The sequence below is a fragment of the Lithobates pipiens genome, unplaced genomic scaffold (genome assembly GCF_037356315.1).
Source record: "Lithobates pipiens isolate NorthernLeopardFrog02 unplaced genomic scaffold, aLitPip1_a1.2 Scaffold_19, whole genome shotgun sequence".
Taxonomy (NCBI): domain Eukaryota; kingdom Metazoa; phylum Chordata; class Amphibia; order Anura; family Ranidae; genus Lithobates; species Lithobates pipiens.
In genome coordinates, this window is record NW_027507764.1 from 264,601,295 (window position 1) to 264,673,383 (window position 72,089).

A 72,089-nucleotide genomic window follows, 5' to 3' on the forward strand; every position below is an offset into this window, starting at 1 on the left:
AATCCTCAAGGTTCTAGGGTATACCCGTCAGCGCTCTTGGCTCCTCCTCTTCATCGAGTGCCCCCACAGAGAGCCGCTTTTCATGGGGGCACTTGTGTGGGTGCCCCCCCCCCCCGAGTCCTGCTGCTGCGTCCTTTGACACAGACAGCAGGACTTGGCTCCACACCCCAGCTTCTGTGTCACTGGATTTGATTTGGATTTGATTGACAGCGCGGGAGCCAATGGCTCCTGCTGCTATAAATCTGTCCAATGAGGACCCGAGACAGTGGCTGGAGTTGCTGGGCTTGTTCTCATCGCTGAAACAATCAGGTTCAGGTAAGAAAAGGAGGGACCCTGGAGGGCTTCTGGAGCACAGAAGGTTTTCACCTTAATGCATAGAAGCACTAAGTTGAAAAACCATGAGACTTTACAACTCCTTTAATCTCACCTACACTGTGTCATTTTTTTTAACCACATGCCAACCAGGCCATACCCAAAAGACGGCTACAACGCGGTCGGCTTATTCTGGGATGGTGTCCATGGACGTCCTCCCAGAATCTTGCTCCCGTGGGGTGTGCACCCGGGAACATCTGATTGTGGCCGTTTACCACGCAATTGCTCCATCAAATGACGGAGCGATCACTTGTAAACAAAACGGCTTCACATCATGACTCTGGTTCCTCCCTCCCCTCTCCGCACAGATCGGTACAGTGAGAGGGGGGAGAGGAGGAGAGATGGCAACAGCGCTGTGGGCTGGATGTGAAGTGCCCACAGCACTGCTCGGTGACAATGCTCTGCCTATACTCTGCCCATACTCTGCAACACTGTGCAATACTCTGCAACACTGTGCAATACTCTGCTAATACTCTGCAACACTGCAATAATCTGCCAATACTCTGCCAATACTCACCAATACTCACCAATACTCTGCCAATACTCTGCCAATACTCTGCCAATACTCTACCAATACTCACCAATACTCTGCAATACTCTGCAATACATTTTAAAAGAAACAAAGAATTTATATTTATTTTTGACCAAATTTTCTGTATTTTTTGATTAATAGCGCAAAAAATAAAAAAAACAGCAGTGATTAAATACCACCAAAAGAAAGCTCTATTTGTGTGAAAAAAAGAACAAAAAGTTCATTTGGGTACAGTGTTGCATGACTGAGTAATTGTCATTCAAAATGTGAGAGCACCAAACGCTGAAAATTGGTCTGGTTAGGAAGGGGGTTTAAGTGCCCAGTGGTCAAGTGGTTAACCGATGCCTGTAAATACCTTATCTCTGATATATTCTGGCCAGTCATGTGACCTCTGGCTGTTCTATTCCTCCAATCTACGGGCTACAGCCGGAGGGGTCTAGATCCTGACATCACGGTCACGTGAACGCTGTGCTGGCTGTTCAACCTCTCCCGCTATAGCCCTTAGATGGGGGAGGAGAGTGACTGGAGGTTACGTGACCAACCAGGAGAGAGCAAAGATAAAGTATTTACAGGCATCATTTAAAAAACAAATACACAGTGTAGGAGAGACTAATAGAACATAAGAGCTGGCTATAATTGTTCAGTGTCAGGAGGGGGGGGGGGGGCAGAGAGGGGGAGAGATACACACAGGAGCTGGCAGGCAGGGAGCAAAGTGGAGAGGGATAGAAGAAAGCAGTGGGATGATGGAGGCACATAAACTGACCACTTTATCATGGATAAGCAGCCATTATTACCATGGTCAACACACAGAGGGGGGCACAGGAACAGGTAGGATCAGCCAGGTTTTTTACAGCTTAGAAAGGGGCAGATTAGACATCACAAGTACTGCACTGTTTAATCTTTTTTTTTTTTCTTTTAGGGTTCCAATCACTTTAATGTTAATCCATTCTGATTTTTGTTTCAAAGTGTGAACACAGGTCTACTGTTATTTTTTTTATACTAAGGGGAAAAAGTAATATATTACACGTAAAAAGTGACAAGCATCCGTATATAATGTTAAGCCCGGTACACACAGGATGTTTTTTTTTTTTTCATTAAACCCATCAGATTGAGCGATAAAAAGAAAAAAATGAGGAGGTCGCTGTACTAACTATGCAATGTTAGTGCAGCAATCTCACTCAATATTTTATTGTGTTTTGACTGGGATACTGCCCCCCTCCCCCTTCAGAACACACCAGTCAGCATTCACAGCCATTACAAGCACAATCACTAATCGGATGATGACATTTGGCTGCTGATTTTCCAGTATGCTCATCGGACTTCTGTCAGACAAGCAGTTGTACACACGGACAAAAAGTCGGTTTGTGACTGCCAAACTGACTGTGTTTGTCAGATTTTTGGCCCCTTGTGTACCTAACTTTAGTCTATGTGCATTGAATGTTTTTGTTGTAAAGTTCTAGTTATTCACATACATAGTTACTAGGGATGAGCTTCGAGTTCGAGTCGAACTCAAGTTCGACTCGAACATTGCCTGTTCACCTGTTCAGTTAACAGTGAGCAATTTGGGCTGTTCGCGGCAAATTCGAGAAGCCGGAACACCCTGTACAAGTATATGGGAGAAATCTAAAGTGCTAATTTTAAAGGCTAATATGCAAGTCACTGTCCTAAAAAGTGTTTGGGGATCTGGGTCCTGCCCCAGGGGACATGGATCAATGCAAAAAAAAGTTTTAAAAACGGCTGTTTTTTCAGGAGCAGTGATTTTAATAATGATTAAAGTGAAACAATAAAAGGAAATAATATTCCTTTAAATTTCGTACCTGGGGGGTGTCTATAGTATGCCTGTGAAGGGGTGCATGTTTCCCGTGCTTAGAACTGTCCCTGCACAAAGTGTAATTTTTGCAGGAAAAAAAGTATTTTAAAATCACTCGCAGCTATAATGAATTGTCGGCTCTGTAATACAGAGAACACTCAATGAATAATCTCTGAATTACGGGAGCCGACAATTCATTCATTGATAAAAAAAAAGCGTGGGGTTCCCCTAAATTCAATTACCAGGCCCTTCAGGTCTGGATATTAAGGGGAACCCCGCGTCAAATAAAAAAAAATTGATGTGGGGTTCCCCCTAAATATCCATACCAGATCCTTCAGGTCTAGTATGGATATTAAGGGGAACCCTGTGTAAAAAAAAATTGACATGGGGTTCCCCCTAAAAATCCATACCAGACACTTTATCCGAGCATGCAACCTGGCAGGCCACATGCCCTCAACATTGGGAGGATGCTTTGGGGGTCTGTGACCCCTCAAAGCACCATGTCCCCATGTTGATGGGGACAAGGGCGTCATCCCCACAACCCTGGTCGGTGGTTGTGGGGGTCTGCGGGCAGGGGGCTTATCAGAATCTGGAAGCCCCCTTTAACAAGGGGACCCCCAGATCCCGACCCCCCTATTTGAAATGGTAAGGGGTTACAAATGTACCCCTACTATTTCACAAAGAAAGTGTAAAAAATGGTTAAATAAGACAAACACACTTTTGAAAATTCCTTTATTAAAAAAAATAAAAATAAAAAAAGATTCCAGCGGTGGTAATCCACTCTTGCTATCCAGCGACAGATGATCATCTCTCGGGGGTCCAGCGATGGCTGATCTGATCCAGCGACGGGTGATTTTCAGTCAAGCGCAGTCCATCCATGCATCCATCTTCTGTCTCCACTGAGGAGACACTGCGGGGATCCCAGCCCCTGGCGTTGCTTATATTAGGAGGGCGGGGCCACCCATCCCCTGACCCCACCCCCTCTGATGCTAGTGAGGGAAGCCAGGGGTTCCCCAATGATGTATGGGTGACCCTGCCCCCTCTGATGTAATGCAGGTTTCCGTGGCTCCGCCCTCCTAATATAACAAACGTCAGGTGCTGGAATCCCTGCAGTCTCTCCTCAGTGGAGACAGAAGATGGATGCATGGATGGACTGCGCTGGACTGAAAATCACCCGTCGCTGGATCAGATCAGCGATCGCTGGACCCTGGAGAGATGATCATCCGTCGCTGGATAGCAAGAGTGGATTACCACCTCTGGAATCTTTTTTTTATTTTTTATTTTTAATAAAGCAATTTTTCAAAAGTGTGTTTGTCTTATTTAACCATTTTTTACACTTTCTTTGTGAAATGGTAGGGGTACATTTGTACCCCCTTACCATTTCAAACAGGGGGGGCCGGGATCTGGGGGTCCTCTTGTTAAAGGGGTCTTCCGGATTCTGATAAGCTCTCCGCCCACAGACCCCCACAACCACCGGCCAGGGTTGTGGGGATGAGGCTTTTGTCCCCATCAACATGGGGAAATGGTTCTTTGAGGGGTCACAGACCCCCAAAGCATCCTCCCAATGTTGAGGGCATGTGGCCTTGTATGGTTCAGGAGGGGGGTGCTCTCTCGTCCCCCCTTTTTTCCTGTGGCCTGCCAGGTTGCGTGCTCGGATAAAGGGTCTGGTATGGATTTTTAGGGGGACCCCCACGTCAATTTTTTTTATTTGATGCGGGGTTCCCCTTAATATCCATACCAGACCTGAAGGGCCTCGTAATTGAATTTAGGGGAACCCTACGCTTTTTTTTTTTTTTTATCAATGAATGGTCGGCTCCCGTAATACAGAGCACACTCATTGAGTGTTCTCTGTATTACGGAGCTGACAATTCATTATAGCCATGAGTGATTTTAAAATACGTTTTTTCCTGCAAAAATAACACTTTGTGCAGGGACAGTTCTAAGCACAGTAAACATGCGCCCCTTCACATGCATACTGTGAAGTATGCTTGTAAAGTGACACATTTTTCACATGTTTAGTACAGTCCCTGCACAAAATGACATTTCTAAAAAAAAAAGTAATTTAAAACTACTCGTGGCTATAATGAATTGTCGGGTCTCGGCAACACAGATAAAATTCATTGAAAAAACAGAATGGGGAACCCCCAAAAATCCATACCAGGCCCGTTGGGTCTGGTATGAATATTAAAGTGAACCCCAAACCAAAATTTTAAAAAAAATTGCACAGGGGTCCCCCCAAGTTCCATATGGATATTAAGGGGAACCCTGCGCCAATCTTTTTTTTTAAATGGCGTAGGGGTCCCCCTCAAAATCCATACCAGACCCTTCAGGTCTAGTATGGATTTTAAGGGAACCACCCACCAAAATGTAAAAAAAAAGGGCCTGGGGTCCCACCAAAAATCCATACCAGACCCTTATCTGAGCACGCAACCTGACAGGCTGCAGGAAAAGAGGTGGAATGAGAGAGCGTCCCCCCTCCTGAACTGTACCAGGCCAGATGCCCTCAACATGGGGAGGGTGCTTTGGGGTAGCCCCCCAAAGCACCTTGGCTCCATGTTGATGGGGACAAGGTCCTCATTCCTACAACCCTTGCCGGTGGTTGTAGGGGTCTGCAAGCGGGGGGCTTATTGGAATCTGGAAGCCTCCTTTAACAGGTACATTGTACCTCTACCATTTCACAAAGTGTCAAAATGTTAAAAAAACACAAGACACATCTTGGGACAAGTCCTTTATTAAAAATAAGTCCATTCATCCATTTCTCTTGCTTTGCAGAGATTCCAATAAGCCCCCCGCCTGCAGACACCCACAAACACTGGGCAAGAGTTGTCGGGATGAGGCCCTTGTCCCCATCAACATGGGGACAAGGTGCTTTGGGGGGCTACCCCAAAGCACCCTCCCCATGTTGAGGTCATGTGGCCGCTCTCTCATCCCCCCTCCTTTCCTGTGGCCTGCCAGGTTGCATGCTTGGATAAGGGTCTAGTCTGGATTTTTGGGGGGGACCATGACATTTTTTTTTCAAATTTTGGCACGGGGTTCCCCTTAAAATCCATATCAGACCTGAAGGGTCTGGTATGGATTTTGAAGGGGACCCCTAACCCATTTTTAAAAAAAAATGGTGCAGGGTTCCACTTAATATCCATACCGGACCTAAAGGGCCCAGTATGGAATTTGGGGGTACCCCCACGCAATTTTTTATTTATTTTTTTGCTTTGAGGTTCCCCTTAATATTCATATCAGACCCAATGGGACTGATATGGATTGTTGAGGGGACCCCACGCTGTTTTTTTATGACTTTTATGACCCGACAATTCATTATAGCCGCAAGTATTTTAAATTACCTTTTTTCCTTTAGAAATGTCATTTTGTGCAGAGACTGTTCTATAAACGGGGAAAATGCTCCACTTTACAGGCTTACTATAGACACCCCCCAGGCACGAAACTTAAAGGAATATTTCACTTTTATTGTTTCACTTTAAGCATTATTAAAATCAATGGTCCCGAAAAAATGGCCGTTTTTAAAACTTTTTTTTTGCATTGATACATGTCCAATGGGGCAGGAACCAGGTCCCCAAACACTTTTTAAGACAATACTAAGCATATAAGCCATTCAAATTAGCACAAATATTATAATTGTTAGTAATAAAAGATTAGGAAACAATTTATTTGTTTTTTGCATTGATAGAAATTGCTGCTTTGATAGAACTTAAAGAGATAGGCCGCGTACACACGCGCGGACTGTTCGCCCAACTTTGTCCGTCCAACAGTTTCGGCAAACAGTCCGCTCAAACTTAGCATGGACGGACATGGCCACACACGACGGACGAACAGTTTGCTGAAACTGTGCGCGATGACGTGAACGGCACGTACGACGGGACGAAAAATACGACGTCCTATACACTGCATTATAGCTTTCGGCGTGAAAATCCTTTCTGAGCATGCGCGCAACTTTGTTTGACGAACAAGCCTACACACGAGCGGACTGTTCGCTGAAACAAGGTTTCAGCGGACAGTTTTTCGGAATTTCCGAAAAACCTTGTCCGTCAAACTGTCCTCTGAAACTGTCCGCTGAAAGCCCACACACGAGCGGACTGTCCGCCCAAACACTGTTCAGCGGACAAAGTTGGGCGAACAGTCCGCCCGTGTGTACGCGGCCATAGAGTTATTCTATAGACTTTTGATGACACTTTGACAAGAAGTAAAAGAAGTAATATACCTTAGTCAAAATGACAGGTTAATTTAAACTTAAAAGGGGTAGCAATAGTAAAAAGCTGTCACATGCTGTATTATAGGCATCGTGGGTCACCAAATCAAAATGTTAATGTTACACTTTTACTACAGTTCTGTGGGAAATATGACTTGCATACCGCCCCAAACGGGTACATAAAAGTGTATGGGTTTTGCTAGTAGAGTATTGCATCAGATGAGTAGATGCTTTAGCCAGGGAAAATAACTCTTGGATTTGTTTTTTGGATTCTGACAGTGGGGAGATTTTCCCACCATCAGAATACACAAATTAGTGCTGCAGTCTATAGACTGCAATGCTGATTAACCACTTCCCGACCAGCGCACGACGATGTACGTCGACAGAATGGCACGGGCAGGCATATTGGCGTACATGTACGTCCAATATTCGTTGCCGCCGTGCCATCGGGAGCGCGCCGCCGGCGGCGCGCTCCCGCGCTGGTCGGGACCCCCGTGAGTCCGGTCGCGGGACCCGCGGACTCGATCGCCGCGGGCATCCCCGCGATCGTCTCACGGAGCGGCCGAATGGAGGAAATGCTGTATAAACAACATTTTCCCATTCTGCCTAGCAACTAGTGACGCTGATCTCTGCTCCATGTGATTGGAGCAGAGATTAGTGTACACTAAATGAAAGCCCAACCCCCCCACAGTTAGTAACACACCCCTAGGAACACTTAACCCCTACACTGCCACCCACAGGTTAACCCTTTCACTGCCAGTGTCATTTACACAGGAATCACTGCATTTATATAGCAGTGATTACTGTATAAATGACAATGGTCCCAAAAATGTGTCAAAAATGTCCGATGGGTCCCCGACAATGTCGCAGTCACAATAAAAATCGCAGATCGCCGCCATTACTAGTAAAAAAAAAATAATAAAAAATTATTAATAAAAATGCTATAAAACTATCCCTATTTTGTAAACGCTATAACTTTTGCGCAAACCAATCAATAATCGCTTATTGCGATTTTTTTTACCAAAAATATGTAGAAGAATACGTATCGGCCTAAATTGAGGGAAAAAAATGTTTTTTTATATATTTTTGGGGGATATTTATTATTATTATTATTAACAAAAAGTAAAAAATAATGCATTTTTTTCAAAATTGTCGCTCTATTTTTGTTTATAGCGCAAAAAATAAAAACCGCAGGGGTGATCAAATACCACCAAAAGAAAGCTCTATTTGTGGGAAAAAAAGGACGTCAATTTTGTTTGGGAGCCATGTCGAACGCAATTGTCAGTTAAAGCGACGCAGTGCCGAATCGCAAAAAGTGGTCTGGTCTTTGACCAGCAAATTGGTCCGGTCTGAAAGTGGTTAAGTGGACATTTTCCAACAGGGAAGTTGAAGAGAAGTTTATCGGTAGATCGACTTTTCTTTTATTACATTGACCATACATTGGTTGAAATTTAGCCTGTTCAGCAGGGATTGTATTTTGATCCATGGTTTGGCCAGTTTAACCGAGCTCTCATTTTGGGATATATATTGCAATGGATAAAGGGAGAGCATGTAGGGCCGGTGGTAGCTCAATCCTCTCTTAAGGTCTTAGGAAAACCAGAAGTCTAGCATTGCTTATTGGCAGCCTAAAACTGCAAGAGTTTCTTCAATAAATCCAGAAAGTAATACAGGAGGGACCTTCACGATACAGTGTGGTTTCCACATACTGAATTAGTAACTCTATGCAACAAGTGTTGAAACCATGTAGTGCTCGAACATTTTGTATAGGATTGCTAGAGTGGCGTAGCCATAGAAGTAAAGAGGAGAGGAAAAAGGACAAATTAATCCATAATAAATGTAGAGTGGCACAGGAAAGGAACAACTTAGCATGCTGTGCTGCTGTCAAGCAGAAGGAAGGATAACCTGGACACGAGGGGCAGCAGGGCAGCATTTACTTTACTGTCCTCTGTCTCAAAAATGAGACATCAGGGGTGTTACAAGGTTGTTAAAAAAAAAGAAAGAATAAAATGCTAAAAAATAATAAAAATACAATTGTAAAAAATAACAATATAAATAAAATAACAAATAAAAAAAAACACTATGTACACTGCCCTACTGTCACCAACTGCTGCCCTACTTACACCATCCCCTGCCCTGCTGACAAAGTCCACTGCCCTACTGACACTATCCACTGTTCTATGACACCATCCACCGCCCTACTAACACCATCCACTACTCTGCTGACATCTACATGTGCCCTAGTGACTCTGCCCTATTGACACAGTCCACATACCATCCACTGCCCTGCTAACACTGTCCACTGGCCTACTGACACTCTTCATACACCAGCGACTGCCTTACTGATATTATCTACTGCTCTACTGACTGATACTGTTTCCATTCATGGTAGGTTAATTTTATATTTTTACAGAGACATTTGTTTATTTTTCTAAGTTTTCCTTACTAATTAGTTAGACCTTTCTAGTTAATTATAAAAAAAGGGGTGTTGCACCAAATCTTTAATCTCATTCATGTTTTTATGATAGATCTCTACCTCTAGCCCACCCCTGCTTGAGAGGATCTAATAAATTTATAATAGTCCTCCACATTTGGTGGACTTCTCAGAAAAAAACGATTTTAGATTAAAATTTTACAAACTAATATATTCTCATGGAAATTATGAAAAATTTATATTGAATAGGCCTTTTCAAAAGTGAACCAGATAATGACCAATGAAAATATCTCATCTAATTGAAATGATAAAATTAAACGCTTCCAGAAGATCTTGAACTGAAACATTTATGATTTTTTTGGTGGCCAAATAAAAAATATATCTCCACTAAAACATCATATATTTAAAATGTCATCACACGAAAAACACCCCACGGTTTCTTGCACCCCTACCTTACCCAGTTTAAATGTTTCTCTCATACCTTTTGAGACTGTTTCAGCAATGTTTTTCGCATAACCTTTGAGACCGTTTGTTTCTTTTATACTTTGCTCCTTCAGAATCATAATTGTTCTTTCTTTATTCTACCTAATATTCCCAGGCTTGTTGATTATTTTTTTTGTACATTATTGTATAAATCTAATATTTTGTTTAAATACCCACAGTGAACTGATTATATGATCTGATTGTGTAAATTATTTTCTCTTTTGTAAGATTCACATTTACTATGTGTGATTTTATTAATTTTTATTAAACAATAATAGAACAGAGAAAGCAACATGCTATCTTTTTTTTAAAGACATTTTATGGTAATGAGATGGCATATAATAATTTCAATTTCTGCAGTATATAGAAGGATGAGTCAAATGTAAATGGCAGCACCTTCAAACATCAATGCAAAATATCTGCAAATCTACCCACCAGTATGTTTAAATGGATAGGAGGGAAAAGATAAGTGAGAATACGTGGGGTTAGAAAGAGCATAGATCATAGAAACAGATCAATGTCAAGTTGAGCTGGGGCCAAGGTATAGAGAATCACAAGATCAACTGCAGAGAGAATATAAAGACCTAAATGAGGATGATATGTAAACTAAGGAAATAAATCACTGGGTGTTGGGAAACCACTGGGTGAAATTATTCAGCAGGGTCAAGAAATGCATAAGTGCAATATAAGCAACCAGTAAGCATTCACTCTGCAAAAGTCAGGACAGTGGAGGATGGATTCTGATTAGTTAGTATAAGTCACTTCTAGTATAAATTAGCACTTAAAAATAAGAACTATTTGTTGAATAAGACCATAAAATGCTGACTACAAGTTTACCTCAAACTAATATACAGTAAAATAACATTTATTTTGATATTGGAAAATTGGTTATGTTTTCCTAATAGATAAATGTAACTGTAGCAAAAAATATTTGAATGATAAGAAAATATGGATTTCTTCACACAAAGAGTTTAGCATCAATGCAACATTCTTTATATTTCAAAAATTAGATTAAAAAAATCTAGATATACATTAAATACAAATTTGAGACACAGAACCAGCTAGATATTTAGTGTCTAATGACCCGAGTCAATTTAATTAATGTATTCTGGTACATTACATTTTAAAAAGTAACCATTGTGTAATACATATTGAAATATGCACAAGCTAATGGGATAAGATACAAAAATTATTATGCTGACAGTAAATCATATTACATTCCTAATAAGCATTAACTAGATAACTAGGTCAAAGCTGTATTATCTTAATTGATTTTTCAAAAGAAACCTGACAGAAAAATGTCAATGCTCAAATATTTCTTCATGCATCATTAAAACAAGATTGGCTTTTAACAAAAGAAGAATCCTTCACAGAATTGATTCTTGCTTCAGGCTGCCTACAAGTAAGTGTATTACATAAAAATCTATACAGGATATTAAAACAACACCACTCGGCAAGACACTTGCAATTAAAAGCTGACACCCCACCCCTTATGCATTAACTGCAGCGTATTGTCTACAACTACAGCTAAAGACCATTTACCTGATAAAAATAGCATAAACAAACAGTTCTAATCACATTGACTTCTTTATTTTATTAAGTTACCATAACTGTGATGCGTATGTGCCCTAAATATCCAGACTTTCAATTTTTTTTTATCCTGCTGCTAACAGTATTATACTAATATATGATGTTTTCAGTTTAGATGCTCTCATCAGATTAGAGTTTAATATGTATGGCTTCATAACAAAGAAATATTTCTACTGAAGTGAAGACTGATTGATCTATAAAGATTTTGGTTTATCCGTCATGTGAGATGCAGGTGAATAAAGGATTGGCCAACTTAAATATATCCATGGGTTTTCAGATCCTCAAATATCTTTTATGAATGTCCACAATTATTTTGTTGGTCCTATATTTATCTTAGGATGACAAGTTAAAAATGAATCTCATAGAACAAAACTGCTTCACTGATATTGTGCAGAATAACGTACCCATTTCAGCCAATGCAGTATGACGTACAGAATAAAAAAAAAAAATGTACATTGTTCTAAAATTAACTACTCGTATATCAGTCTTTCAATACAAATAATTTTCTTGCTTATTATGATTAATAATGCTGTTTGATGTGAACAACTTACCGTACATTAATATATCCTAGTCGTCTAACCATTATGGCAGCTGGAAAGTGCTTTAAGCATATCTTTCTTCCAAATATAACAGTGCATTAGTGTAAAACCTGTCCCTAAGGGCTGGTTTACACTAGTGGTTTGGAGCAGTAAAACTATGTGGTTAAGCAGTGTTTTTACCATCCCTTAACCGCTCCCTCTTTAGCTGGAAAGGCCGCGATCAGGGGTGTTCACACATGAGGGAGAGAGAGGAACACCCACAATAGGTTACAGAAAAAAACAAGGAGTGGTGGAGGAGCTCTTTTAGATGTGATGTCAGTGGGAAGCAGTATAATAGTTTTAAGGGGTATTTTAGACAAGATAGGAAGAAGGTAGAAGGAATGTACTAGTAGGAAATTGACAGAGAGATGGACAAGGAATTAGGAACAATGGTAGGAGACCATGGGTGCAACAGTGTGCCAGGAGAGAAGGTGAATTCAGTAGTGCCCATTTTGGAGGCGGGGACAACAGAATGAATATAGGGATAAAAATAGGATGCCCGGTAGATTTGCGCCACTGGAAAATGGAAGAGATATGCCCTGTGGTAATAAATTTTTAGGATTCAGATGACCCCTCAGTGTGGGAAGCAAGAGCAGGGATAACCTGAAAACAGATCTGGAGGAAGAAGAGGTAGAGTGGAAGAAGAGCAGGAAGAAGAATTGAAAAAAAGATGATACCAATAGTGGGCGGTATTTACAATTTATTGGGGTGGATTTGGGGAGTGAGGAGTTGAGAGTACTTGATAAGGGACTCAAATATGCTCCAGTCAGGAATCTGGATAAGTTTAGTACATATGTCAATGTTCAGAAGTTCGTCATGACCCTTAATGTTAAAAAGTATTTTTTTATCTAAGCCATTTAAAAATCCACAAGTCTATAACATTGGACACACTACACATCTGAGGAATAAGTCACTTTTTAATCCGTAAAACCTGAAATAAATAATAATATTTACTATTACTAAATAAATATACAGAGTTGTTCTGGAATATGGTGTTAAATGATCTAGAAGGTCTGCAAGACCCCGACTACACAGTATTAGAAGAGGTATTGAAGCATTCGAAAAATAGGAACATAGTGGTCCACCCCCTGGATAAGGGAGACGGGATAGTAGTTATGAGTAAGACCTATTATAAAGAGGAGAGGGAGCTAATGTTAAGGAATAGAGCTAGGTATCATTTCTTGACCAATAACTCAGTTGTTAGCTTTGAGGAAAAGTTGGCAAAAAATCTGTGAAGAAAGGGGTTAAAAACAGATATTAAGTAAGAAGAAGGCAGAATATCTTAATCCGTCAACATGTAGAACATCTGCTATATATTTCCTAACGAAAATTCATAAAGATTTGGAGAGGCCTCCAGATATTCAATAAGTCACCTCACGCATAGGGGATTATATAGATTGATATTTGCAGCCCCTAGTAATTTCCACAGATGCATATGTTAGAGATACAAAAAATCTCATACAGACATACAACTTCCAAGTTGTGCTTTCCAGTGACTGCGGACGTGAGTTCGCTGTACATGAAAACAAAAACAAAAACATCTGTGCAGCGTCCGAGTTATGTAGAAGACATAAAAAGTTTTTTTCAGATTGTTTGGATTTCGGGTAAAATGTAATTACTTCTTGTATGATAATAGATATTATTTACAAGCAGCTGGTGTAGCAATGGGTGCATGTTTTGCTCCCAGTGTGGCCAATATTTGAATGGCTCACTGGGAGGCAGAAACTTTTTTCAGGGAGAAGCCAAGGAAGCGCAAATTCTCTAGAAGGTTTATAGATGGTTAGTATTTTATATGGGAAGGTGATGAGAGCTCTTTGAGCTCCTTTATGCAGAAGTTAGATAATACTGAACTAGTGCTGTGAACAAGGCTTATCACCGAAACTAGTCTGCTGGTGACTGTACTTACTGTGAAGGCTTGAAAATAAATATGCTTGATGTAATGGAGTTGCTGGCTGCTTCTTTTACAATAATGACCGCCAAGTTGTTCTCTCTTGGCATATAGTGACTAAAATTCCTGGACTTAGAAATATCTGTGGGGAAAGGTAGGTTCATTAACAAGAACTACTTTAAACCCACATACAGAAAAGGATATATAGTAATAGATAGCTGCCACCATACGCCCAATTACAGTGCGTTGGACAGGACACTGAACATGGCAGGGTGAGGGAGACAGAAAAAAGTGTGACCTGCCGCAGCCGCTGCCTTCAAGAAGGTGAGTGACTGTGACTCCCTCATGTTACTGCTCTGGCTCCAGGGGGGTGCTTCAGAGAATACTGTAGGCAGGACAGTATCCCCTTCCCACTGAGCATACGCAGATGTGCGTACTCAGCTTTCGGGGGTTATAACTGGATGATGCCCACAGCTGCAGGCATCATCCCAGTAACATTGTTTAGAGTGGCCAATTGGCTTTCAAGGGATAACAACCCATGCGCCTAAAAGCCGCTCGGCTGTTATCCCGGAGGAGTGGAAGGGGACATCCCCCCTCCCGCCGCCTCCTGCTGCTCTGATTGAGCCTCCCGCAGTGGCGTATCTAAGGTATGGCAGCCATGGCAAGTGCCATGGGTGCCATGGGGGGAAGGGGCGGCAAAAAGCCGCCCTCCACATGAAAAAAAATCCCCGCCTATCCTCCCCGGCGCTGGCCAGCCTGCTGAATTCCGACTACGAAGTTTTATCAAATAGCTGACTGTTGGGCTCGGCTTAGGCTGAGGGAGGCTCTGTCAGCAGGGAGGGGTGGGGCAGGGAGCTGCACTGATGCTCTGAACCTGCCCTGCCCCGCCCCATTTAGTCTGTATGTGCCTCGGAGCACTGAGATTGCCTCTCCTGGACCACGAATATTCCCTCCCCCTACTGCCACAAGCCCTGCCCCTATCACATTAAGCCCCCCCCCACAGAAAGCTCCGCCTCTGGACCTCCGAGAGCAGGAGGTGAGCCCGCTGGCCAGGTAGGTCTTTCTGCCTATAGACTCACTGTTACTAAACCCTCCCTGCAATGTTGTTTAGCCCCCTGTATAGCTGTGCATTGCCGAATGTTCAAATTTTAAAACTGGCTACTCCTGTAGTATGACGCATTTGCAGTCTGGTCATCTCCTGTAGTATGTCGCATTCGCAGTCTGGTCATCTCCTGTAGTATGTCGCATTCGCAGTCTGGTCATCTCCTGTAGTCGCATCTACAGTCTATTTAAAAGTAGTACCTGCTGTTGCACAAATCACTTTATTACACTTTTATTTCTGATATTTATGGCTATGCATATTTATTTAATCCATATCAAGCACTATATTTGATTGGCTGCTTCTTCTTGGCACACACGCACAATCAAATAGTGCTCAATAAGGATTACATAATAAATATCATAAAGTTTAATAAGGTGATTTGTGCAACAAGCTCCTTAAACAATCCACATTCAGTGAAAGTTCATGTAGTGCAAACTTTGCAGTACATGAACTTTCGCCGGAATGGAGAATGTTTAATGAGCAGGGGCGAACTGACCCATCGGGCACTTTAATTAGTGCCAATCCATAATTTGTTAATTGAAAGATTAAAGAGCTTGACTTGTAGTTTTGTTAGCTATTTTTTTTTTTTTGACAGGGGCGCAGTTTCAGTGCTTGCCATAGGCACCATTTTCACTAGATACGCCTCTGGCCTCCCGTCCCACCGGGAAGCTCAATCAATGATCCAGCTCTTCTGGTGACTATTGACAGAATGCAAAGAAGCCATAAATGGCTTTGTTACAGTTTCCTGATTGTAAACACGGAAGCGACGTCACAACGTCACTTCCTGTTTACTCGGCTGCCAATGGTGCCAGTTTTAAAAAATATACAGTATTCAGAATCCACAAAAAATGGCAATCTGAATACTTTGAAGTGCAAAGGAGGGATCGGGGGTCTTTTAGACCCCTGATCCATCCATAAAGAGTACCTGTTACCACCTATTACTGTCACAAGGGATATTTACATTCCTTGTGACAGCAATAAAAGTGATCAGAAATGTTTGTTTGTTTTTTAAGCACAATTTAATCACATAAAAATAAATAAAATAAATAAGAAAAAAATGTTTTTAATATAAAGTGCCCCCATCCCCGTGAGCTCGCACAGCAAAGAAAATAAATACGGAAGTTGAGCCTGCATATGTAAACGGTGTTCAAGTCACACATATAAGGTATCACCGTGATCGTCAGAGCGAGAGCAATAATTATAGCACTAGACCTCCTCTGTAACTCTAACCTGGTAACCCTAAAAAAAAAAAAAAAATGAAATAGTTGCCTATGGAGATATTTAGGTACGTAGTTTGTCGCCATTCCATGAGTGCGTGCAATTATAAAGCGCAACATGTTGGGTATCTATTTACTCGGCATAACATAATCTTTCACATTATACAAAAAATTGGGCTAGGGGGGCGTGGCTTGGACGAGCTCGATGGCGGACGCATAACTCGAGAGCTCCGGCACCTCAGGCGAACATACACTACCACTCCAAGGTACGATCGCGCCTTTCACCCCTTAATGATGGGCACAGCTTCCCGCGGCTCCTCGGCCTCACGCTCCAGCTCCCCACGTGAAAATACAAGCGGGCAGAACCGTATCATCCCCGACATGTTCCGCTCGCAGGGAAGCAACATGGCGCCGTCTCGTCGAGGAACCTCACAGGCCTCGACGACGTGTCCTTCCTCACAAGCTGACACTATCCTGTCGGAAACCTCACCCCACACGGCTTCCTCCGAACACAGGCCCAGCGGATTCCCATACTCGGGTGAAGCGTCCTCATCCCCGCTTAATATACAGGACCTGCGTCTGGTTGCCTCAGACATTAAAGACACGCTGTCGGCGGCCATTGCGGAGCTCCGCCTGGATATCAGGGCTCTCTCAGATCGAGTGCAAACAGTGGAGACGTTGTATGATCAACACGACCTTGTGCTGCGAAAGACCACCAGGAAAGTGGATGGGCACACTCTACAACTTAGGGAAATGCAGAGAAACATGGAAGACTTGGACAACAGGGGGAGACGCCATAACCTCAGGGTCAGAGGCCTCCCCGAATCCGTAGAAGGTGAGCATATCTCCCCAGCTGTGGTCTCCATTTTCAACAATATCCTAGACAGACCCCCACAAACGGCCATCGCCATGGAAAGGATTCACCGCACGTTACGGCCTAGGGGTAGAGACACCGACCCCCCGCGTGACATAGTGTGCTGCCTGGTAGATTTCCAACTCAAGGAAAGCATATTAAGGAACGCCAGAACCAAGTCGCCGATCACATATGAATCTGCTCCTATCCAAATTTTCCAGGATCTCTCGGGCATCACCTTGCAACAACGAAGAGATCTGAGACCTTTATTGGAAAACACTGAAAACCAGAGGTATTGCGTATAAATGGAGATTCCCTTTCTGCCTCACAGCGTCTCACTTAGGCCGCACTGCACACCTCAAAATGCCGGAGGACTTGCCCAACTTTTGCGCAGCACTAGATATACCTGAGGTCGCTGTTCCTAACTGGTATACAAATTTTCGCCCATTGGCCTACAGAGCCAACAAACAGCACCCAGAAAGAATGGATACTCAGGATTCTGGTCACCGTAGGAGAAGTCACCTTCCAACGCCAGAGGACGTCGCTACAGTGACCACGCTTCTAGGGACCTCAGCCCTTCTACCTCTCCACGTTCCCGGAGGGCTAGAAGGGATCACTGAAAGCTACAGCTCCCTCCTATAGCTCCCTTTAAGGTTAAGTCTGCTTTTTTCCATACCCAGAGCCTGCTCCCTCTCTGAGATTTTCAGACCCAACCTTTTCTTCCTTGAGGACCTGTACTGCAATACCATGCCACCTCCCTGAACCTTTTTTCAATTTTTCAATTTTTCTTTTTTGGATCGCTGCTTTAACTTTTGTTTCCTTTTCCCCCCTGTAACTGATGGCTTCCCCCCCTGGCTTCCCCCCTGCACCCCTCCGACGGCGATGCTCCTGTTGCTGCACTTCCCTGATTGGAACTTTGCTACAAGTGGCCCCGGGACGATCACCTCAGGTTAGTCTATGCTATCACCACCTGCTATAGCCCTATGGAGGCACATCTTTCATGCACATGTATGCTGATCTGCTGAGTCACAACTATCATATTTCTGAACATTGCCACCTCCAACCATTTGAAAGGGTTGCACGGATCAACCTTTTCACTGACTGCCATGTCTACGGAACAATACCTAAGCCACACGAACTAGCTTGGATCCAACCTCCCCTCCCTCTCCCCCCCCCTTTTTTTTATTTTAATTTTTTCAATCCTAAGGAATGGTGACCTATTGCAATATTTGTCCTCACTGCTGTTTTTGTTTAATTATTTTACTTGATGATGCATTCCTGCTCGCCACGTAAACGGTGTTTACCGGTGGTGACCAGGAATGCTGTTATACGCTGTTATACGCTGTTTACTGGGTTACATTGAACTACTGCATTCTCCGATTTGCTAACCGAATGTCTTACATTGCCTGTTCTGTTACCATTACAGTTTACCATGACTAACGCCTTGCATCCTACTTGTCATTGGTTTTGTTTATTATTGTTGAAGACCTTATAGTTCTGTAGGTCATATGACAAGTGCCTTGACCGTACGTTCTACTTTAAGACTGTCCTTCGAGCTGCATGGTCATGCCTCTGTATACATACCACGCAGAAAGTGGTCTCATTAGACACTTGGCCTACAGTGACAGATCTTAATGCCCTCTTTATAACTTTTGGGGGCTCACCCTAACCCCCTACATGCACAGATCGTACCCCGCTTCAGTGCCCATATCTCATAAATCCTGGGGTGCCGAGCCATCACCCCATTTGTTACCTTACTTTTCGTCTGCAGTAGGACTTGTACTTGCTAACCCCCAAGTTTGGGTGGGCTATAGGGATCCCGGCCCATTGTGACGTGGGCCCCCTTCACCCACTCGACACATTAGATTGTATATTACCACCTTAGAAAGTGGTACACCCCTCCATTACGTGAGGAATATTTCCTCTTCCTTACATTATCTTTCCGAGTAACTCCTCCCCCGCTACCTCCAAGTCTCCACACCCCGATTCACCCTCCCTTTCCCCTACCCCCCCTACTCCTACCATGACGGACAGTACCTCCTCTGAATACCATTCCTCATCTCATGCCACTGCACATAACAACACCAACTTTTACTCACTCAATATTAGGGGCCTCAACATGCCTGAAAAGAGAGCTCAATTGCTCTACACCCTGCGCAAGGCTAAAGCCCATATAGCGCTCCTACAGGAGACACATTTTAGAACAGATGCGGTTCCCAAGCTACGTAACACCTACTATCCAACGGTTTTTCACGCAACGAATGCCCAAGCAAAATCCAAAGGGGTTTCAATATTGATTTCAAAAGAGTGCCCCATTTCTGTCACGGATACTCTACGAGATCCACTGGGTCGCTATTTATTCATTAAAGGTACCATATATCAAAAACCTATAACTATAGCAAACATATATGCCCCCAATTCTCACCAAGTGACCTTTTTTAGTGAAGTTTTATCCCAACTCACTACTTTTCAACAAGGAATCCTCCTCTTGGGAGGAGACTTTAACATACCACTCACACCTTCCCTGGATACGTCCAATGGCACAACCTGCTTGAAATATAGTGCGCTGCGGGCCATAAAACTACACCTACAAACACTGACATTACACGACACCTGGCGCACTTTACACCCAACAGAAAAAGACTTCACCTTCTTCTCACCCCCACATCAGAAATATTCGAGACTGGACCACTTTTTCCTTTCCCAAGCTGACATTCATTGCCTAGACAAAGCTACAATTGAACCCAAGCTCCTATCTGACCATAATCCGATCACTGTCTCGCTTCATCTGTCATGCAACCTTCCTAGATCTCACATATGGAGGCTGGACGACTCCCTACTGTTAGATGAAGAAAACAAGGCCTCCATGGTGGAATGTCTTTCTCGCTATTTTGAAGAAAATACCGCGACTGACATGTCTCCTATCTCAGTCTGGGCTGCACACAAGTGTGTCCTACGGGGTCTATTTCTATCAATGACAGCGAAACGAAATAAACTTAGGAAAGCACACTTGGACTCGCTCTATGCACGTATCCAGTTACTTGAACGAGCTCATAAACTTACTCTAGCTGAAACATACCTTGCTGAACTAACTAAAACCAGGGAGGATCTTTTAGAGGCTCTTCAAAAAACATTAAAGAAAACATTTATCTTGTCCAAAAAATTGTTTTACGAGTTTGGCAATAAATCTGGTAAGCTGCTGGCTAGAGCCCTCCAAAAACAGAAAGCGAGTTTCAATATTCATAAGATTACTACCCCCACAGGAGAAGCTATCATAGATTCAGATACTATCGCCCAACATTTTGTGTCCTATTTTCATTCCCTATATAACCTGCCACAACACCCGACTACTGATAATGTGAATACCAGAGCTGACCTAATAGAAACCTTTCTAACAGAACACTCCCCTCCTCCCATATCTCCCCTTCTACGCGACGATCTAAATGCCCCTCTGACAATGGAAGAAGTAACTTACGCCCTTAAACAACTTAAAGCGGGCAAGAGCCCGGGCCCGGATGGCCTAATGGCGGCATACTACAAATCCTTTTCGGAACAATTGTTACCACATCTGCTTCAGACATTCAACTCTTTTCTTCCTCTACTAGACCCATGACTGATCTTTTAGAAGCACATATTACGTTGATCCCCAAACCAGGCAAAGACGTCACACTGATCCCTAATTACCGCCCCATTTCCTTACTCAACGTGGACATCAAATTATATGCAAAAATATTAGCAAATCGCATCCTACCCCTTCTCCCAGACCTTATATCCACTGACCAAGTGGGATTTGTCCCTGGCAGGAAAGCCAGGAATAATACCATAAAGACCCTTAACATTCACCATTGGCTAACCTCATCTCACACCAAAGGATTTCTCTTATCACTAGACGCAGAGAAGGCGTTCGATAGAGTGGCCTGGGACTATATGACTTCAGCGTTGACACACCTAGGTATCCCTCCATTGATGATTCGAATGATCTCCGTCCTATACTCCTCCCCCTCTGCTAGAATCAGGGTCAACGGCCGCCTATCGAACGCCTTCTCTATAGCCAATGGCACTCGCCAGGGATGCCCCCTCTCACCGCTTATCTTTGTGCTCACCATGGAACCGCTCCTTCGCATGCTCAGGATGAATCCCAACATCCGTGGAATCACTGTTAAGGATTCACAATATAAAATTGCCGCGTATGCGGATGACATCATGCTGTTCCTCACTGATCCTGTAACTTCCTTACCCAATCTCCTGAAAGACTTAGACACGTTTCGCGTTCTTTCAAATCTCAAGATAAATTTTGAGAAATCGAAAGCTCTTAACATCTCCCTACCTGACAATATTGTTGACCAATGCCGCCAAAACTTCCCCTTTAGCTGGGAAAGACATGACCTGACATATTTAGGCATTAAAATACCCACCGACTTGTCACAACTTTATGCTAAGAATTTTGGTCCAGCACTCTCCAAAATACAAGGCGACCTTCAAAATTGGCACAATGGGCACCTTTCCTGGTTTGGCAGACTTGCGGTCTTGAAAATGAATATCCTTCCTAGACTACTTTACTTGCTCCAAACTATCCCTATTACGCTTCCTAAATCATTTTTTCTCACGTACAAAACTATTTGCAGAAAATTTATCTGGTCCTTTCGACCCCCAAGATTGAGTTGGGCTAAACTGATCCTTCCCAAACAGTGTGGCGGACTAGGTCTTCCAGACATCCACACCTACTACAATGCGAGTTTGCTCAATAGAATAGTAGATTGGCATCTACACCGTACCGCAAAAGCATGGATTCAACTAGAACAGGCTGTTACACACATCCCTCTACCCAATCTTCCTTGGATTCCCAAACGGGCAACCCCTGCTAATTGTTGGTCTCACCCCCTCATAGGCTCTACTCTCAGGGCTTTTATACACACGAGTAAATCGCTGAACATAACACAGCCACATGGACCCATGACCCCTATCTCACAAAATCCTGAATTTCCCCCAGATCTGATGGGTCGGGACCCCCGTCTCCCACTTTCAGATCCACCCTACAGAGCGCACCAGTTCTTTGAACGGGGCAAACTACTCTCCCACCCCACCATGATTGCTAAATTTCCAGACCTGCATCTCCCGTTCTTTAAATTTCTCCAGATCAGACACTTTTTGACGTCAGCGACACCAATCTCACATTGGCACCGGGACTTAACCCCTTTTGAAGCTTTATGCAATAGCTCAGAACCCCAAAAACATTTAATTTCGAGTATTACGAAAATGTTAAGCTCCGACACATCACCACACAAAACTACTTTACAACACTGGGAACGAGACCTGACGACCAAGTTGACGGATGAAAACTGGAACATGATCTACGAGCATACACATAAGGGCACTATCAATGTATCAGTACAGGAACACAGATACAAAATATACTCCAGATGGTACCGCACTCCTGACAAAGTACATAAAATCATGCCAGAGGTCCCTCCAACGTGCTGGAGGTGCCAAGCGGCCGTTGGTTCCTTCATGCATATCTGGTGGGATTGTCCACTTCTCCACTCATACTGGAGTGAGGTCCAACGTGTCATAGTCCAGGTAACCACACATCATCCAGAATGTTCCCCGTCCCAATACCTACTACATCATACATCCCTCTCGAAAAAGACCTATCGGAAATCATTACTCCTGCACATGATTAATGCGGCCACTCAATGTATCCCCAGGCATTGGAGATCTACAACCCCCCCGACCATTGAGGAATGGTACAGACAAATTGACAGGACGGAAGAAATGGAAAGACTGGTCCACCAAGCAAATGACAGACACTCCACATTCACTAACACATGGGCCTGCTGGATCCATTTTCGAACAACCTTGCACCAAACTTCCGCCACAACACCACGACCACATTGAAACACAGCTAAGATAGATAATCTTAACACTACTCGAACTCCGTCCTCCCCTTCCCCATCCCCCACTTGCCTAACCCCCACTCACACCCTTACCCCGACCTCTCCTCTAGAAGGGTTCCCCCCTTCCCCACCTTCCCCTTCACCTCTTCTCCACCCTAATCGCCAGATTATACCCTTCTGTATGCTCTTGGAGAAATCTTCCTGCTCTATGTTCTGAAATTAAGACTACGATGCGTCCATTGACACACACGATGGACTGACCTACTTCACTGGCTACGTCCAGTTGCTAAATAAACAACACTAACTCATTGAGAATACTTTTCCATCCACAGTGTGCTCCCCTTTGGGGTGGATGGCTAGCTTGGAGACTGGACGTGGCTACAAATACCTGCATATGAACCTATCCCGTTACGCCACTATACCCACACATATATTTGACGTTAGTCTATACCTAACATGGTTAATGCCTCATAGGCTTTTAGTTATTACACTTCAGGTGATAGTTCCACATCATACAACTATCGTTACAACATAAATTAGCCCCCCCGGGGGTGTTTGGGCTTTCTATCTATGTAATCCATTACTTCAGATGACTGTTAGTCCGTTCAATCTATTTACATCAATCGGATTGCGATGACTATGTTGTACTGGTTAACCTGCCTTCCCCCCATCTTTTTCTTATTTCTTTCTTATTTTTCTAATCTTTCTGTAAAATATGATGCATGTACGCCTATGCCAAAATGTTAATAACAAGATTTGTATTTTCTCATAGTACTGCTCCATGTTCGTACTGCTTGTACTAGCTTACTACGAATGTTTCGGTTATTTGTAATCTTTGCAATATTTGTCAATAAAATTCTTTTGGAAAAAAAATAAAAAAATAAAAATAAAAAATTTGGGCTAACTTTACTGTTTAGTTTTTTTAAAATTCATGAAAGTGTCCCTTTTCCCAAAAAATTGCTTTTAAAACACTGCTGCACAAATACCATGTGACATAAAATATTGCAACAATTGCCATTTTATTCTCTAGATTCTCTGCAAAAAATAAATAAAAAATAATATATATTATATAAAATATGTTTAGGGGCTGTAAGTAATTTCCTAGCACAAAAATACGGATTTTAACTTGTAAAAAACACCAAATGTCAGAAATAGGCTTAGTCACGAAAGGGGTATAGTGTAGTATAGTATAGTATAAACCTCCTTTTGAGTGAAAGGCCTGTGTCCTGCAATCTAGCTGGTTCCTCAAGCTTTACAGTGGTCAGTGTAGTGTAGTATAGTGGACAGTGTAGTGTAATATGGTGGTCAGTGTAGTGTAGTATATGGTCAGTGTAGTGTCGTATGGTGGTCAGTGCAGTTTAGTATGGTGGTCAGTGTAGTGTAGTATGGTGGTCAGTGTAGTGTAGTATGGTGGTCAGTGTAGTGTGGTATGGTGGTCATTGTAGTGTAGCATATTGGTCAGTGTAGTATAGTGGTCAGTGTAGTGTAGTATGGTGGTCAGTGTAGTGTAGTATGGTGGTCAGTCTAGTAAAGTATAGTGGTCAGTGTAGTGTAATGTGGTGGTCAGTGTAGTGTAGTATAGTGGTCAGTGTAGTGTAGTATGGTGGTGAGTGTAGTAAAGTATAGTGGTCAGTGTAGTGTAGTGTAGTATGGTGGTTAGTGTAGTGTAGTATAGTAGTCAGTGTAGTTTAGTATGGTGGTCAGTGTAGTGTAGTATGGTGGTGAGTGTAGTATGATAGTCAGTGTAGTGTAGTATGGTGGTGTATAGGACACTGTGGCTGGGTCTTGGAAGGACGCTATGTTTCCCCTCTGTTTGGACTGTGGTCCCTTTAAGGGAACAAAAAGGGTTAACTCACCTGTCAGAGGAAGTGGGTTTAAAACAAGACAGGGAGTTATAGATGGGTATGGAGGAGTGTAGAGGAGAAGGTAGAAGGTGTATGGTGATTTTGTGTGCAGCTACAAAAGTGAACAGCAGTGTCCTGCCTGGAAGCCTCCTGGCAGGGAAGCTACCTGTAACAGAAACCAAGGACTGTTTAACTGTGATAGCTGTTCTGGACTTTGCAAGTCGGTGAGACTGAAATCTCATTCTTTTGTTTTCAGCGCTTAGCAACCCAGCTGGAGGTACAGCAAGAAAATACTCGCCTGTTGGTGGCCCAGTTGGCATCCCAGCAAGCAACCCAGCAAGGGGTTATGCAGGCTCAGGTGAATGCCTTAAAAGAAGTAGTGCAGAAGCTTTCTCAGGGTTGTGAGCAAGCGTTTGTTTCCCCTGGCAACCAGGTGACCAAGAGGGCAAGACATTTTTTGCAGAAGTTGCCCCTGAGTGATGATGTAGAGGCATTTCTTGCTACATTTGAGAGGACAGCAGAGAGAGAAGGCTGGCCCCAGGACCAGTGGGCCGGCCTAATTGCCCCTGTCCTCACCGGAGATCCTCAAAAAGCCTACTTCGATCTGCCACCGGATGACACTAAAGACTATCAAAAACTAAAGGCAGAAATACTGGCTCATTTGAGGGTGACTACGGGCGTTCGGGCCCAACGAGAGCACCAATGGAAGTATCATCCATATCGTCCACCGCGGTCTTAAATATATGACCTGGTGCAACTGGTAAAAAAATGGCTGCAGCCCGAAGTGTTGTCTGGCCCCAAAATTGTGGAGTGGGTCGTGCTGGACCGATACCTAAGGTCACTGCCAGAAAACCTTCAATGTTGGGTCAGCCATGGAGACCCCAAAACAGTGAACCTCTTTGTCGAGATGGTAGAACGATATACAGTGTTGGAGGATCTGCTTGGCCCTACCAAGCGCCAAGGGCCCAGTCTGCCATGACCTATTCGATCGACTGCCGCCCTTCGAAAGGACGTCCCCCGGAGCCCTGCCATCAATACCCTGGAAGGTCAAGAGTCACTCCCGGTACCTCCTCAGCGATCTGTTCCCTGTACGGAGAGGAGGGGATGTACAATGTTGGCAATATCATTTCTGGGGCCATACCCAGGCCCACTACCCACTGCAAGAGAAGCCCATGGAATGCGGGGTTCTTCGGAGGGGGTCTTTTTATGCCCATAGAGCATGTACAATACATCTTAACCTTGGAGAAGAGAAATTTGAGTGTGAAGTCCAAGTGAACCACCCCCCGCCAGGAATTTGCTGGACTCCAGAAGCATGGCAACCCTGGTTCATCCTAGAGTAATCGGTCCGGTAAGCAAAACTTTATGGGTTGTGTGCATTCACAGGGACACTAAAGAGTACCCTCTTATCTCGGTGTCCATCTCCACAGCATGTGGCACTGGTACTCAAGAGGTGGGGGTGGTAAAGAACTTGATACATGATGTTATTATCATAGGACGAGACTGTCCAATATTTGCAAAACTGGACACGGAGAACTACCTGAATGATCCCGAGACTGGGGAGAAACTAGTCCCTCTGTTCCAGCTGTTGAGAGGAATAACCCTAAAATGCCAAATGTTCATAATGTGGACCCAGTTAATGAAAATGCTAATGATTTAGTTAATGATGATAAAACTAGTGCTGATACTGTTAAGGATGTCAAGATGTGTGGTTCACAGACCTACCTGAATACTGAGGGGAGGGGGAACCTTCCCCACTTCAGGTAATGTTGGGAGAAGAGGATGAGGAAGTAGCCTCTAGCCCTGCCCTGCCAGATTTGGTACTGCCCAGATGCAGGACCCCACTTGGGCCCATGCACGGGAACAGGTTGTAGTGGGAAATGGGGTTTCCCAAGAGCCAGGTGCGAATGAGCGGTGGCCACACTTTGCAATATGAAATGAATTGCTTTATTGGGTTACCAAAGTGAGAGAAACTGTGGTAGAACAATTATTGGTACCCCAACAGTATAGATGCAAGGTCCTGGACCTGGCCCATGACATTGTCTAAGGGGGGACACCTGGGAGTTGAAAAGACGGAGGCACGGATCACCAATCGGTTTTACTGGCCAGGTCTGAAAGCAGAGGTAAAAAGATACTGTACCTCTTGTCCCACCTGTCAGTTGACCACTCCGGTGACCCACTTCCAGAGCCCTTTGGTCCCTCTGCCCTAAATTGAGGTCCCATTCGAGAGGATAGCCATAGATATAGTGGGTCCCTTGGTAAAGTTGGCTCAAGGTCACTCCTACATACTGGTGATCCTCGACTATGCTACCCGATATCCTGAAGCGCTACCCCTGTAGAATACCTCCTCTAAGGCTATTGGCTGGGAATCATTCCAGTTGTTTACACGGACTGGTTTTCCCAAGGAAATGCTCACAGAACAGGGCACCCCATTAATGTTGAAGGTTATGGCTGATGTGTGCAGGCTGTTCCGAATTAAACAGCTGCGCACATTGGTCTACCATCCACAAACGGATGGGTTGGGAGAACACTTTAATAAGACCTTTAAGTCTATGCTCAAGAGAGTTGTACAAAGGGATGGGAAAGACTAAGACTGCCTGTTACCAGCTCTCCTGTTTGCTATCCGGGAAATGCCCCAGGCCTCCACTGGGTTTTCCCCCTTTGAGTTGGTATATGGGCGGAGACCTCGCGGACTACTGGATTTTGTTAAAGAGGAATGGGAAAGTGAACCTATTCAGCATAAGAGTATTCTTGAATATGTCTCCCAAATGCAGGAGAGGATCCGAACTGTGATGCCACTGGTCAAGGAACATTTGCAAAAAGCACAGGAGGCTCAATGACAGGTCTATAATAGGGCTGCTAAAATAAGGAACTTCCAAGTGGGAGATCGAGTAGCAGTGTTGATTCCCACTGTGGAAAGTAAATCCTTGGCCAGGTGGCAAGGCCCTAAGAAATTGTAGTAGGAGAGGTCAATTATAGAGTCCACCAGCTAGGTAAGATAGATTATGTAAAATTTGTTAAAGCCCTGGAAAGACATGGGACAGGTGACCTCCCTGGCTAGGGCAAGACTTGAGACTCGGGTTGGGTTGGGGTGGAGAGTGTCCAAGTAGCAAATACCCTGTGTAAAATCCAAAGTCAGAAGGCAAAGGAGTTCTTGCAGAGAAATACAGGCATACTCCACTTTTAAGTACACAATGGGATTTATTTACTAAAGCTGGAAAGTGCAAAATCAGGCTCACTTCTGCATAGAAACAGATGAGCTTCCAGGTTTCATTACCGAAGCTTAATTGAACAAGCTGAGGTTAGAAGTTCATTGGTTTCTATGCAGAAGTGAGCCTGATTTTGCACTTTCCAGCGTTAGTAAATAAACCCCATTGTGTACTGTGGGGTATGCCTGTAAAGAGAAATTTTCAGACTTGCCAGGGCTCACTAGTGTCATAGAGCATGATATTATCACGGAACCAGGAGTCAAGGATTTTGTCTGGCCTTACTGCATTCCATAGGCCCAAAATAAGGCCGTTTCAGAGGAAGTGAAGAAGATGTTAGACCTGGAAATTATTGAAGAATCACAGTGAGTGGATGAGCTGATTGTGTTGGTACCGAAGCCCAATGGGACTGTGAGATTCTGCAATGATTTACGGAAACATAATGACGTTTCATGATTTGATGCCTACCCCATGCCCCGAGTAGAAGAGCTTATTGAGAGACTAGGTCCAGCCAGGGATATCACTACATTAGACCTTACCAAGTGGTATTGGAAGATCCTGTTGACTAAGGCTGCATGAGGGAAAACTGCTTTTTGTACCCCAGAGGGGATTTTTCAGTACAAAAGAATGCCTTTTGTAATGCAAACTGCTCCAGCTACATTCCAGCGAGCAATGGATAGGATTTTACAACCTCACCGGGAGTATGCCTCAGTGTACTTGGATGACATAGTCATTTTTAGCAGAGACTGGGAATCACACTTGCCCAAAGTCCAGGCAGTGCTGGACTCTCTTTGGAAGAAGGGGTTTACAATAAACCCTGAAAAATGTGCTTTGGGAAGGGAGGAGGTGTAATACCTGGGCTTTATCGTGGGTAGAGGGGTAGTGAAACCTTGGATCAGCAAGGTAGAGGCTATACAGAGTTGGCCCCGCCCCCTCACAAAAAAAACAGGTATGTGCATTCCTGAGCATGGTGGGATACTACAGGAGGTTTGTACCCAACTTTGCCACGTTGAAGGCTCCATTGACCGATCTGACTAAGGGTCGGAAAATGGTCATGTTGGAGTGGAATGCAGATGCTGAGAAGGCTTTTTTGGAGCTCAAGTCAGCACTGTGCCAACACCCTGTCCTGGTAGCACCCAATTTTTTAAAATATGACACAGTAGTCAAAAAACATCTTCACAAAGTTCATCAGACAGATGGCTATGTTGTGTCCTATCTCTTTCCACAGAGCCAGAACAGCCATCTTTGAAAAAAAATCACAAAGGCCAAGTATTTTGCCATGATGTTTGACAGTACTCCGGATATTTCTCACACTGACCAAATGTCCCAAGTGATTCAATATCTGCACATTGCAGATACAGAAGTGCATGTGATAGAGTCTTTCATTGACTTTATTCAGTTATATGGGAAATCAGCTGATGTCATTGCAAAACGAATTTGTGTCAAGTTGCAAGCAGATGGCCTTAAACTGGAGCATTGCTATGGCCAAGGATACAACAATGCTGCAACTATGGCTGGACAAATTAGTGGTGTACAGAAACATATTTTGGATATGAATCCCAAAGCAGTGTTTGTGCCATGTAACAATCACTCAATCTTGCTGGGGTGCATGCAGTTGGTGTTGGGACAAAGTATGTGACTTTCTTTGCTACTGTGTTGAGAGATGGGCCAGACAAAACCTCTGAAACCAAGGGTGATGCAGGAAGTCTGTTAGTTTGCATCATGACCTATGTTTTTTTCTCTTTCTTGCATTTTTGGAGCCCAGTACTAACCAAAGTGAATGATACTCAGATCTACCTGCAGCAAGAAGGCCTAGTACTTTATCAATGTGTGCAAAAGTTGAAATCATTGGCTTTATTTTGGAAGAAAAAATTTGATTGTCTGGTGTTAAAGGGAACTGAGAAAGCTCTGCAGGTATGCAAAACATATTGCAATTCTACAGAGAGAAGAATTGGAAGACGTAAGAAGATGGCTGGAGAGCAGAGTTGTGATGCTGGCTTGACCTTAATACAAGAAATAAGCAGAGAACAACTGGAAGCAATTGATCAGCTTAACACTGAAATTACAAAACGTACAATGCAGATGAATATGCTTCACCAGTGATTTGCTTTCTTGCAAATCCAAATATTGTTGGATACCAGAAAAGATGATTTCATTAATGAATAAATTCAGCACACGTGTGCTCAGTACATGGAGTTGAATGCTGCATCTATGATCACTGAAATAAGTCGACTTTAGATTTGCTTCGATGGGTGTACAAGTTTAAGTTGCAAGAGAGTTTAACTAACTTTGTTGTGACATTAAGAATCTTTCTTACTATTACCGTTTCTACTGCCAGTTGTGAAAGAAATGTCTCAAAACTTAAACTAATCAAAACATATCAATGATCTACAATGAGCCAAGAAAGACTGAGTAACCTAGCAATACTGTCCATTGAGAGAGACTTCAATGTAGATTTTAATTCTGTTGTTGGAAAATTTGAACAAATTAAAAGCAGGTGATTTTAAAACGGATCTTCAGTCATTTTATCAACTTTCCATCTATTAAATCTTCTGCCCTTGTTGATTTAACTTTGGATAGGAAAAAAAAATGTTTTGCCAGTAAATACCTATACAGCCCACTTTCTGTTTCTTGTCTGGTCATTAGACTAGGCTTATGACATCATGCACAGCTCTCTCTCTCACACTTGCGAGAGCTTGACAGAAAGGGAGTGGGAATGAGTCATAAGAGGGTCAATAAAAGCTGCAGAGCTGGAGGGGTGTGTCTGTAAATCCAGGAAGTGAACAGGCAGCAGCTGCAGCTTCACAGTTAACATGGATTTTGCCAGATTTAATGGAAGGAGATTTCTGCAGCATCTTTAGCAAGTACAGAATCACAGTATATATAAACTAATATGCAAAGTGGTTGGAGGGAAGCTTCAGAATGGCAAAGATGTTTTTATTACAAATGATGTGAGCAGACTGCAGTTTAAATTAATCTGAATATACAGATTGATATTGTACTTCGATTTCATCATTGCAATTGAGGACGTTAGCTCCATCCAGCCCAGTCTTGGGTCATCTCCAGGGTATAGTTCTATTATAGATTTTCCATGTTTGTTCTTGAAATTGTTTGCTGTTTACACTGATATTGACACATCAAATAATATCAAGGCCCATGCTAGGTTACACAGTTGTTTTTTGCTCATTGTAGAACTGGTGCGTTTTAATTAGTGATTCACAGAATTTTTTTTAACATTCCTGAAATACCGGGGTTGCTGTCACATTTACTTGTATCCTCAGTCAAACTGTGAAACTATCAAATGGCTGGTGTCGTAACTGATCACATGTGCATAAACATGGCAGTTGCAGATCAGAAGCAGCTTCCTTGGCTGCAAACTCCTATCTACTGGTTCAGCAGTGCTCAAAAATGCCTCCCAATAGAGAGCAACTGAGAATGTGTGCAGAGCAGGGTGAGACAATGTATTATCGTACAGACACTTATTTTTAATGTGGATCTTCACTATATCTGAGCACCACGAACCAAAAGTACAATTTGATTCACTTTTAGTGTTCAAAGCAAATTCCCCCATCAAAGGTCATGCAAGGATATTCCCTGCCTTCTCCTCAAACCACTGCGTGTTCATTGGTGGACATTCCCTGCCTTCTCCTCCAACCCCGGTGTGCTCATCTGTGCTGTGTGCTTTGGGTAATGTCATGTTGGAAGGTAAACTTTCTTCCCATTGACATTTATTTTTTTATTTTAACCTGACCAGTGATCCAATCCCAGATGCTGTAGACCTCTTTGAATCTTCTCTGACCTCCTGGCTCTTTCATCCAGTTTGGGACAATGTCCTGATCCAGGGAGGGTCTGTGTTGTGCCAAATTCCTTTCACTTCTTAATAGACTTAACTGTGCTTCTAGGCATTGATAAAGCATTTAATTTTAGTTTTTTATTTTTGGATCCATCTCTTGACTTGTATATGTCCACAACTGTATGTGCCCTCCCACCCATAGTCATCATGACTGCAGCATTGCAGCAGACAGATCGGACACTTTTGACACTTTTTTGGGACCAGAGATATTTATACAGGGATAAGAGCTAAAAATAGCCACTGATTACTGTATAAATGTCACTGGCAGGGAAGGGGTTAACATTAGGGGGTGAAAAAGGGGTTACGAGTGTTCCCTCAGTGTGTTCTAACTGTGGAGGGATGGGCTCACTACAACATGACAGAGATTATTGCTTCCGATGAGAGGGGGCAGTAGATCCCTGTCATGTTGCTAGGCATAACAGGGAAATGCCTTGTTTACATCTCTCCATTCTGCCTCTCCTCACTGCAACTGCGGGCCAATGGTGAACATCGAGTTCACCCACTAGGCGGGAATTTCAAAGGGACGTATGGGTACGCCCTTTTGCCTGCCTGTGGTACCTGACCCTATCAGCCCTAGCTAAGCTCAAAGGGGAAGTCTGATCCACAATGTTGGACAATGTGTGGTGCTGTGGACACACTTCTGCACATATTATGGGATTGTCCCCATATACAAGGATTCTGGTAGGATGTGTTTAGATTATTGAGTTAAGTGACTAGGCAACCTATAAACCCCTCCCCTGACATAGCTCTGTTCAACCTATCTAATGATCAAATACCCCTGCTAACACAAAAGGTGGCAATTCACATACTTTTGATGCCCAGGTTTTCCATTATGAAAATATGGAGAGAACCAGCATCCCCAAAGTTAAGCATTGTGATTAGTATGACCCAATTGCATCACACCTATGAACTCTTAACAACAGCAGACAGACAATGTTATTTTGTTTATACAGTATTTAGTTATTGTATCACATACCATGTGTTGCTATTTTGATCTTAGAACACACACTTTGGATTTTACTCTTTGCAGCTGTTTGGATGGAATAAGTTGGTAGCTCACTGAATTTATTTTTGTTTGTTTGTTAGTTGTTACACCAACCTTTGTTTTAGGTTAAAAATATTTTTTGTTTTCAATAAAAATGTATCGAACTGAAACACATTTGAGAGGGGGTTACTTCATTAGACGATTAAGCCAGAGAGAGTCTTACTGGATATTTCAACTCAAGACATTGGTGCCGGGGGGGGGGGGGGCTTTAGGTCAAGTTTGATCTCAATTGAATCATTAGTAATTCATTCATTAGTAATTCCTGGTTTTTAATTGCTATATGAGATGTTTATTTGTTTATGTCTGCCCTGTAATAATAGGATTTTATAACAGCATACCTGTAAAATCCTTTTCCTGTAGTACATCACGGAACACAGAGCCATATGTGTTAACTTTATGGATATATAGGCACTTTCAGGTGATGGTCACTGACACCCCCAATACAGGAAGTTCCCTATATAACCCATCCTCCTACCAGAAGTACCTCAGTTTTGTAGCAAAGCAATATACACAAATCCCAAAAGAGGGGAGGGACCTCTGTGTGACTGGGTTTTTTGCATTTGACTGCAATTCCTCTTTAAAGCGCTTTATGAGTGGGGACATCCAAAATCTTTCAAACAACTCCTATCGGAACTTAACCTAAAACAGTCAGACTACTATAAATATCTGCAAATAAATAATTGCATAAAGCACAACCCTCATCTTCAGTCTACTATACCTCTCAAGGTAGAGGCCTACTTAAACCCTTGACAAACCTTACTTAAACCCTTGACTAATGCATATATCAGTGAACACTGATCCCACGGGGTCACCAACGCATCTGTTCCGCATGTGAGTGGATCCCTTGTCCTGGACGCAAAGTTTACCAACTTCACGTTGAACCTGGATGCCAGAAGATCTACATCCGGAGTCCCCCATTTTTGGCAAACAGACAGAAAAATGTCAGGGTGAAGGGACCATTCACCTGGGAGCAACTGCTGGCAGCTTAAATAGTCTGCCTGCCAATTCTCTACTCCTGGAATGAAAACTGCCGTGAGGTACGGAGCATTCCTTTCTGCCCAAGTTGGAATATGGTACACCTCCCTCTGTCCTGCGAGACTCTCTGTGCCCTCTTGGTGATTGATATAAGCCACAGCTGTGGAATTGTTGGATTGGATCCTGACAGGATAACCCTGTAACCTGAATGTCTAGGCCTTCAGAGCCAGACATGCTGCCTGAATCTCTAGGATGTTGATGGGCAAAGTTCTTTCGGTTCTTGACCACTGTCCCTGGACCATTATCTTTTCTAGTACTTCTCCCCAACCTCAAAGGTTGGCATCTGTCATTACCACCTTCCAAATAACTGGTCTGAAGGATTTTCCGTTCAGCAGATTCCGGGTTACTAACCACTAACCGAGGCTCTGGGACACCCTTGGGGATAGCTGCATTGGCAAATCTAGAGCTTGAACCGTTTTATTCCAAGTAGACAGGATACTGTTTTGCATCTCAATTGGAATTGGGCATAGGGAACTGCTTCGAACGAAGCCACCATCTTCCCTAACAACCTCATGCAAAGGCAAATGGAGGGATCTCCTTTCGACCTGACCATCTGCACAACGCTCATATGGCGTTGATCTTTGCCTGAGGCGAGAACACCCTTTTTTCTGGGCTGTGTCTATGATCAAACCCAAATACTACAGCCTTTTTAGCGATTTTAAGGAAGACTTCTCTAGGTTGAGAATCCAATAGCTTTTCCAGGTATTTGGTTGTAACACTTTGCTACACATGGGCCATCGACTGGTTTACTAGCAATAGATTGTCCAGGTACGCCAAGACTGTTATGCCCTGCGCCCTTAACATGGCTAGAGGTGGAGCCAGGACCTTTATAAATACCCGGGGTGCTGTAGCCAGCCCGAAGGGCAAGGCTGCCGATTGAAAATAATGGTGTTCTATCTTGAACCGCAGAAACATTTGATGAGCAGGAAATATAGGAACATGCAGATATACATCCCTGATGTCGATAGACGCCAGAAGTTCTCCTCCTTTTAGGATAGAAACCACTGACCTGATTGACTCCATACGAAAAGAGTGGACCTTCAGGAACTTTTAGATTCTTTAGATCTATAATGGGTCTGACATCTCCATTTGGTTTTGGTACCGTAAAGAGGTTTGAATAGAACCCCAAACCTTGCTCTTCTGTGGGGATTTGGATAATCACCCCCTGACCCAGTAATCGCTCTAATGCCCGAAACAGAGATTGCCTTTTCCCTGGATCTTTGGGAACATTTGACCTCAGAAAACAAGGTGGTGGAAACTCACGAAATTCCAGTTTATACCCTAGAGTTACCGTGGAGATGACCCTTCTGTCCTGAATTGGCCTCTTGCCAGACTTCTGAGAACTGCAGAAATCTTCCCCCCACCCTGGCGAGTGGGGGTGCCCCTTCATAATGAGGCTTTAGGATTCCGCTTTGCAGGTTTCCGCCCCCAGGACTTCTTCTGTGCCTGGGCCTGACCCTGAGGCTTTCTTCTAGACTCTGATGGCAGAGACAGTCGCAACTGCCTAGAGGCAGATGCTCCTGGCGCTGGAGATTTTTTTTTAAATTGCGCCTTTTTGAGAAATAGTGAAAATCGGAGGTACGCAAATGTTTTCCCTTTTCACTTACAGCTTTCAGAATTTGTAAAAGACCCCCAAACCATACATTTTATGAAAATCACATGGCCAGTGGAATAAAAAGAAGGTGCTACGTATTTTTAAGGCAGCACAATATTTGTGCAATTGTTTATCAAAACAATATTTTTGCTAAAAATACACTAAAATCATTAATAGTGCACATAAACACAACATAACTTACGCAATTCCTGCTGAATTGCTACTAATGCATCATTCACATATGGCATACTAAAGTATACTCCCATGGAGGGCCATGTTTATCCACACAGGGATGCACAGGTGTTCTGTGTATCCCCGTACAGGGATGCAATGGCTTCACAGGCATAGCTACTGTTCCCAATCTGACATCCATGTGGGTACATGATCCTGAAGGCAGACAGTGTGAGCAGGGACATGCGTGCAGAACACAGTGGATGTCAAATTAGGGGCAAAGGCTCTGTCCGTGCAGGGGCTACATCCCAAATGACACCAATGGGAGATGCATGGAACACCTGTGCATCCCTGTAAAGGTACGCTGTGTATGTCCTGTGTGCACAGTATGCCTTGTGTGAACAAGGCCTTAGGCCCCTTTTACACAAGCACACCAATCACAACTACGGCCACATCACCCTGAATGCACCCGGTCTCGTCTGATCTTGGATGCTAAGCAGGGTCGGGCCTGGTTAGTACCTGGATGGGAGACCGACTGGAAACACTAGGTGCCGTAGGCTTGGGCGGCACATTGGTGTAGTGGTTAGCACTCTCACCTAACAGTAAGAAGGGTCGCTGGTTCAAATCCCAACCACAACACTACCTGCCTGGAGTTTGCATGTTCTCTCTGTGCCTGCATGGGTTTCCTCCAGGTACTCTGGTTTCCTCCCACAATCCAAAGACATGCAGGTAGGTTAATTGGCTTCTGTCCAAAATTGGCCCTAGTATATGAATGGGGACCTTGTATTGTGGGCTCATTGAGGGTAGGGGCCGATGTGAGTGTGCAATGTACAGGGATAGGGACAATTGTAGACACTCACTCAGGTTGAACTGGATGGACTGGTGTCTTTATTCAACCTTACTAACTATGAAACTATGAAACAACTGCCTGTCTGTTTTTTAGGTGGGCCCAATCGGACCACCCATTGTTCTCACCGCGGAGGGGTGAGTGGAGTGGGGGGGACCGTCACTCTGGAGAAATAAGTGCAGTGGGGAGGACTATCACCATGGAGGGGTGAGTGCGGTGAGGGGGAATATCACCATGGAGGGGTGAGAGTGGGTGGACCTGGGGATTCTCACTATGTTTGTGTTTTGAAAAAACTATTTTTACTTTTTACATTTTTATTTTTTTATTTTATTTTACAGTTACTGTTTACTTTTCTTTTGGGGGCAGTGGTTCTTTGGTGAGATATCAGAGGTCTAAACAGACCCACATATCTCTATTCCTGAGACAGAGAAAGGGACTGAAGATACAGTAGTCCCTTTCTCTGTAGCTCTTTACTTGAATGAAAGAGGAACCTGTATAGAGATTCCCTTTATTCAGAAAATGACACTCTGATACATTGTAACACGTGTGGTTATAATGATCAGTTGTCAGTGAATAAAGCTCCGCCACCCTCTTCCAGCTGGCAGATTACAGAGATATGTGCAGGGAGAAGCTGCAAGCGGAGGGAGGGAAGGAGAGATGCCACTTGGCGCGCCCATGGATTGGGGGTGCGGGGGAAATCGGGGGGTTATCTGACCGGTGGGAGGGACATATCTGGATCCCTCCAAGCCCCATGCAGCACCTGAAGCTGGCAGGAATAGCAGAGGAGGGATGCTGGCTAATGATGGTGGCTGCGAGGATCTGGATTGGGGCGGCTCCGATCAGGTGAAGGGGGGATCAGTGCTGGGGGAAAGAAGGGGGTGAAGCTGATAGGAGAGGAGAGTGGAGGGACAGTTTAAGATAAAAGGAGAAGCGGCGGCATGAGTGGGGGGGGTGGTCACATTAGGGGTTAATAACTCTGATCAGCGGGTTGTAATTCACTGATTAGTTAAAAATTTGGTCAGCGGAGTCTGCTGAATAATTCTTATATAAGCTTATGGTCATTGAAATTACCAGAAGCTTATAGGAGAGGGAGAAAAAGGTCCATATGCCACACTGACTTAGCCACCTGCGGGCACTTTTGTAGGTCCGTACGGCGTACTGACTTGGCACTGAAAGGGTTAAAGAAAACAGTCCTAATGTTCTCTGGAATGCTCACAAGGCCTTTTTGAGAGGGGCACCAGTAAAAATAGGATCTTGTGGGAAAAAATTAGGGCATGCCAAGATTACTCACCTCCCACACCAGATTAAATCCCTAGAGCAAACCAACAAATCTAACCCCTGCCAGCAAGTCGCTGTTACTTTAAAAACACTGCATCAAGGACTAGGAGAAACTTTACACTACAGCTTTGACTTCTACCTAAAATGACCTGATATGTCCAAGCAGACAAACCCAGCTCCCTCTTAGCCAGACAATACAAGCATCAACAGACAAAATCGAAAATCCCTTGTATTCTAAGCAGGCAAAAAACTCACTAACCCTAAAGCTATTGGAAATCAATTTGCAACCTTCTACTCCAAACTATATAACCTTAACACCTCTAATAGCCCCGGACCCTATATGAATCCCAAAATCTTTGCAAGAACTACAACTACCCACAATATTGCAAGACTGCCTGGACCACATATTGACCCTCTTCACATTGAAGGAAGTACAAACAGCCGCTTCCCTTCCGCCCCTGGCCCTGATGGATATGGAAATGAGTACTACAAGATATACTCCTCCCAAATTTCTCCCCATCTGTGCAATGCAGTTAACCACATGGCTGACACTGGAACTATCCCCAGGGAATCGTTGGAAGCCCTAATAACAATTATACACAAACCAGGTAAAACCCCCGACTCCCCTGCCAACTTTCAACCCATACTCCTCCTTAACACGGACACTAAAATATTTGCTAAATTAATAGCACCTAAACTCTTATCTTATCATCCTGTTGCTGGTGCATAAAGATCAAGAGGGATTCATGAGATGACACCAGACAATATATTGATTTGATGCAATGGGTAGAACATCATAGAACAGTGATGGCGAACCTTGGCACCCCAGATGTTTTGGAACTACATTTCCCATGATGCTCCAGTACACTGCAGAGTGCCAGAGCATCATGGGAAATGTAGTTCCAAAACATCTGGGGTGCCAAGGTTCGCCATCACTGTCATAGAACGTCTTCGCTTCTTTCTTTAGATGCAGAGAAGGCGTTCGACCGAGTTCATTGGCAGTACTTGACAGCTGTGTTACACACATTTGGTTTCCAGGGGAACATACTCAACTCCATCCTCAGTCTATATACCAATCCTAGTGCCAGGGTTTGGACCAATGAAATGACATCTACCCCCTTCAATATAACAAATAGCACCAGACACCTCTAAGGTTTGCTTTGGTAATGGAACCTCTTGCTCATGCCATCTCAACCTCCTCCTCAATATCGGGCATTCAAATTGGTAATCAATGCCAGCATTACAAAATCTCTAAACCAATTCAGCCGCATTTCCCTATATAAGATAAATTAATAGTAAATCTCCCATGCTTAGCATCTCCTCCTTATCGCAATCAACTAAATAATTGATCTTGGCTAACAACCTTTTCTAGTGGGCTTCTAACTCAATTTTGAACCACCTTGGTATAACTAAACTTTCCCTCCACAGGACTTCTCCATATAATTCTACAAGCCCTAATTAGGGTGGCACAGTGGTGTAGTGGTTAGCACTCTCACCTAGCAGTAAAAAGGGTCGCTGGTTTGAATCCCAACCACAATACTACCTGCCTGGAGTTTGCATGTTCTCCCTGTGCCTGCACGGGTTTCCTCCAGGTACTCCGGTTTCCTCCCACACTCCAAAGACATGCAGGCAGGTTAATTGGCTTCTGTCCCAAATTGGCCCTAGTATATCAATGGGGACCTTGGATTATGGGCCCCTTGAGGGTAGGGACCACTGTGAGTGTGCAATATACAGGGATAGGGACAATTGTAGACACACAATCAAGATGGACTGGTTTCTTTATTCAACCTTACTAACTATGCAATGTCTAAACTCTCTTATATATCACGAGGCCTTCTCTTATATACCACAAGGTCTTCAGAAGACCGCTGCTTCTTGGGCAGGCCGAATAGCCCTGACAAAAATGTTTATGCTACTACACGTGCTGTATCAATTTAGATCAATACCTGTGCCTGGCCTTCCATCCCACATCGCAAAACTCTAATGCCGCATACACACGATCGGACTTTCCAGCAGACTAATCCGTCAGGCAATTTGATTGTGTGTGGGCTCCAGCGGACTTTTTTTTTCCAAAGGTCCAATGGACATAGAAATAAAACATGTTTCAAATCTGTCTCTCGGCTTTCTAATGTGCAAACCATTCGTCTGTGTGCTAGTCCGATGAACCAAATACGACGCAAGGACAGCTATTGGCTACTGGTTATTGAACTTCCTTGTTTAGTCCCATTTACGTCATCACGTTCAAAACGAATGGACTTTCAAACTGACTTAGTCCAGTCGTTTGTTCAGAAAGTCTGTTGGACCTCCCCCGAAAGTCCGTCGGGAAGACCATCAGAACTAGTCCATCGAAAAATCCTGTCGTGTGTACGCGGTATTAACCATATTCAACACCTGCACCTGGAAAAGCAATCACCCTCAAATTCACTGCAAACTACTATGCACACCAACTAAAATTTGGCAGTCTGGGCGCCCCCAACATTGGAGCTCATTACAAAGCAGCCTTACTGGACCAAGCTAAAGTGTGGTGGACCCCTTTTTACCAACTGACCTGGCTCCAAATCAAGCATATCACCTTGACAATGTCCCAAAAAATCTACTCAGCGCCATTCTGCTACACAAGCAACCACTTAGATCCTTTCTGGACACTGTTACCGCTTCGACTCGAGTATGGAAAGCAACTTATCAAAAATCCAATGGCATTTCAACTGCACAGCTCTTCTACCGCCCCCTCACTACACTGGAACTTCTTATCCCAAATACATTTTTTACTTTGTGGATTAAAGCTGGCCTCGATAATCAAGGAGCACTTTATTCAAACTCTGTACTTACATAATTTCAAAAACTATGTTGGTCATACCCACTCAACCCCAAGCAATTCTACATGTACTTCCAATTATGGTCTGTGCTTCATTGGCTGCAGTTTTCACGTGAAAATGTTATCTTGAATAAAATTCACTTTTACACCATTGCACGACCATCCACTAAAGGTATATCATATATCTACAAATTTCCACTGAGTCCCCTTCTCCATAGTAAAACTTCCTCTTTGTGTTACTGGAAACAATGAATAAACCAAACCTATATCATGAAACAATGGCACTTAACCCTTAACTCCACTTATAAATCCTCATGTTGCATCTCCGATTGGGAAACTGCACAAAAAATCTTCCATAACTGGTACTTGACCCAGACTAGACTGGCTCACATGTACCAGGCTAGACTGGCTCACATGTACCAGGCAGCTTTTTCCACCTGCTGGAGGCAGTGTGGTCACCATGGTTCAATGTTTTACATTTGGTGGAGTTGCCCTGTGCTGAGGACATTCTGGTCAGACATAGCAACATTCATTACCTCCTCTATAGGCCTCTCCTTCTCTTTGACTCCTAAGACAGTGTTACCCAGCATGGACTCTCATTTTTGGCCTTCTAATCTTAATATCCTAATAACACATATTTTAATTTCTAGTTGCTTAGCCATTGCAATAAAATGGAAATGCACCCAACCTCTAACATTGGTTGAAGTAATATACTGAATGAAAACTGGCTTCTACACTCGAAATGTCCTGGCAAGCTTATATGACTGACCTTTCCTAAAGCTTCTCTCAAACATTATTATACACCTGAGGGTCTTGTTCATGCTGGTTTCCCACCTAAACTCTGATTCCTTTGCACTTATCACTTATTATTATTTGCACTTATCACTCTAACTTTATATTCCACTTAGCTATGGTTTGAAATGAAATACTGTTTTACATTTGTTATCATATGTACGAAAACGTTATAAGTCTAACATTAAACATGATTGTCCTCTTTTCTATAGGATTTAACTAGACCTAGTTAAATTCTGATAAGATTTGAAAACTCAAACTTACATATTGACTATAATTTCTTATATGCAATAATATATGTTGTTAATTTCCTTGCATTTTGTAATGCTAATAAAAAATATAAAAATAAAAATGCTTAAAAAAAAAAAGAATGGTATCTCAAATATCTCCAAAGATCTTTGTGTAACCACAGCATTTTCTCCAACACTACATGGTAAGATATACAGAATAAGAGTTGATGCATACCTAGAAAAATAGCCTTGTATGAAATCGTGTTGGACTTGATGGTTATGCTCATTGTGATATGATTCAGGGTTTGGTGGAATAGGGTCCTCATTAGTGTCCTCATTAGTGTCTTGAATCTCAATATCCAGGAGCAATCCTGCACGATGGACAAAGTTACGAAGGATACAGCAGGCCAAAAACATATCAACTTTTCAGGTCTATAGCTCAAAAAACCACCATATGGTAGTAACCACCATAACCACCATATACTGTAGTGAGATACGCGGAACCTGCTTTTAAGAACCCCAAAGGCCAACTCAATGATACGTCTTGTCCTAGTAATTGCTGCATTGTAGCAAGATTATGCAGTTGCTTAGCACCTCAAGAGTGGTAGTAGCAGCCAGGGCAGGGCACATAAGGATAGCCAGAATCACCTACAATATAGTTTGAACATACAATTTCTTTATCATACATCATGGGACACAGAGTCGCAGTAATTACTGTATGGGTTATATGGCACCTTCGGGTGATGTACACTGGCATACCCTAGACAGGAAGTTCAATTCCCCATATAACCCCACCCCTTACCGGTAGTACCTCAGTTTTTTCACCAGTGTCTTAGGTGTGGTTACGAGTAAAGTTGTGCTGTGCTGAGCTCCACTAGAGAAATCTTTGCTGGGGCAAGCCATGCAACCGGATTCATTCAAAGTGTCTTTTCAGACCGAATTTGAATGGTACCCAGGCTTTGTGGCAGAGGAAACAAGGTTTTGCCTGTAATGCTTCTCTTTTTAGAGAGCTGGACCCTGGGATCCAGTGTTTGGTCTTTTCAGCCATATTTCCTGGCAGGGTGCTTTACAGGCCTAGGAGTGTGGATCCCCCGATAAAAGGGGGCCCGGTTCCTGAAGGTTTTTTAACGGAGCCCACCATGAGTGGTGATGATTGGGTCTGTCTGGTTTACTAGAGAACCCTGCAGCTCGATAAGGTAAGGAAAGATTCCTAAGGATTTTTTCTAATTGTTGTGGGTTTTCTCCTTTAAGTAAATGTTGTCATGCCTAAAGTCGCCACTGGGCTGTCAAGAGCACATACCTGATTCCATGCTTGCCAGTCTCGCTCTCTGTCACAAGCTGCACGCTTCCTCCAGCCCAAACCACAGGTAAGATGTAGAAAGGGGGGGTTTTCTCTTTGGAATGTCCTCCCACCTGGACAGCTTCTTTCCAGGAGGCAGAGGTAGCATGGGCTAGTCAGTGGTATGCCGCACCCGCTGCCGCCACCATTACGGCAGCTCTCTATTCAGCAGCTCTCCTCCTCTCCTCCACCCCAGCCCCCCCTCCATGTGCAATCCGGTTGGATCGGAGCCCCGCTTGTGTGGGAAAACAGTCTCTTTTGAAAAAAAATTAAGGGTGGCGCAGTGGGAGGTCAGAGGAAGGGGGGCTTAGCATGGCGTCGGCATGATTTAGCTTCCACAACGTGGGCTGTGTAAAGCTATAAGATGCACTTTTTTCAGGTGCATATAGCTGAAGGCGGGTTGCATGTGAGTGTTGGTGACACAGGCATTCCCCGGGCACGTTTATTTAAGCATCATACTGAGCCTTGATAGCAGCAGCAGTTGCTGGACTATATTATCAGCAGTGTGTGCATTTTCTGGTAGTACCTCTGCATTTGTGCTTGGCACTATGGACAGAAGGGGAGGTAAAAATACCCCAAAAAAACAGGGGCTCAAAGGGATCTTCTCAGGCTCTGAGGAACCCCCTCTGCAATGCCATCTCCCCTTGAAAGACCTAGGGAAGCTTAGGAGCTTTAATTGCATCTTCACAGAGTGGAAGAAAATGCATTAGGTCCCCTTCTACCCCCCAGGACCCACAAACTTGAGGAAAAGTGGGAGAGGGAAGATGATTCTCCCTCAGGGTACTGTGGAGAGACTGATGACTCCTCTTTCATGGAATTGAGTGGGGAAGGACCTTCTTCAGCTTCACAGGCTGAGAAATTGCTGGTGCAATCTCTTCATGAGATCGTCTGCTCCACATTTAAGTTACCCTTAACTGAGTCAGTTGAAAAGCCCACTGCTTGTTTGAGTTCACTAAAGCCTCCTCAAGCTTTACGTGCCTTTCCTGTCCATTCATTGCTGGAAAAGCTTACATATTGTGAGTGGGATCACCCAGATAAGCACTTTTTCCCCTCCTAAAAAGCTTTTCAACACTTTATCCTATGGAGAAAGAAATTACAAAAATGTGGGGGTATACCAGCAATTGACGCTGCTATATTATCTGTAAATAAAAGTTTGACTTGTCCTGTTTGACAATGCTCAAATGCTTAGCAATCCAATCAATAAAAAGTTGGAATTATTTTTCTTTGGCAGGTTCAGTGGCGCAACCTGCAGTGGCGGCAATTGGAGTGCGTCAATTCTTGAGCGACCACTTGAAACAGGTGCTCAAGGTTTTTTCCTGAACAGAAGGCCCAAAATTTAGCCAAGCTGCCAGGGGCTTTGTGTTTTGCAATTGACACAATCAGAGATTCTATTCTGCAGACCTCTCGCCTTACGCTTGGGTTGGTGCATATGCATAGAATCTTATGGTTGAAAAATTGGTCAGCCGAAGCGTCATGCAAAATGCTCCTGGCTGGGTTTCCTTTCCGTGGTGAAAGACTGTTTGGAAATGATTTGGACAATTATATCCAAAAGATGGTACACACCCTCTCACACCTGCGTATCCCCACTGTGCTCGTGTAATAAATAAAAAAACAATGAAAAAAATATATAAACTAAAGCTGCCACTATAAATAAACCAAATGTCAATATTCCTCCTATGTAGAATGCAAATAATGGCGCTAAAAAAATCAGTGTATATGTACACCTCTAACTATAAATATAAAGTGCAAAGTGCTTGACAATAAATAATTATTTAGAAAACGAACTAACAATAAATTAGTAATAAGTGCATAAATTAATATACAATGAATCAATAAGTAAATATAAACACCCAGTGAATCAAGTGAGAAAGTGTCAGTCTCTTAATGAGTAAACAAAAACAGTTTGTATCAGTAAACACTTCTATTGAAGATGACAAATCAGCTAAAAAGGTAATAGTGGTAATATTCTTCTAAAAAGTCTTCCACCACACCACAGTGCTTGTGACTCCGCTTCCCTTATGCTCTTGCACTCACCTGCTGCATTTGCCTTACACTCTTGTGTTTGGCTCAAAGCGCTTTGACCCTCTTTTCATAGGGGTTTAAAATAAGGGTTTCAAAATTCCAGTCATAGACAGATGAATATCTCTTTGGCCAGCCACATTAAAAAATCCATATGCAAAAAAAAAAAAAAAATGCTTCCGATAGTGTAATAAAGTATTAAACCTTTAATTAAATATCTCACAGAATTACACTCACACGTGAAAACTCAAAAGCATGCCAAAGGTATCAAATCACAGCACTCCATGCATCTGCAACTGGGTATATGATGGTCACGGTGGACCCAGGGTGTGCGAGCATGTGTAACACTATCTCACCATTCCTCGTCTCCACTATGCACTGTTCGGTATTATGTATTGTGTATAATGTACAGCGTCCTATGCCTCACTCAGATGATCGCCAAATAGCCACGCCCCAACATGTTTCGTCATGAAATGACTTACGTATGGGATTTGTCAAGCACTTTGCACTTTATATTTATAGTTAGAAGTGTACATATCCAAAAGATATCAAGTGGGAAAAGTACCCTTTTGCCAGTTAAGAAAAGGAGTAAATGTCCCTCATTTAAACAGTGTCTTTCTCCAGTACCAGGGGCATCAGCCTCCAGGCAATCGCGGATAAACCTTAGAATCAACCCCAGGGACTAAAGAAGTCCTGGGGGAGAAAACCTACAAGACAGAACTCTAAAGCCTCTTTATGAAGAGTGGGGGGAAGACTTCTGCACTTCTCAAGGGTCTGGCAGGAGGATTTTTAGGACAGATGGGTGGTGTCTCCACAAACTAGAGTTCTAAGAATTCCCGCCATCTCCTTGTTCCAAAAGATCCATAGAAAAAAAAAAAGTTAGACTGGCTTTTGTTGCAGAAAGTGATCATGGTGGTCCCCATGGAAGAGCAAGGGTTGGGGTTTTATTCAAACCTTTTCACAGTGCCAAAACCAAATGGAGATTTCAGACCCATTCTAGATCTCAAGATTCTAAACTGGTTCCTGAAAATGTGATCTTTTCGCATGGAATCAATCAAGCATATGAGAGGGGAGAGATGAACGGCTGCAGCGGCCTTAAATGGGAAAATAAAATAAAAATAAAAAAAGTGCCATCCGCCCCAGTGCCATCCTCCCCCAGTGTCATGCTCCCCCAGTGCCATCCGCCCCAGTGCCATCCTCCCCCAGTGCTACCTGCCCCCAGTGCCACCTGTTAGTGCTATCTGTCCCCAGTTCCGCCTGTTAGTGCTATCTGTCCCCAGTGCCACCTGTTGTCAGTGCCATTTGTCCCCAGTGCCATCTGTCATCAGTGCCATGTATAAGTGCCATCTGTCATCAGTGCCACGTGTCATCAGTGCCACATATTAGTGCCATCTGTCATCAGTGCCACATATTAGTGCCATCTGTCATCAGTGCCACGTATCAGTGCCATTTGTCATTAGTGCCACCTGTCAGTGTCACGTGCCATCTGTTGTCAGTGTCACGTGTCATCAATGGCACTTATCAGTGCCATCTGTCATCAGTGTCACGCGTCATCGGTGCCACGTATTAGGGCCATCTGTCATCGGTGCCACGTATTAGTGCCACGTATAAGTTCCATATGTCATCAGTGCGACATATTAGTGCCATCTGTCATCAGTGCCACGTGTCATCAGTGCCACGTATAAGTGCCATGTGTCATCAGTGCCACGTATAAATGCCATCTGTCATCAGTGCCACATATTAGTGCCATCTGTCATCAGTGCCACATGTCATCAGTGCCACGTATAAGTGTCATCATTGCCACGTGTCAGTGCCATCTGTCATCAGTGTCACGTGTCATTGTCCTGGTGCTCCAGGGCCTTCAAAAGTGTATGCTCCTAGAACACCTGATGGTGCTCCCTGCATGTTGGGCCTCTCTATGTGGCCAGGCTGTGAAAAAGTTCCACACATGTGGTATTGTAATACTCAGCAGAATTTTTTTGGGGGTGTCATTTGTGGTATACGCATGCCATGTGAGAGAAATAACCTATTACAATGACAATTTTGTGGAAAAAAATGTAAAAAATGAAAAATCTTAATTTTGCAAAGAATTGTGGGAAAAAAATGACAACATCAAAAAGCTCCCATGCCTCTTACTAAATACCTTGGAATGTCTACTTTGCAAAAAGTGGTCATTTGGGGGGTATTTGTACTTTCCTGGCTTGTTCGGGTCACAAGAAGCGAGATAGGCCACCAGTTCATCAGATGTGATCAATTTTGTGCAATTCGCACCACAGCTTGTAGACTCTCTAACTTTCACAAAGACCAAATAATATCCACTAATTTGGGTTATTTTTACCAAAGATATGTAGCAGTATAAATTGTGGCCAAAATGTATGAAGAAAAATTAATAATTTGCATAATTTTGTCACAGAAACTAAGAAATATGCGTTTTTTTTCAAAATTTTCGGTCTTTTTTTAATTATAGCGCAAAAAATAAAAACCCACTAGTGATTAAATACCACCAAAAGAAAGCTCTATTTGTGGGAAAAAAAGGACAAACAATTCATTTGGGTACAGTGTTGCATGACTGAGTAATTGTCATTCAAATTGTGAGAGCACCGAAAGCTGAAAATTGGTCTGGGCAGGAAGGGTGTTTAAGTGCCCAGTAAGCGGTTAATTTTCAGTTGTAGCTCTGCCTTTCGGTCTCGCTACTGCACCTCAGTTTGTTTACAAAGGTCCTGGCCCCTCCTCTGGCCAGATTAAGGGCCCAAGGTATGACAATTATAGCTTACCTTGATGACCTGCTCCTGATAGACTGGTCAGTAGGTCGCTTAGACCAAAGCATGGTCACCACAGTCAACTATTAGGAATACCTAAATTGGGTGCTAAACCTAGAGAAATCTTCCTTAAACCCAGTATAAAGACTAGAGTACTTGGGTCTGGTTATAGCTACAACCCAGAAGAGGGTGTTTTTACCCCAGGCAAAGATCGGCACCATAAAGGAGCTGGTTCAGGTGGTCAGGGCAAAGAAGGGTCCTTCTAATTCACCTTTGCATGAGGTTGTTGGGAAAGACTTCATTCAAAGTGGTTCCCTGTGCTCAGTTTCATTTGTGACTGCTGCAAAACAGTAACCTGTCTGCCTGGAACAAGAAGGTCCAAGCACTAGATTTTCCGATGCATTTGTCACCAATATTGCACCAGAGCCTCACACGGCCTTGCAGCATTCACATGCGTTTGCAAATGTGTGCTAACTAAACCCCTGCTTTTAACAGATGGTTAGACAGGTAAATTTGGTTGATCAGCAGACTGGTTGGTGAGTTCAGCTATAGAATTGTTTTTGTCTTATATGTATATGCCATCCATGTGCTCCTCACTGTGAAAGCCAGATATAGGTGTGGGCAGTGGCGTGTTTTTTGTTATTGTTTGTAGTGTTAGGACTGCAAGCAACACAGGGTGCCGTGACGAGGCCTTGCAGCTTTCACATGCATTTGAAAATGTGTGCTAACTAGGGATGAGCCGAACACCCCCCGGTTCGGTTCGCACCAGAACTTTCGAACGGACCCCAAATTCGAACGAACGTTAGAACCCCATTGAAGTCTATGGGACTCGTACGTTCGAAATGAAAAGTGCTAATTTTAACGGCTAATATGCAAGATACTGTCCTAAAAAGGGTTTGGGGACCTGGCTCCTGCCCCAGGGGACATGGGTCAATGCCTAAAATGTTTTTAAAAATGGCCGTTTTGGCGGGAGCACTGATTTTAATGACGATTAAAGTGAAAAAAAAGTGAAATATTCCTTTAAATATGGTGCCTGGGGGGTGTCTGTAGTATGCCTGTGAAGTGCCACATGTTTCCCGTGTTTAGAACAGTCCCTGCACAAAATGACATTAAACGGAAATAACACCATTTAAAACTGCTTGCGGTTTTAATGTTATATCTGGTTCCTGCAATATGGTTGAAAATCATTGAGAAAAATGGCATGGGTAGCCCTCCCTGCCCATTACCAGCCTATTTGGGTCTTGTAGGCATATTAAGGGGAACCCCGTACCCATATTAAAAAAAAGGAAATGCGTGTGGCCCCCAGGCCCTATATACTCAGAACAGCAGTATACAGGCGGTGCAAACAAGACAGGGACTGTGTAGGTTTGTTGTGTTAAGTTGAATCTGTTTGTAATTTTCAACTGGTACATTTTTAAAGTGTAGCTCCAGTCAAAAAAACTATTTTAAAGCTTTTTGGAAAACATAGGGAAGGGTTATCACCCCTGTATAATTTGTTTTGTCGTCCATCTTTTTTCATCTCATTTGCTGTTGTCTCCTTCCGTTTGCAAGTAGGAGATGTTTGTAAGTTGGATGTTTGAAAGTAGGGGCCTGCCCTATATGCTCTGCAGAAATGGCGGAACAAGGTGTTGGTTTTGCCACAACATTGTAAGCCCTCAAAGTGACTCTTGGTGGGCGCTGGAGCGCCCTGCTGTGAACGATTATATCAAGAATTGTAAATACATGCCATTGTTGAACAGTGGTAGAAAAATTTACCTTTGGTGGTTGTGGTGCTGGTGCCACAACACTATAAGTCCTCACCGTTACTCTGGGTGGGCACAGAAAGGGGCCCTCCTATGAAACATTATATCAAGAATTGTAATTACATGTCCCTGTTAAACAGGGGCAGAAAAATTTGGCCTTAGGCACTGCTGCTGGTGCCACCACACTGCAACCTCTTCCATATACTCTAGTTTTATTGCAGGAATTAGCCCTGCTGCAAAGCATTGCATCAAAAATTGTACTTAAACGCCCCTGTTAAACAGGGGCAGCAAAATTGGGACTTAGGCACTGGTGCTGGTGCCACCACACTGCAACCTCTGCCATATACTCTAGTTTTATTGCAGGAATTAGCCCTGCTGCAAAGCATTGCATCAAAAATTGTACTTAAACGCCCCTGTTAAACAGGGGCAGAAAAATTGGGCCTTAGGCACTGGTGCTGGTGCCACCACACTGCAACCTCTGCCATATACTCTAGTTTTATTGCAGGAATTAGCCCTGCTGCAAAGCATTGCATCAAAAATTGTAATTAAACGCCCCTGTTAAACAGGAGCAGAAAAATTGGGCCTTAGGCACTGGTGCTGGTGCCACCACACTGCAACCTCTCCCATATACTCTTGTTTGATTGCAGGAATTAGCCCTGCTGCAAAGCATTGCATCAAAAATTGTACTTAAACGCCCCTGTTAAACAGGGGCAGAAAAATTGGGCTGATGGCATCAACCAGAACCAGAAATGTTCTTCCAACATATCAGCGGAGGAGGAAGAGGATAGACAATCAACATAACAGGACAGTCACTCAGCATCAGCATAGGCAGTCTTGAAGGGATGTGGTATTTCAAACAAAATTATTCGGTTACATCAGCTTCAGGTGCTTGGTAGCTGTGGGTGATCCAAGACTGATTCATCTTGATGAAGGTCAGTCGATCAACTGATTCGGTGGACAGGCGCACCCTGTGATCGGTAACAAAGCCACCAGCAGCACTGAAGGTGCATTCCGAAAGAACGCTGGATGCAGGACAGGCCAGTAGCTCAATTGCATACTGTGCAAGCTCTGGCCAGTGATCCATCCTCAAGACCCAGTAAGCCAGAGGATTTTCGGTGGGAAAGGTGTCCAAGTCTGACCTTGCCCCTAGATATTCCTGCACCATGTAAATCAGACGCTGGCGATGGGTGCTGGAACCGATCGAACCTTGGGGCTGCGGACTAAAAAATTGTCTGAAAGCATCAGTCAGACGGCCACCTTCTCCACCGCTCCTTCTGACCGATGCCTCAGCAACACGTTGTCCAGGACCAGGAGTTTGTAACCTCCCAGTCTCTGGGAACGCGTTGCACAGACCTTTCTGCAAGGCCTCCCGGAGATGTCTCATCCTCTGCTCCCTCTGCGATGGCAAGATAAGGTCAGCAACCTTACCCTTGTACCGTGGATCAAGGAGAGTGGCCAGCCAGTAATGGTCCCTCTCCTTGATCCGAAGAATACGAGGATCCTTCCGCAGGCTTTGCAGGATCAGGGAGGCCATGCAGCGTAGGTTAGCTGAGGCATTCGGTCCGGAGTCCTCTGGGTCACTAAGGACAACATGATCCGCAGCTACCTCCTCCCAGCCACGTACAAGTCCACGTGTTTCTTGGGACTGTAAATCATCCCTACAGGACTGCTGCTGCTGATGCTGATGCTGAGTGCCAGCCTCCACCTCCATGCTGACACAATCATCCTCCTCCTCCTCTTCCTCCTCCTCATCCTCTTCCTGTGTGATGGGTGGCACAGCAGGAACACTGTCTGGATAAAGGGGGCCTTGAGAGGCAAGGAAGTCCTCCTCTTCCTGCCTCTGTTCTGCCTCAAGTGCCCTGTCCATTATTCCACGCAGCGTATGCTCCAAGAGGTGGACAAGAGGTACAGTGTCACTGATGCATGCACTGTCACTGCTCACCATCCTTGTGGCCTCCTCAAACGGTGACAGGACAGTGCATGCATCCCTGATCATGCCCCACTGGCGTGGTGAGAAAAAACCAAGCTCCCCTGACCCTGTCCTGGTGCCGTAGTCGCACAGGTACTCATTGATGGCCCTCTGCTGCATGTGCAGCCGCTGCAGCATGGCCAATGTTGAGTTCCATCTGGTGGGCATGTCACATATAAGGTGGTTCTTGGGCAGGTTCAACTCCTTTTGGAGCTCAGCCAGCCGAGCACAGGCATTAAATGATCAGCGGAAATGCACACAGAATTTCCTGGCCTGCTTCAGGACATCCTGTAAGCCGGGGTACCTGCCCAAGAACCGCTGCACCACCAGGTTAAGGACGTGAGCTACACAGGGCACATGGGTCAGTTGTCCCTGTCGGAGGGCGGAGAGGAGGTTGGTGCCATTGTCGCAAACCACCATTCCTGGCTTAAGCTGGCGTGGCGTCAACCACCTCTCGGCCTGCCCCTGCAGAGCTGACAAAACATCCGCCCCAGTGTGGCTCCTGTCCCCCAAACAAACCAGCGCAAGCACGGCATGGCATCGTTTTGCCTGCGTACTTGCGTAGCCCCTGGAACGCCTACGGAGCACCGCTGGTTCTGAGGACAGAGCACTGGAAGAGGCCATGGAGGAAGAAGAAGAGGAGGGGGTGGAGGACAGAGGTGTGTCACAACCAATAGTAGCATTTTGGAGGCGTGGTGGCGGAACAACCTCCAACACTACTGCACCTTGTCCTGCATCCTTCCCAGCTACCAGAAGAGTGACCCAATGGGCCGTGAAAGACAGGTAACGTCCCTGTCCATGCCTGCTGGACCATGAGTCAGCGGTAATATGCACCTTACCGCTGACCACCCTGTCCAGCGAGGCAAGGACATTGCCTTCCACATGCCGGTAGAGAGCCGGAATCGCCTTCCGTGAGAAAAAGTGGCGTTTGGGGACCTGCCACTGAGGAACCGCACATTGTACAAACTCACGGAAGGGGGCCGAGTCTACCAACTGAAAAGGCAGCAGTTGAAGTGCTAGCAATTTAGCCAAGCTAGCATTCAACCGCTGGGCATGTGGATGGCTGGGAGTGAACTTCTTCCGCCGGTCCAGCAGCTGGGGCAGGGACATTTGCCTGCTATAATCGGACGTGGGTGTACCGCTAGCAGAGTTCCCGGAAGCACTTGGCTGCGACACACCTAATTCTACACCTTCATTCCTCTCAGAGCAGGTTTCAGAGAGGACTGAAGGTCTAGTGGGGTTGGAGATGCCAGCTGATGAGGAGCAAGGAGAAGTCCGCTTTGTTCTTTGGTGTGGGTCTTTGAGGTACGCTTGCCAACGAGCTGCATGGCAGGTCAACATATGTCTGGTCAAGCATGTGGTGCCCAAGCAGCTGATGTTTTGGCCACGTGAGATACGCTTAAGACATATGTTGCAAATAGCAGCGGTGCGATCTGATGCACTCGTCTCAAAAAAGGGCCACACCAAAGAACTTTTAGAATGACGCGCAGAGGCAGCGCTCTGCACAGGCGGAGCTCTGCGGTGTGATTCAGTCGGTGTGCTGCCCCTAAGCTGGCCCCCGGAGGGCATCCTGCCTCGTTGGACATGTGCCTCCTCCTCCTCCTCCTCCTCCCTCCTTCCAGGCACCCACGTGGAGTCAGTGCCCTCATCATTCCCTCCCTCTTCATCGCTGTAGCAAACCTGGCAGTATGCTGCAGCTTGTGGAACATGACTGCCAGATTGCTGTCCTTCTTGAGCATCCCCTCTGTCTGCGCTCACGCTACTGCCTTCCTCTAGCTGAGTGTCATCATCAGAGCCCACAAAACACTGGGCATCCTCCTGGAGCATGTACCCAACACTGTGCTCAAAGAGTTCAGGAGACTCCTCAGGAGGACGTGGTGGGTCTAGGGAAGGAGTCACTGATGATGACATTGAGAGGAGGGAAGACGATGCGTTGGCAGCTGCTTTGCTACTACCCTGAGACTGGGTGAGAGAGGATGAGGAGGATGAAGAGGGCTTGGTCATCCACTCTACCAAGTCGTTGGCATGTTGCGGTTCAACATGTCCAGCTGCCGAAAAGAAGGACAAGCATGTCCCATGGCCACGTGCTGATGACAATGCACCGCGTCCACGACCAGCACTGTTGTCTCTAGACACAGAGCCTGCTTGCCCTCTTTTATCGGCTCGCGCCTGTCTGCCTCTCCTTGCTGGCCTTCCAGACATGGTAATGGCCTGAAGGGAGTTGGGTAAAACAGCAGTTGGGTAGTGTATATTGTGCTGGAGGCACACAACACCCACTTAATCCTGCAGATGCCTTTATTATAGAACACCAGAGATAAAGGGGTATATACAGATGTATACTGTGCTGTGCTGGAGGCACACACAACTTCCAATAACTCCTGCAGATGGCAAGTGGGCTCAAATAGAGAAGAGCTATGTAGGTGGATGTAGCGGTATGTACTGGGTACAGAGCACGCCGACAGCACACACTATCTCTTAACACTACTGACTGCAAGCTCTATTATTAAAGATAGATCACTAGCTATATAGGTGAGGTGAATATAGCGGTGTATACTGCGGTCAGGGCACGCAGACAATAACCAGAGAACACCAGAGATAAAGGGGTATATACAGATGTATACTGTGCTGTGCTGGAGGCACACACAACTTCCAATAACTCCTGCACATGGCAAGTGGGCTCAAATAGAGAAGAGCTATGTAGGTGGATATAGCGGTATGTACTGGGTACAGAGCACGCAGACAGCACACACTATCTCCTAACACTACTGACTGCAAGCTCTATTATAAAAGATAGATCACTAGCTATATAGGTGAGGTGAATATAGCGGTGTATACTGCGGTCAGGGCACGCAGACAATAACCACTACACAACAGCAAGATAGAAAATAGGCCGAAAACGATCGGTGTGTACTGTGTTGAAGGTACACAGAACACCCACTGCCGCGATGGCGGCCTTATATAGTGTGGGGCGTGCACTACACAGCCTGAGCTATGATTGGCCACAGGCATCCTGCCTGTGGCCAATCATGGCTCTCCTCGCTGCTGGCGCTGTGATTGGCCAAGCATGCGGGGTCACAGTGCATGCTTGGCCAATCATGAGCCAGCAATGCACTGCGCCATCGCAGTGCATTGTGGGCCGTGAGCGCCACACGAATTTGACGCGAACGGACCAAAATGTTCGGATTTCGCCGAACGGACGAACAGCCAATGTTCGAGTCGAACGTACATTCGACTCGAACACGAAGCTCATCCCTAGTGCTAACTAAACCCCTGCTTTTAACAGATGGTTAGACAGGTAAAGCTGGTTGGTGAGTTGAGCTATGGAATTGTTTTTGTCAGATATCTTCTGCAAGAAGGGTATCAGAATTGGCTGTACTTTCTTGTAAAGAGCCATATTTAATTATTCATAAGGATAGAGTAGTATTGCGTCCTCATCCTACTTTTCTGCCGAAGGTGGTTTCAGGTTTTCATCTAAACCAGGATATTGTTCTGCCTTAATTTTTTCCAGAACCCTGTTCTACGCAAGAAAATCCCATCCCAAATCTCATTGCCAGACCATTGTTCCTAATTTTTATTGACAGTCTACTGACTGGAATGTTACCAGCTGATTGGAGAAAAGCCAATGTAGCACTAATATTTAAAAAGGGCCCAAAATAAATCCATGGGAATTACAGACCAGTTAGCCTAACAACAATAGCATGTACACTCTTGGAGGGGATGATAAGGGACTATAGACAAGATTTTATTAATGAGAACGGTATCATTAGCAGTAATCAGCATGGATTCATGAAGAATCATTCTTGCCAAACCAATCTATTAACCTTCTATGAGGAGGCGAATTGCCATCTAGATGAAGGAAGGCCCATAGATGTGGTGTATCTGGATTTTGTAAAAACATTTGACACAGTTCCCCACAAAACTTTTACTGTACAAAATAAGGTCAGTTGGCATGGACCATAGGGTGGGTACATGGATTGAAAACTTGCTACAAGGGCGAGTTCAGAGGGTGGTGATAAATGGGGAGTACTCGGAATGGTCAGAGGTGGGTAGTGGGGTCCCCCAGTGTTCTGTTCTGGGACCAATCCTATTTATTTTGTTCATAAACAACTTGGAGGATGGGGTAAACAGTTCAATCCCTGGATTTGCAGATAGGGATGAGCCCAAAGTTTGAGTTAAATGCAAGTTTGACTTGAACATCATGTGTTCACTTGTTTACCAAATAGCGAACAATTTGGGGTGTTCACGGCAAATTTGAAATCCGTGGAACACCCTTTAAAAGTCTATGAGAGAAATCAAAAGTGCTAATTTTAATGGCTTATATGCTTAGTATTGTCATAAAAAAGTGTTTGGGGACCTGGGCCCTGCCCCATTGGACATGTATCAATGCAAAAAATAAATAAATGGGGAGTACTCGGAATGGTCAGGGGTGGGTAATGGGGTCCCACAGGGTTCTGTGCTGGGACCAATCCTAATAAATTTGTTCATAAATGACCTGGAGGATGGGGTAAATAGTTCAATCTCTGTATTTGCGGATGATACTAAGCTAAGCAGCGCAATAACTTCTCTGCAGGATGTGGAAATCTTGCAAAAAGATCTGAAAAAATTAATGGGGTTGGCAACTACATGGCAAATAAGGTTTGGGTGGCAAATATATGAATGCAATCTATACACTGGGGGGAGAACCTCTGGGGCATCTAGGATGGAAAAGGACCTGGGGGTCCTAGTAGATGATAGGCTCAGCAATGGCATGCAAGTTGCTGCAAACAGAATATTGGCATGCATTAAAAAGGGGATCAACTCCAGAGATAAAATGATAATTCTCCCACTCTACAAGACTCTGGTCCGGCCGCACCTAGAGTATGCTGTCCAGTTCTGAGCACCAGTCCTCAGAAAGGATGTACTGGAAATGAAGCAAGTACAAGGAAGGGTAACAAAGCTAATAAAGGGTCTGGAGGATATTAGTTATGAGGAAAGGTTGCGAGCACTGAACTTATTCTCTCTGGACAGGAAGAGACTCTTGAGAGGGGATATGATTTCAATATGCATATACCACACTGGTGACCCCACATTAAGGTTAAAACATTTTCGCAAAAGGGAGATTAACAAGACTCGGGGCCACTCATTAAAATTAGAAGAAAAGAGGTTTAATCTTAAACTACGTAGCGGGTTCTTTACTGTAAGAGCGGCAAGAATGTGTAATTCCCTTCCACAGGTGGTGGTCTCAGCGGGGGGCATTGATAGTTTCAAGAAACTATTAGATAAGTACATGAATGACCGCAACATACAGGGATATACAATGTAATACTGACATATAATCACACACATAGGATGGACTTGCTGGACTTGTGTCTTTTTTTCAACCTCACCTACTATGTAACTATGTAACTATGTAACCCTCTATCATTGTTTGAAAGAAACTGCTGCATTCCACTGAGGAGGTGACAAGTCAACCTGACATTACATTTCTCATATCAATATTGCCTCGACTAATCTCGCACCTACCCCCAATGGACTGGACCAGTATGGTATCCACTGGGCGGATGATCTCTTTATCCAGTGATCACCAGGATTCCCACAGGCTCTCCTGAGCAAATATAACTTACCTCAGCACCTCTATTTACCCTCCTTAGGCTTTGAGACTTTCAATTGACTTCTCCAACTCCCCCTATTAATTTACATATTAGGGTCTGGCAATTTCTTTCCAACCTGACAAAGCCACTAAAGGCATCTTGCTATTCTATAACACCCTCTACCACAAGCGACTATTCAAAAAAACTAGCCACTTGCTCAAATGGGGGTAGAACTTCAACCTTCCTTCTCTGATTCCCAATGGCTTAAAGTGTGGCAAAAATGTTTGACAAATCCTCCTCTCTTTGCTGGAGAGGTTGTGGTTCCATGGGTACACTTCTACATATCTTATAGTCCTGCAATAATATTTGCAGCTTCTGGTGTAAAATCTTTCAAATTATCTCATCTGTCACTAACAATCTCACCTCATTAATCCAGCCCTGGCCATCTTAGGTCTGGGAATTGAATCTTTCTCTGCAGCTTATTGAAAAATAACTGCCATCATCCTTTTAGCCACTAAATTAACAGTCATGGGACATTGTAAACTTGACCTAGCCCCAAACCAGTCAAAAGCTGTCAATATTACACCACCAAAACGATCTTTCCGAAAGAGCACTGGCGCTATGACCAAATTATTTCCAGTCCTTCGAGTTATCATGGAAACCTTGGGTTGACTGGTACAACTCCTCTCCCAATGAAATGTTTAGTTTGTAGTTTCTTGAACCATCCCTATCACTACTTCTATAAATAATAGAGAATAAAAGAGAAGAGGCGCCTCTGGGTGTAGACTGTATATACATATATTTATTAAAAGCTGTGATTAAAAACACTCACATTATGACAATAATAGTCAGGCGATGTACTAGTCCCATCTGAACGGAGGGGAAAGAAGCCTCAATGTGTAATCATTCCAGCGCACTGGGGAGTCCTATCAGGATGTATCTGCTCCTGGTGGCCGTGTTCATGTCCATACGACCTGATGTTACGGAGCGTTGTTCATCCGAGGCATGGAACACACGCGGAAACTCCAGACGAAGGGGGATGATGTCACAGAGGGTGCAACGCGTTTCCTGAGCCGGCAAGACCGTGGGTGATACAACGGCTGCGCTCCTTTGTCAACAACGCTCCGTAACATCTGCTCGTATGGACATCAACAATGTAATTTTTATGTATTTCTTGATTTGCTGTTTTGTACAGATATTTTTTTGTTTTTCCTGTAAATATTATGGTATATGGGCCATCACACTAAAGACTTTACTGACATGTGTGCCAAGACTGAAAGTATAAGGCCCAATTGTTTTTAGATTTCAATATTAAAATTCCAGCTACTAGCGAAGAAGATATAAAAATAAAATTAAACCCAGCAGCTGGAAACCCCTGCAAAATGAGACAAATTGTGCATTCAAACCAGTGCTTGCAAACAATACCACCCAATTGAAGTCCTTAAAATATAGCTTCAAAATATATATCAATGTTCAATAAAGTACATCTGAAGGCCCAAAATGTCTCTGGTCTCTTTAAGACTTACACGTGGACTTATTTTGTACTTATAGATGCACTTTGGTAACCATCTCGTGTCCGTGCTATAGCCAAAAGAAGGCTATACCGTAGACTCACTAGACATGTGCGCTGTCAATAAATTTGTTTCATTTCGTTCCGTTTCGTATTAGCCAGTAATTCGTAATTCATGTCCAAAATTCAATTTGGATTCGTATGAAATGTGAATTTTCGTTAGGTTCATTAACTTTTCGTAACAATTACAAACGTTTGTTATGATGAATTTAAAAAGCAAAAATACCTTTCTCAATATGGCAGTCGTCGACTAATTATGCTCATTATGAGGAGCTCCCACCATCCCTGTGCTGTGCTGACTTCCTCCTGGAGCTGTACCCCTGCTGTGCTCATTATGAGGGACTCCCACCATCCCTGTGCTGACTTCCTGGATTTGTACCCCTGTTGTGCTCATTATGAGGGGCTCCCACCATTCCTGTGCTGTGCTGACTTCCTCCTGGGGCTGTACCCCTGCTGTGCTCATTATAAGGGGCTCCCACCATTCCTGTGCTGTGTTGACTTCCTCCTGGGGCTGTACCCCTGCTGTGCTCATTATAAGGGGCTCCCACCATCCCTGTGCTGTGCTGACTTCCTCCTGGGGCTGTACTCCTGCTGTGCTCATTATGAGGGGCTCCCACCATCCTTGTGCTTTGTTGACTTCCTCCTGGGGCTATTCCCCTGCTGTGCTCATTATGAGGGGCTCCCACCATCCCTGTGCTGTTCTCATTATGAGGGGCTCCCACCATCCCTGTGCTGTGCTGACTTCCTCCTGGGGCTATACCCCTGCTGTGCTCATTATGAGGGGCTCCCACCATCCATGTGCTGTGCTGACTTCCTGGGTTAACTTCATCATAATGAATAATCGTAATTATTATGACAATAATAAAACAATATTAACGGACATTCTTATTTTGTCCGATTCTGAATCTCCCATCGACATTTGGATTCAAAATCCGTCAACGAAATTTCGTATACAATTAGGAAGCATAGAAGTTCATATTTCAGATGCTTCCGAATGTACGAATTTTCAGAAATTCGTACGAATTTACGATTTGTGCGAAACAAACCACACATGTCTAAGACTCACATTACCGAGAGAGCGTCCGTAGACGTCCTCATGAGAACAAGCTTCCTGCATGCCCCCTCGGGCATGCATCGGGAAGAATCTGTAATCGCTGTGTGCCTTGGACAAAGTCAATCCCAGATTGTAATAACAGTGTTTTAAATTACATATCTAGGTATGTGTGTTATATTACATCTGGTAAATTAGAACACCTTATAAGTCAGTGAATAATGGTATACATTACTATTTAAGCAGTCTCAAACAGTCTTTTGTAATATGCTGGAAGTCTGACAGTATATTCTTACATACAGGCAGTCTCTAGCATTTATTTATTGTAGCCTTTGACAATTATTTGCTACATGTGAGCGGTTTCTAACAATCTTTTTTTATATGTATGGAGTTTCTGACAGTAGTTTGTTATATGTAAGCAGCTGATGACAGCTGTTTGTTAAAGGTAACAGTCCCTGACAAACTTTTGTTACATGCAAGCAGCCTCTAAAAGATTGTTTGTCTCATGCAGACAGAGTGCAAGACTAGGATTACATCTTTGTAATTGTGGTTGATGCTGTTTTTTCAGGTGCATTTTGCATTTTAAACCCACATTTCCTGACGCATCATGGCAGCACACACTGGGTTGTGACTCCGCCCCCACAACCTGACAGGATTGGTTAACTATAAAATTGAAAGACAGACACCCTGCTTCATTCTCTTTTTTTATCCTCACCTGACAAGATTGGATGGAAATTGCACACCTCTTACTGCATTCGCCTCAACAGGTTCAAGCCTCTCCCGGTTGAAAGTCTCTCCTGTACAGTCTCTAATGCTTTTATGGAGGGTGACCTGATCTGGTGGCCTCAGGGGTATTAGAGAAATGTTCTGGCATTTTTACAAGATTTAAATAAGCTTCATATACTTTGCAGTGGTCTCCTACCTCCCCTCCTGCACTGGTGTCATTCTCTCTTCTTTTTTTTCAGGCTTTCTGAGCCTTGTAGTCCTCCAGGCAGTCAGTTCAAGGGAAACATGGCTGCAACGTCTATAACTGCGCTTTGCACATGTGCAGGAGGAAGTCATATAGCCAGTCTTCATCTTTGCCTTGTTCCAAGATGTGTATCTGGATTTTGCAAACGCATTTGACACAGCTCTCCATAAACGTTTACTGTACAAAATAAGGTCTGTTGGCATGGACCATAGGGTGATTACATGGATGGAAAACCTGGCTACAAGGGCAAGTTCAGAGAGTGGTGATAAATGGGGAATACTCGGAATAGTCAGGGGTAGGTAGTGAGGTCCCACAGGGTTCTGTGCTGGGACCAATCATATTTAATGTATTCATAAATGACCTGGAGGATGGGGTAAACAGTTCAATCTCAGTATTTGCGGAGGATACTAAGCTAAGCAGGGAAATAATGTATCCGCAGGATGTGGAAACCTTGCAAGAAGATCTGAACAAATTAATAGGGTGGGCAACTACATGGCAAATGAGGTTTAATGTACAAAAATTTAAAATAATGCATTGGGGTGGCAAAAAATATGAATGCAATCTATACATTAGCGGGAGAACCTTTGGGGGAATCTAGGATGGAAAGGGACCTGGGGGTTCTAGTAGATGATAGGCTCAGCAATGGCATGCAATGCCAAGGTGCTGTTAAGAAAGCAAACAGAATATTGGCATGCATTAAAAAAGGGATTAACTCCAGGGATAAAGCGATAATTCTCCCTCTCTACAAGACTCTGGTCTGTCCGCACCTAGAGTATGCTGTCTAGTTTTGGGCACCAGTCCTCAGGAAGGATGTACTGGAAATGGAGCAAGTACAAAAAAGGGCAACAAAGCTAATAAAGAGTCTGGAGGATTTTAGTTATGAAGAAAGGTTACGAGCACTGAACTTATTCTCTCTGCGGTGGTCTCAGTTGGGGGGCATTGATAGTTTAAAAAAAACTATTAGATAAGCACCTGAATGACCAAAACATATGGGGATATACAAGGTAATACTCACTTATAATCATACACATAGATTGTACTTGATGGACTTGTGTCTTTTTTTGTGTCTTTTTTTCAACCTCACCTATTATGTAACTGATGTAAGATGTATTATGTAAGATGATGCGAGTGCGGCCGGAGCACTTCTGCACACCGTCACTTCCGCCACAATGGCGGCGGCAGATATAAATAGCCAGATTTGCCTGTCAGTGCTCTCTGGTTGTTTCTACTGCACAGAAGGCTGGAATTTGTTATACTTTCCAGGTGCTTTTCTCCCTGTATATAGCCTTTGATTAACCTTTTTTTCTTAGTGGCTAAACCTTTTCTTTTCCCATCTGGTTTCAGGATGCCTTTTCCTCTCTGCCACTGCTCATGGAGACCACTGCCTATGCAGACCACCCTCCCCATATAAGGTAAGAGGCTGTCCACCTTTTCATGGGTAAATATTGAAGAGAGAGAAAATAAGGACATAATGACCAACACTGCAATTTCTGGCAGCCCTACCAGGTCGGGATCCACAAACTCCAGCCATAAGGACCAATCAAGCCATGCCTCAAGCCACAGAAGATCTGGGAAGCCAATCAAGATCCTCCTCCTGTCATAACCACTCACGTCATAGCCGCTCACACCATAGCCGCTCACGTCATAGCCGATCACACCATAGGAGGTCACTCTCATCCCATCACAATAGGAGTTATCATACCCACCCTGCAGCAAATACTTGCTGGATGTGCTGTTGTCAGAGAATTAGTAGACCAGACTGTGTGGACTGCACAGAGGAAACCAAAAACACGTGTAAGTGAAAAAAAATGATGTTTCTTTACATAGGTGAAAAGTAAGTGAATATAATAGTACACAACCAACCCAAAACCACAAACAACAATGATATATACAAATAATGGGAAATACCAGAATCGTAACAAAAGCCAGGCCGAGGTCATACACAGGGGGATCAGCAGATAGGTAAAGATGGGTAATAAACAGGACAGGGCGATCAAGGATGGATGGGCTGCAGAGCAGGGATCCAAGGCAAACAGGAGGGACAGGGACAGGGACAGGTCCAGGATGGGATCGGATTAGATCAGGTCGGGTCAGATGCAGGCTCAAGGTCAGGGCCCAGGGAGAGAGATACCAAGGCAAGCATGTGTGGAGTTGCCGGGTATTTATAAGACTGCATTAATTGTCCTCAAGTAACACCTGAGCGCAGGAAGTGTTGCCTGCTCCCTACTGCCAGGATCCATCCGCTGGTGGATGCTAGTACTGCGGCCCAATGATGACATAACACCAGCAGGGAAAGTCTCTCCTGACAGTTACAAACTTCCAGGAGACACCTGCTGGTGGACCTCAGCACTGCATGCCAAATAATGGATCTTACCAGCGGACCACCCTTTCCTGACAGCTGTGCTCTAGCTTTGCTAGAAAAATTAGCCTGCCATACATGCTTCAATGAGGCAACAAAGGAAAAGGAATCATCAGATGCCAGAGAGGTTACTGACCTCTTCGGGGAGTGTGGGAATCCATACTGGAGACATCAACATCTGAAACAGACAGGCCAGTTCCAAGTACATCATCAGCAGCTCCTCTTCATACCATAGAGTCAGAATCTGCTTCTGAAAGTGAAGATCCGGAAGTATCAGCCAGATTTGACTTTACCTTCGTCAAACCTTTTGCAACATCAGTTAAGGAGGCTATAGGTTGGGAACTTAAAGAAAGAACCAGAATCATTTCCTTTCATTGAGGAGTTAGAAGATCTTATTAAAGATGAGGGGGGAAGATCTGATAAATCATCCATCCTTAATAACAGGCTAGCAAAGTTGTACCCCTTAAAAGAACCCAGGGTAAACCCCCTGATTTACGCTTCATTCATTGACGCTTCTTTAATGTGACCGTTACCTTTCGAGACGTACTTGACCGAAAGATTGTAGACCAGCAATTTCCACGGCAGCGGTTGGTAGGGCTATTTCCAGATGGACCACCAATATAGACCAGGATAAGATCATTACTTCCCTCCAGGAACTGAAATTGGCAGACGGTTTTGTAGCGGAGGCTTCCGTGGACATCATCAAGAAGTTAATACAGGTTTGGATGGAACATATCAAAGATTCCTGGACACTTTCCATAATAAAGTTCAGTCACAGATGGAGGTTCATAGGTAGACTGCTCAGAAACCACTTCCAGCCAACCAGACTTTCATCTTCGCCCATACAGGAGAAATTTACTACAAAAGTATGTAACATAGCTAGGACACAAGGGAGCAATTCCGTAAGTCCCATCATGTGAAAAGGGAAGGGTATTTTATTCCCCACTACTTCTAGTAAAAAAGAAAACAGGAGATCAAAGACCAGCGTTGTATTTAAAGAATCTCAACAAAAAAAATCAAGTTCAAAGCCTTCAATATGGAAAGCCTCCAGTCGATACTAATGTTAATAAACTTAGAAGATTGGAATCTGTCCATAGAGTTATTGTCCTGCTTTTCAAAAATGTCTCAGTTTCTCAGTCAACCTCTATCACTTCCTGTTCCAGTGAATACCATTCGGCATCTCTTCTGCCCCCAGAACCTTCACCAAAGTTCTTCTACCCGTAATCACATTCCTCTCAAAAAAGGGTTAAGGATACACCATTAGAGATGGCCTTGCGGTTCGCCCGGTGGTCGGTTCGCGGCGAACTTTGCTTGTTCGCGATTCGCCAAGCCGGCGGACTTCTGGCGCTGTTCGCGGTGGACATATTAATTTACATTGTGAAGAAATTTGACCCATGACACATCCATCATGGGGTACAGGACAGCCAATGGAGACATTTCAGCACATGGACATACCTTTTAAATAGACCTGATCTGGTGGCCATTTTACATTCTGTCTTTTGTCAGTGTAGGGAAAGGACGCTGTGTGGAGCAGGGACAGTCTAATCACTAGCTAGCTATTACTATTAGGTCCACAAAAGTCCTTTTAAGGACTGGTATAGGTGTACAGTATATAGGGTTGTAATACACTTACAATATACTTTCTTTCAAATATAGAAAGCATATTATAGTGCACTGTTGTGCTGACCGATTCTGCAGCTGTCTTTTCTCAGTGAAGGGACAGTTTGGTGTTTGGAGCAGGGACAGTCTGCAATTCACTAGCTAATAGCTAGCTACTATTAGGTCCACAAAGGTCCTTTTAAGGACTGGTATAGGTGTAAAGTATATAGGGTTGTAATACACTTATAATATACTTTCTTTCAAATATAGAAAGCATATTATAGTGCACTGCAGTGCTGACCGATTCTGCAGCTGTCGTTTTTCAGTGTAGGGACAGTTTGGTGTTTGGAGCAGGGACAGTCTGCAATTCACTAGCTACTAGCTAGCTACTATTAGGTCCACAAAGGTCCTTTTAAGGACTGGTATAGGTGTACTATTTGGTGTGCAGTATATAGGGGTGTAATACACATATAAAATACTTTCAAATATAGAAAGCATAGTATAGTGCATTTCCACTGTGCAGCATTGTGACTGCTGAGTGGTTCTGCAGCGATACTACAAAGAGTAACAAACGCAATTAGAAAAAAGTATTACAGTGGTGTGATAGACCAGTGGCCCCCCAAAACGACTGATTGGATCGGGGTGTTATATACCTTCTTCCACATATACAACATTTCTCTAGAGACTTTTGTCACAGGGTCATTTAAAACATGACAGGCAGAGGAAGAGGCAGGCCCTTCCACAGGGGTGGTAGGGATAGGGCAGGAGCAACAGGCTTAAGCCAAAGTGGCAAATTGCAGAAGGTGCGTTCAATTACGTCAAAGGACGCACCAGACTTGGTTGAGTGGCTCACTCAGCCTTACTCTTCTGCACCCTCCTCATCCTCTCGATCTGCACCCTCTTCACTCTCTGCTGTGTGCACCCCCAAAGACACTACCACCAAAACCAGCACCACCACATACCCTCCACTTGAGTCACAGGAATTATTTTCCGATCAATCACAAGACATTGCCGATGCGCAGCCATTCTTTTCATTGGATCAGGAAGAGGAGATAGCAACAACCGCCACTCAGCAGTCTGACTACAGTACCCAGATCAGCCCAAGGAAGTTTGTCCCAGTGTTGCTGCCTACTCCGAGATCTCTAATTATAGCGGTGGGGAAGGTGACGTCAATGATGACGTGTCTAGTGATGTCACGTGGGTGCCCACAAGAGAGAAGGAGGAGGGGAGTTCAGAGGGAGATATGGACCAGCAGATAGGGAGGAGAAGCAGGCAGAACTTACATTGCACAGGAGGGACAAACCAGACTGCTAATGTATCAGGAGCGAGGCATTAACCATGTACGGTCACATCTGCCGCTCCCAGGATGCCGGCACATGGCTCCACAGTATGGACTTTTTTTAACGTGTCCGCTGCTGACAATAGTGTTTGCAGTCAACGCATAAGTTGCAGTAAGCCCAACACTCACCTAGGGACGACCGCCTTAAGAAGGCACATGAGGTGCCATCACCGAGCCCAGTGGGAGCAACGGAACCCACAAAGCCACACTTCAGGCTATCACCGTCCAGCCTCTTCTCCTTCTCCTCTCTCCTCAGAATTGTCCTCCACTCCACCTTCCATAATGCCGTCCTCACGTTTTTCTGGAAAAAGGCAGGCTTCCGTGGGCCAAAGGTTGGAGTGTAAAAAAATGATGATGCCAGATAACCCTCTTGCCCAACGGTTGACCGCTGGCTTGTCAGAACTGTTAGCCCGCCAACTACTGCCATATAAACTGGTGGACTCAGAGGCCTTTCAAAAATTTGTGGCCATTGAAACATCACAATGGAAGGTCCCAGGAAGGAAGTATTGCTCACACAAGGGCATCCCAGAGCTATATAGTCATGTTCAGCGGCAAGTGAATGTATCTCTGGCACACAGTGTCGGTGCCAAGATACATCTGACCACAGACACTTGGTCTAGCAAACAAGGGCAGGGAAGGTATATCACTTTTACTGCCCACTGGGTGAACCTTCTGACGGCCGTCAAGCATGTAACCCATGGCACCTGTGTAGATTTGATTTTACCACCACAGATTGCATACAGGCCTGGCTCTTCTTCTCCTCCTCCTACTCCATCCTCCTCCCTCTCCTCCTTGGCTGACTCCTCCTTTTCCGCTGCTAGTGTCTCTTCCGTTGCGCTGCCCAAGATCCCCAGAACCTATTCTACATGCCAGGTGAGACGTTGCCATGCTGTGCTGCATCTGTTGTGCCTGGAAGCCAAGAGCCACACTGGCCCTGCACTCCTTTCAGCTTTGCGTTCACAGGCAGATCAGTGGCTAACACCGCTCAATTTGACAGTTGGTAAAGTGGTGTGTGACAATGGTGCCAATCTGCTTAGCGCATTGAAACAGGGCAAAATTACACACGTGCCATGCATGGCACACGTCTTAAACTTGGTCGTGCATCGATTCGTTGTCAAGGAAAATCTCGGCCCATTTCAGAAGATCTTACACGCCCGTGGCTCACCTTGCTGACATTCAGCAGCGACACAATCTGCCAGCCAGATGTCTTAGGCCGCGTACACACGCGGGGACTGTTCGCCCAACTTTGTCCGTCAAACAGTTTCGGCAAACAGTCCGCTCAAAATTAGCATGGACGGACATGGCCACACACGACGAACGAACAGTTTGCTGAAACCGTGCGCGATGACGTGAACGGCACGTACGACGGGACGAAAAATACGACGTCCTATACACTGCATTATAACTTTCGGCGTGTAAATCCTTTCTGAGCATGCGCGGAACTTAGTTTGACGAACAAGCCTACACACGGGCGGACTGTTCGCTCAAACAAGGTTTCAGCGGACAGTTTTACGGAATTTCCGAAAAACCTTGTTCGTCAAACTGTCCGCTGAAACTGTCCGCTGAAAGCCCACACACGAGCGGACTGTCCGCCCAAACACTGTTCAGCGGACAAAGTTGGGCGAACAGTCCGCGCGTGTGTACGCGCCCTTATTTGCGATTGCCCGACGCGATGAAACTCAACCTTCTATATGCTTGATAGGCTGCTCCAGCAGAAATGTGCAGTTAACGACTACCTGTACAAACTCTGTGGCAGAACAGGTTCTGGGGAGCTTGTTTTTTTTTTCACTGCACCAGTGGCTGCTCATGCGCGATGCATGCAGACTTCTGCGGCCATTTGATGAGATCACCAAGCTGGTCAGTCGCAGCCATGGCGCCATCAGTAACATGGTGCCTTCTTTATGGAGCGTGCATTGCGTCGTGTCATTGATCAAGCCGCGGAGAAGCAGGAGCAGGAAGATGAGGAAGTCACAATGCTGGATGAATTCCCAGGGGGGGGGCTACTCTATCTGAGACAAGTCAACAACAGGAGTCTAAAGAGGAGTCAGAGGAGTATGGTGCCGGGGCACATGAGGAGGAGCAAGAAGAGCATGTTTTAAACCTTTCTGGGATCCCTGTTGTTGTGCATGGATGGGGAGAGGAGAACGAGGAGGACGACATTATCCTGGATGATGAGCAGGAGCCAGGCCACCACACCGCTTCCAGTTTAGTGCAAATGGGGGCCTTCATGCTCCAGTGTTTTAACAGGGACCCCCCCGTATAAAAAGGTCAAGGACCAGTACTGGGTGGCAACGTACTTAGACCCCAGTACAAACACAAAATGGCAGAAATGTTACCACCATCACAGAGGGCTGTCAGAATGGAGCACTTCCAGGCCTTGCTTAGAGAAATGCTGCATTCTGCTTTTGCGTGCGCTGGCAGAGGAATTCCCATTCCCAGAGAAAGCGTTGCGGGTACCAATCCAACAGCTCCTGCAAGAAGAGGGCGGTTTGAAGATGTGCTGGTCACTTCTGATATGAGATCATTCTTTCAGCCGACCCATCGACAGGTGTCATCCGGATCCAGCATCAGGGAACGCCTAGACCGACAGGTGTTCGACTACATTGGGTTAATGGCCGATGTGGACGCTCTGAGAAGTGATGAACCCCTGGACTACTGGGTGGGCAGGCTTGACCTCTGGCCAGAGCTTGCACAATTTCCAATGGAACTGTTGACTTGCCCCTCATCCAGTTTCCTGTCCGAAAGGACGTTCAGCACAGCAGGGGGGATCGTGACTGATAAGCATACTCGCCTAGCTCACGACAGTGTTGACTACCTCACATTTATAAAAATGAATGAGACGTGGATCTCGGAGGAATTCAACACATGTGACCAGTAGACCATGTATATGCCTAACTCTATAAACGATTTATATAATATAGCACACGGACCTTTTTTCTACCTTTGGCTCACTTGTAAAAAAAAGCACACCGTACTATATGCCCCTACCCTCCTGCTTGAAGAAGTTGAGCGGTGTCATATTTTTGGGTCCCGCAGCGGGTTGCTGGTGTCAGTGCTGGTGTCAGTGCTCTCTATCACGGTGCTGATGTCAGTGCTCTCTATCACGGTGCTGGTGTCAGTGCTCTCTATCTCGGTGCTGGTGTCAGTGCTCTCTATCACGGTGCTGGTGTCAGTGCTCTCTATCTCGGTGCTGGTGTCAGTACTCTCTATCTCGGTGCTGGTGTCAGTGCTCTCTATCTCGGTGCTGGTGTCAGTGCTCTCTATCTTGGTGCTGGTGTCAGATAGTGAGGGAGATAGCAGCTGAAAAGCCAATCAGCAGGCAGTGCCAGCACCATGGCTGAGGATCAGCACTGGACTGGCACCTCCATACCACCGCAGTGGAGCTCTGCATAGGTGGGGTAAGGGCCGGGCAGAGGGAGGGGCTTAAGCACAGGTTGGCACACTGGGACACTGGCACAGGACTGTGCTGCCCTGACTGTGGCACTGATCATCTCCTGCACCCCCTTCATAGCCTAGCCTGACCTTACCTCTCCTCCATGCGCTCCTGAATTGACAAAATTTCACTGATAAAAAAAGAATGCTTGTCGTTGTCGATCCCAGATTCACTTAATACTTCTGGTATGTCAGTGTCCATGTTGTGGGACTATGTGTGCACAGCTAGTAAGTATTTTGGGGCTGAAAATATGACCAGGAGGTTTTTAAGGTTCGCCTGCCATTAAAGTGAATGGGGTCCGCCGCGAACCATGCGTTCGCGCAACGTCCTGTAGGAAGTTCGTCCATCACTATACATCATTATCTATTCAACATTCTGCGTTTAGTAGAAACTTGGGAAAGCTTACTTCAACATCAGAGAATATTGGTCATGACTCTTCAGAACTTTGGCTGGTTATTCAATTGGGATAAAAGCAACCTTCAGTCCACAAAAAATATGATATTCCTAGGGGCATAACTGAATACGAAGTTGAACAAGGTACAGCTCCCTCAAGAAGGAAATGCAGAAAATGCAAAAATGAATAGCAGCAAGCCATTTTCCAGCCAGAGCTTGTATGAGCATTCTAGGCTCCATGTCTGCAACTCTGCCAATGATCCAGTGGGGCCAATGGCACATGAGAGTGTTACAAAACTAATTTCTGATGCAGTGGGATGGAGCATCAATGCTTCAGATAATTTCTATCCACAGCTGGGTGAAGCAGTCAATATGGTGGGCAGACACATTCGAGCAACCTCAGTAAACACAGACCTACAGTCCCTCCAGAGCCTGAAGTATTCACATTGGATGCCAGCCAGGAAGGATGGGGAGCTCATTACCAAGATCAAGCAGCTCAGGGTCAATGGCAGTTCCAAGCACAGGGAATGATATCAAATATGCTAGAGCTCAGAGCAGCTTTTCAGGCTCTCCTAGCCTTTGGCTCATGCTCGAGGGGGAAGAATGTCCTAATACAGATGGACAACAAGGTGGTGGTGGCATACATCCAGTAGCAAGGAGGTACCAGGAGCCTCACACTGATGGAGGAAGTTCATCCCATCTTGGGTTGGGCACAAATATATCTAACAGACCTGAGGGCAGTATATGTTCCGGCGGCACAAAACATGTTGGCCGACAATTTGAGCAGGGAACTTCTCTCAGACAATGAATGGTCTCTAAGCCATCGGGCCTTCTCTCTCCTGACAGAAACTTGGGAATACTGGATTCGGGGATTCGATTTGGTGGTCACACCTGCAAACCCCAAATGTCAGATTCCTGTCAAGAGTGACTTTGCCATCAGCTGAGGGAAAAGACTGTCTTCACCCTTGGAACTTCAGGCAAGTAAACATATTTCCACCGACTCCACTAATCACGAGATTCCTTTCCAGGCTCAGGAGGTCCTCTGCTACGGTGATACTGGTAATTCCTTTCTGGCCGAGGAGGCCTTAGTTCACAACCTTATTACAACTCAGTCTGAAACAACCACTGCCTCTCCCGGTGACATCTGATCTACTATCCCAAGGTCAATTCCTCCTCCCAGATCTGGAGAAGTTGCACTTGATGGCATAGAAGTTAAAAAGAATAGGCTGCTAGAACAGGGTTGCTCTCAAGAGGTGATATCAACACTAATACAAGCCAGAAACGGTACCACTAACACCACATATGGGAAAATATGGGGAAAAAAATGTCTATGACCCAACAAAAAAGCTGGAATCCAGTATTGTCAGAACCTCCACCAATCTTGGAATTCGTCCAGGCAGGTATAAAAAAAAAGCCGAGGTACCCTGAAGGTACAGATTTCCGTCTTAGCTGAAAAAACAGGCATTAGATGGGCATTACATCCTCTCGTAGTTCAATTTATGAGGGCATGCTTGAAGATCAGACCTCCTAAGAAACCAAGGTTTCCGGCATGGGACCTTTCAATAGTACTAAAAGCTCTTTCAGCTCCTCCTTTTCACCTGATTGAGTCAATATCACTAAAACTAACCTTCCTCATTGCAGTTACATCAGCAAAGAGAGTTTCAGAAATGCAAGCACTAATGATAACGGAACCCTACCTGGTCTTTTACCCTAACAGAGTAGTATTAAGACCTTCAGACTGTTTCATTCCGAAAGTGGCAGCATCATTCCATTATAAACAAGACATCATCATTCCATCATTTACTAATGATCAAGGCAAACCTCATGCATTGGCTATAAAGTCTGCTATCACCAATTATTTTACGGTTACAACTTCTTTTAGGAAAACAGACAATAACTTGGTAATTCCTCATGGGATCAGGAAAGGTCAGCCAGCAACTCTATGCACTATCACATCTTGGCTAGTCAAGTTCATCAAAAAGGCATACTCTATTTGTCAGCTTCCAGTACCTGAGGGCATTAAAGCTCACTCAACCAGGGCAGTGGCAACTTCATGGGCAGCATACTGCAGAGTTTCATCAAAGACAATTTTCAAGGCAGCTACCTGGTCATCCAGACATACATTCATGTCCTAATATAGAGTAGACTCTGCTCAATTGACAACAGTAGACTTTGAGAAAACCGTTATTAGAACCAATTCTTCACCGTTATGAGGAATAAACATTATTTTCTTGCACCCACCCGACTGGCGAGTTATTTCCCAGTGTGTGCTGCCATGATTCATCAGGAAATGGAAAATTGTATACTCACTTTTCCATA

General features: G+C 44.4%; 1 pseudogene; it reads left to right on the plus strand.

The window, feature by feature from the left end:
• Positions 1-36,137: 36,137 nt before the first annotated feature.
• Positions 36,138-36,256, plus strand: LOC143999920 (5S ribosomal RNA; annotated as a pseudogene).
• The last annotated feature ends 35,833 nt before the right edge of the window (positions 36,257-72,089 follow it).